At 44.7% G+C, this 72,089-nt stretch overlaps 1 protein-coding gene across 4 annotated transcripts; it reads left to right on the forward strand.

Moving 5' to 3' along the window:
* Positions 1 to 9,016: 9,016 nt before the first annotated feature.
* UGCG (UDP-glucose ceramide glucosyltransferase) lies at positions 9,017 to 44,616 on the forward strand. Of its 4 annotated transcripts, none has more exons than XM_073345622.2 (9): positions 9,017 to 9,313; positions 27,245 to 27,386; positions 29,227 to 29,329; positions 30,537 to 30,638; positions 31,775 to 31,887; positions 36,096 to 36,274; positions 37,240 to 37,326; positions 39,318 to 39,507; positions 42,152 to 44,616. In XM_073345622.2, the coding sequence occupies exons 1-9, from the start codon at positions 9,216 to 9,218 to the stop codon at positions 42,320 to 42,322; spliced, it is 1,185 nt and encodes a 394-aa protein (XP_073201723.1). In that variant the 5' UTR covers positions 9,017 to 9,215; the 3' UTR covers positions 42,323 to 44,616. The 4 variants fall into 4 exon arrangements, with proteins under 4 accessions (XP_073201723.1, XP_073201726.1, XP_073201724.1 ...); XM_073345625.2 differs by lacking the exon at positions 42,152 to 44,616 and adding an exon at positions 38,968 to 39,048 and having other exon boundaries at positions 39,318 to 39,396; XM_073345623.2 differs by lacking the exon at positions 37,240 to 37,326.
* Positions 44,617 to 72,089: the final 27,473 nt, after the last annotated feature.

Raw genomic sequence — 72,089 nt, forward strand, 5'->3', positions numbered from 1 at the left:
TCCTTGTCCCCCACCATGAGATACATGCCCTCTGCAGCATATATTTCATGCTGGAGGATAAGCAAGGGATTTGGATAATGCAGAGAATCGGATAATAGAGCAGAGAGCTCCAGCCAGGACGATAAGCAGGAGAAGGGAAATGCTGCACCACTGCTGAATGGCTCCTGCTCCTTCAATTATCTGAACTCCCAATTATGCAAATAAAATCCCCCATTCTATTCAGATAATTGGAAGTATACTGTAGTGCTGTTGGCTCCATGAAGAACTGATTCTTCACCCATTCTTATGTCTGGAGTGAACAGCTTTTAATTCTTTTAAAAATAAATTCATCTAACCAACCTTTCTCCTGTCAACACCACATGAGATCCCTTTTTTATATATATATAATAACTGTGAAATCTCTGCTTCCTAGTTCTCATTAATTATGAGAACATCTTTAAGTTTCATTCGTGCTAAATTTCAAAGTGTTATGGTGCCTAGCTTGAAAAAAAACCCCTTTGAAATCAATATACTATATTCTTAAACCTAGCTGAGCTCTTATGCAGTATTTATAGGTACTCTTTAATCTAAATTAATAATTGAGGTCCCCAAGATGACAAAGGAAAAATATTCCTAGAGAAATGGAAGTAAAAAAAAAACTCATAACTTTTAGTTTGTGGTTCTGGGCCTGAGTGTATATTTTGTAAATACAACTCTCCTCGGGCTCAGATTGTAGAAATTTCAAACCTAAAGTTCTAATGGGTGGTTCTACTCTGACAAGTATCTCTGTACAAACAAGAGAAACAAGGTGGGTGAGGTAATAGCTTTTATTGGACCAACTCCTGTTGGTGAAAGAAACAAGCGATTGAGCTATGCAGAGCTCTTCTTCAGGTCACAAATAGGGTTGCCAACTTCCTAATTCCAGAAAACTGAACACCCTTGCCTGGTCCACTGCCTTCTCTGAGGCCCCGCCCCTTCCTGAGGCTCCACCCCTGCTCACTCCATCCCCCTTCCCTCTGTCGCTTGCTCGCCCCCACCCTCGCTCATGTGCTCATTTTCACTGCAAGGCCCAAACAGGCATATATATTGTTTTGACAGATGTATTATACTAAGTTCAGGTTTAATTTGTTACAGGACGTTAGAGCTGGCAGCAAAATAGTCAAAAAGGGTAATTTTAAAAAAAATGAAATTTCACAACGTTTTTCATGATTCTTTCCCTCCCCTCTTCCCATTTTTCGTAACCAGCTCCATGTTTTTTGTTCACTGAAGTTACTGTAATTTTGTGTGTGGAATTAGGAGCACACATTATCACAGCTACAATGGGTCCATTAAAGGCCCTCTCCTGAAGCCCAAATCCAAATCCATAGAGCACAACCACAGAAATGCACACCTGTCCAGATACCTATATAATTAAATCTGTAGAAACTGACTCTCACACCTACATGCAGATACACACGTGTATCTAACATGCACTAACACATGTACTTCCACATTATTTATTAATTACAATGGTTGTTTAGAGCCTAGAGACCCCAACTAAGCTCAGGGCTCCAGGGTGGTAGGTGCCGGACATACACATAAAAAGAAAGAGTTTATAACGTAGCTAGACAAAGCTGGGGAGAAATGTAGGATACATTGGCTCTTCTGCAATTACTAGTCAACAACATTCACTTTTTAAGAAATAATACATTTCTTTTGGAGTTCCCTTCTCTTTTAAAAACTTGTTATGAAATGAATACACACACATTTTATGTCATCAATTTTTTTTTTGCGCAAGCCAGCAAAAGGAATAAAAGTCAAAGAGGTAGGCTGCAAATTTTATTCACACAGGTATACACACATGTGGCAATACACGCACCTCCCGACACAAAGATACAGTCTCTTACACACATACAGTGCACACACTTGCCTACACTTTTCCAAGGGCTGCCTAAATCACCCAGCCAGGAAGGGAGGAGGGTGGGCTGGAGGGGAAAAGATGGGGGCTGGAGGTGGGGTGGAGGGAAGAGGCTGGGGAAGGAAAGAGGCCAAAGATGAGAGCAGGGTGGGGGGTGAGAGGGAGCAGTGAAGGAGAGAGGAGGGGCTGTGGGGGGGTATGTGGGGTGGATCGGGATGCAGGGGGAGGCAGAAGGCTATAGGTGCATGAGGATGTGGAGGGCACAGGAGTGTATAGGGACATAATGGGAGTGCAGCGGTGTATGGAGGTGAATGGGGTGCAGGGCTGTAGGGGGTGAGGGACATGGGGGTGGTGGCTCTGGGAGGTGGAGAGGATGGTGGGAGAGCGCTGTAAGGGGTACAGGGCTGGGATGTGGAGGATGGGACGGGACGCAGTGAGGGAGATGGGAGTGCAGGGGGGTTGGGATGGGAAGGGATGCAGTGACGGAGGATGGGGGTGTAGGGCGTGACAGGGAGGGATAGAATGACAGGGGATGGGAGTGGGGGGGTTGGGACAGGGAGGGATGCAGTGAGGGGGACGGGAGTGCGGTGGGGTTGGGGCGGGGAGGGATGCAGTGATGGGGGCGGGAGTGGGGGGGGTTGCGGCATGGAGAGATGCAGTGAGGGGGTGGGTTGGGACGGGGAGGGATGCAGTGAGGGGGATGGGCGTGCAGGGGAGTTGGGCGGGGAGGGATGCAGTGAAGGAGGATGGGGGGTTGGGGTGGGGAGGGATGCAGTGACGGAGGGATGGAGGGGTGGGGAGGGGGGAACAGGGAGGGATGCAGTGACGAGGGTGAGGGGGTTGGGGCAGAAAGGGATGTAGTGAGGGGGATGGGGGCGCAGCCCCATTCTCAGCACTTGGAGATGGGTATGCACATACCTCGAACTCCTGGGTGCCGGCACTGGGGTGACAGACAGACTGTGGTTCGCCGCAGGGCACACGCCGCAGCTCGAGCCTAGCCGCGCGAGGAGAAGAGGGCCGGACAGCAGTGGGAGAGGCGCATGCCACACAACCTCTCAACATCCACCTGCTGCACACTTGTGAGTCGCGCTTATTCTTCCCCTACCCTGAGCCAGCCAAGGGGAGCTGTGCCTGTGGCCGCCCCTAAGGCTAGGAGCTGGACATCCTGGCTGCTTCCCAACCTGGGTGCCACACGGCACGGCAGCTAGCAGGGAGCCTGCCAGCCCTGCTGTGCGGTGCCGCCAATTGGACAGTCAACGGCCCTGGCTGCCAGGACCCCTTTTTGACTGGGTGTTCTGGTCACAAACCGGACACCTGATCACCGTAGTCACAAACGACGTAACAAACGATACCTTCTTAGTCAACGAACCTGTTCCCTTTATGTATCGCAGTCATCGATCAAGCATAGTGACAAAAATAAATATTTACTGCTTTTTACTTCTGTGAACCCTTTAGTACTAACACAGGTAAAGGAATGCAAACTGAAGTCTATTCCTATGTGTGCATCACGTTGATTTCATTTGAATCAGTTTGAAGACAATGAGGGTGAGATTCTGTGCTGCATCTCCAAAAAATGCTTGCAGACCCAGAGAAGGAAGTGTACCCTCCTGGTTCCAGACCGCTCTGGCAGCTGCAAAGGCCCCCTGTGTAAATTATGGCAGCCTGTATTGGATTGTAAATAAGCAGCACGGCCGGTACCACCCACAATCCTCATAGTGCTACTCACAACATGTCTCTGGGCCAGGGTTTGCAATGGAGCCTGTGAAGGACTGATAAGCCTGTGTCAGGAGAATTATTTCTGTTGACTGCAGGGCTTTTACAGCCCCTGTCTAATCCAGCACTAGTGTTCATGGGCTGTCACAGGACTCACAATCTCACCCTGGGATTCTACAGGTGCATGTGAATGCTTAGTTCAGCCTTAACTGTTATTACTGGTGATGATGTGTGGAAGGAAAGAATCCATCCTGAATCATTCTGAGTTTCCAGGGCTGGTAGGTAGAAAAAAAAGTTACTTTTAAATTGAGTATGTTTGATGTAGAAATAATTGAGAAACAATAACCAGGGAACCCAACACTAACGTTTTTACATTATTACTTTGCCGAGTAATACCACCTATTCATCTATATGGTCCTTACCACGATGGTAGCTGAGTGTCTCACCAAAATGAATTAATTTATCTTCACAATACTGTATCCATGTGACGCTGGGTTGTACTATTATCCCCATTTCATAGATAGATGGGGAACTGAGACAAAGGGAGACTCAGTGACTTGCCAAAAGTCAGAGAGGAAGTCTATGCCAGAACCAGAAATTAAACCCTAATTTCCTAACTCACAGTTCAAAAGACCATCCTTCCCCCTTTTGCATTTTCTAAGGTTTCAAGTTGCCGAAATTATACCAAATAGGGCTGTAGCTCTGCACCTGCTCATTCAGTGTGCCACGTTCAGTTTATCTCCAAAGGGCACTCTCCGACCTCAGGACCAGGAAGCGAATAAAGCTTCCATTGTCAAAAATAACATTCACTGTATCAATCATGTATAAATGTAAGTATATGATATAGATACTGATTAGCTGTTGGGTGCAGAATAAAGACCCCTTGAAAAAGATATAAATTACAACAAAAGAGGGAGCAAATATAAATACTGTCTAACAGGATGGGATGGGATGGAATGGATGGCCCCGAGGACCAGTATTGTGCTAAAGTGCCTTTTACCTACAGGGTACCAGTTCAAATCTAGCCTAGGCTGGTAACAGCCATACGTTGTGACTAGGCCTGCCAATTAATTGCAGTTAACACCTGCAATTAACTGAAAAGATAATTAACATGTTAATTTCATACCTCTGGGTGGAGAGGGAGGCATTGGTGGCAATGGGGTTGAAGAAGCCCAAGTCCACAGCTCTGCAGGGTGGGGGAGAAGGGGCCCAAACCTGCAGCTCAGCGGGTGGGGCTGGAGCCGTGTGGCCCAATGGAAACTGGAGTCCCGAGGGAGACTGGAGCCCCAGAGCGGCTGGAGCCCAGCCCCTTGGGCCCCAAGCCGTGTACCCTGAGGGGGGCTGGAGCCCCGAGCCCCACAGCGCACACCCCGGGGGGGCTGAAGCGCGGCGCCCTGAGCCTATATTTGAAACAATAGAAAATGTCCAAAAATATTTAAATAAATGGTATTCTATTATTAACAGTGCGATTAAAACTGTGATTTTTAATCGCTTCACAACCTTAGTTGTGACTCTATAAATTAATAGTGTAAATAAAGTTCTTATTTGTCCACAAGCTCATGCTCAAATAAATTGGTTAGTCTCTAAGGTGCCACAAGTACTCCTTTTCTTTTTGCGAATACAGACTAACACGGCTGTTCCTCTGAAACCTCACATTATAACTGACATCTATTTTCACCCTTGTTAGAAAAACCAGCATATCTGAAGACTTAAGTTACCCTTCAGAACCAGGATGAGACATACTGACAGGATGGCATAGGTTAGCGAATGTCTGGTTATTTCCAGGGGTATTTTGTTTGAATAATCTCATAAGCAGAGTTTAAAATTTGCTTTCAAATAAAAATCTGTCATGTGATCTGATGACATCAGCGATCATCCCATTCACTGAACAAACTCGAAACCCTGGTGCTTGCATAGCACCTGTTCTATGCGTACAAGCCTTTGCTCTCCCAGTTGCCAAGGCAGCACCTTCCGCTTGCAATAAATGTTGTTTTAGAACCTCCTATAAAGATTTTTAAAAGGTCACTTTACAAATGAGTAACATGCCGTAACTACCTGCTTGAATATCCTTCACAGTCACACCTACCCAGCTCTCTCTCTTTCTTTCTCTCCTTTCTCAATCTCTAGCTTCCCACAGCCTGTGTCCCCTGCCTCCCCCTTCCATTCCTCTATTTAATACTGGTTTGTTCACAGGTTTTGCCATCCCTGTCCCTCCCCATATTAGAGCACCAGTCTAGGGCCTCAGCTATACACCCCTCCCTCCCTCCAACCATCCCTTCCCAGCTCCCCCTTCTTTGCTTCCTCTGGCCCCTCTCTTCCCAGCTTCCCCTACCCCTGCCTTCCCACGTCCACCTCCTCCGCTCACTCTGCTCCTTGCCTCTACCCCTCTTCCCAGTTCCCGTTCCTCTGTCCCTCCCTTCCCAGCTCTCCCTCTCTCAACTAGGGTTGCCAACTTTCTACTTGCACAAAACCGAACACCCTTGCTCTGCTCCCTGCCCTGGCCCTTCTCCAAGGCCCCACCATCTGCTCACTCCATCCCCCTTCCCCCCCCACCATCACTCGCTCTCCCCACCCTCACTCACTTGCTCATTTTTACCAGGCTGTCTCAGGGGGTTGGGGTGTGTGTGTGTGTGTGGGGGGGGGGGCGCGAGGGCTCCGGCTGGGGGTGTGGGCTCTGGGGTAGGGCTGGGGATGAGGGGTTTGGGATGCAGGAAGGTGCTCCGGTTCAGAGCGTAGGAGGGGATCAGGTCTGGGGAAGGCAGTTGGGGCATGGGGGTGAGGGCTGCAGATGGGGGTGCAGGCTCTGGGGTGGAGCTGGGGATGAGGGATTTGGGGTGCAGGAGGGTGCTTTGGGCTGGGATCAAGGGGTTTGGAGCGTGGGAGGGGAATCAGGGCTGCAGGATGTTACAAGATTTGCCTGTTACTTTGGGGTACACTCATTTATTAGGGTTACTCTTCTGGGGGGGTCTGTAATTCTATCAATGTACTACTTGTGTCACTTGTGTTTTCATATGGAGCTCTACTTCTCCCTTCTGCAAGTCCCCTCCCAATGGAGCTATCCTGCAGGACCTAGGTTCCCCAGGACTGGGTTCCTCCCACCCCAGAATCAGAGGAACACAAACACACACATACACACACTAACAGAGCAAGCACTCTCAAGCTGACCCCTTATATGTCCCTGGACTCAACAGGCTGGGCCAAGCAGCACTTTCAAGCTGCCACCCTTATATGCCACAGGTACCACACTGGAATAGAGAAAGCCTGAGCAGACTGGGTCAAACAGCACTTCCAGGCTGCCACCCTTATATGTCCCAGGTTCAGCATGTCCCTATCCCCACTTCCACGTTATGATTGTTCTGGTAGTAACCCACTTGATGAGCAAACCCCACAGTATTTTGGGGCGCTATAGGGATCTTTAGCTTAGGTAAGAGGAGTGTTGCTGCAGAGTAAATGGAGAAGCCAAAAACACAAAAGACTAAAGTTCAGAGAGAGAGAGAAGGAAGGAAGCAACCAGCTTAACCATAAAAGTTATTTATTGAATAACAGTAATAACCACACAAGGGGAGCCAAACAAACATAACAGTTACATTATTACAGATTACAAAAGTCAGATATAGAAAACTATACCTGATCACACAAGTCAGGGTTAAAAAAAAAGTTATACCTGAGGTAGAAAAGAAAACAGAGAGAGAGAGAGAGCTGGGGTCTCACCACTCCACGAAGATTGAACTGGTCGGGGTTCCGGTGGTAGCTGAGGGCCCTGAGTGCTGGAGCCAGGCTGAGCCCCCAGCATGATCAGTCAGAAGATGAAGTCCCAGTGCAACTCATACAGAGTTTGGATCCAGGCATCAGAACACTTACTTGAGCGTGGGTAGGGGTTTTTGTAGGGAACAATGGTTCAAGGGAGAACACTAGATTTGTTTATGGATAAACGGATGACTCAAGGGTTTTCCTTAGGCTAGACAATAGGAATTGATCATTACTGGCTATGGGTAGTATTCCTTCAAGGGAGCTCACAATGTAATTAGGTAGCTTCTGTATTTGGATATCAACCAAGGATTCATTACTAGAATTGGTCTGATAACTGCTGAGCTGAGTTGGCGTAGGTTCACTAACATCTGGAGCAGAGATGCCCCATCATTCAATGCTTCCCTGCTTTTCTGGTCTCAGAGTTCAGCGAGGTTCTTGCCTTGGAATCTCTGTTCTCCATTCTGTATGCTAATAGAGATGCCTCCCTGTCCCATCTTTGATGCAGATGAAGCTAGGGGAGTTGCCTTAATCCTGTCACCCTTGTCAGGAGGCATTTAGGTGTGTCTCCCACCGCCTTTTCATTGCTTTCTGTAAATCTTTCTTCTGATCAGTTTTGGTTCAAGCAGAGGCTGGGGGCGTCCTTCAGGAGTCAGACAGGCTGGACACTGCACCTTGGTTCCTCAAGAACACAGAGCTGACTGCTATCAGGGAGGGGGTCAGGGCTGCAGGCCCTGTGCGCGCTTACCTCCGGCAGCTCCACGATTCCTGGCCAATAGGAGCAGTGAAGTTGGCACTTGGGGTGGTGGCAGCGCACAGAGCCTCCTGGCTGCCCCTATGCATAGGAGCCAGAGGGGGGACATGCTGCTGCTTCCAGGAGCTGCAGCAGGCAGGGAGCCTGCCCTAGCCCCGTTGCGCTGCCGACTGGACTTTTAACAGCCCGGTCAGCAGCGCTGACCAGAGTCGCAAGGGTTCCTTTTCGACCAGGCGTTCTGGTCGAAAACCAAACACCTGGCAGCCTGACTCTCAACCTCTCCCTTCCCAGGTCCCCCTCCCAACTCTTCCTTCCCCAGTTCCCCCTCCTCTCCTTCCTCTGTCCCCTCCCAGCTCCCCCTGACCAAACCCTCCTCCCCCAGCTCCCCCCCTTCCTCTGTCCCCTCTCCCTTCCCAGCTCCCCCCTCCCAAACCTCCCCCAGCTCCCCCTCCTTCCCAGCTCCCCTCTCCCAACCCTCCCCCAGCTCCCCCTCCTTCCTCTGTCCCCTCTCCCTTCCCAGCTCCCCCCTCCCAACCCTCCCCCAGCTCCCCTCCCCCAGCTCCCCCTCCTTCCTCTGTCCCCTCTCCCTTCCCAGCTCCCCCCTCTCCCAACCTTCCTCTGTCGCCTCCCGTCCCAGCTCCCCTGCCCCCCTTCAGGGCTCCCAGCAGGGAGGAGCTTCTGCGAGCCAGTGCTCCTCGCGGGGCCGTGACATCACCGCCGCCCTCGCCGTGACGCCCGCCTCCCCCGCGGGGATCCTCGCCCCTCATTCCCGCCCCGCCCTCCTCAGACCAGACACCCCGCGGCAGCCTGCAGACAGGGAGAGGGGCAGGGCGGTGCGGGGCTGCCAAGCGGATGGCGTCACTGCGGGGGAGGGCGGGGCGACGAGCGGGGGCGTGGCCTTGGCGGGTGACAGAGGGGCGGGGCGGCGCGGCGCGGCGCGGCCCAGGGGTGCCCGCGCGAGGCGAGCCGTTTCGCTCAGTGCGCGAGCAGTGGCCGGGTGGAGCGCGGCGCGGCCTGTCAGGCGGGCGCGGACCGAGGAGGGGACTGCGGAGAGTAGGCGCCGGCGGCGGTCGCAGCGGCCCGGCCAGCGCTTCTCGCGGCGTGCGCGGCCCCCCGGGGGGGGGGATGGCGCTACTGGCCCTGGCCTTGGACGGACTCGCCATCTTCGGGCTCATCCTCTTCGTCGTGCTGTGGCTCATGCATTTCATGTCCATCATCTACACGTAAGTGCGGCCGCGGGGCTGGGCCGGGGTCCTCGCCGCTTCCCCCGGGGCGGCGCCGCCCAGCAGCGAGGGGGGCTCGGCCCGACCGCCTGCCCCTGGGCGCTGAGGTGGACTCGCCGCAGCTCGCTCCCCGCTCCCCGGCCCGGGAGCGAACGGGCGGGGGCATTGCTGATTGATTCACTTCCCTCTGGGGAGCGTCGTTTGCCTCTCGCCTGGGCAGCCTCCCTTTCCTGGTTCGCGGGGAACCGCTCTGCCCTGCCCCCCCCGCCCCCACCTAACCTCCCCCACCGGCACATCCACCCCCCCCCCGACACTGGCTCCCCTGAGCCGCCCCCCCCCCCGATACTGGCTCCCCTGAGCCGGACCCGCCCCCCACCTGGCCCCCCCCCGACACCTGGCTCCCCTGAGCCGGAGCCGCCCCCCACCTGGCCCCCCCCCGACACCTGGCTCCCCTGAGCCGGAGCCGCCCCCCACCTGGCCCCCCCCCCGACACCTGGCTCCCCTGAGCCGGAGCCGCCCCCCACCTGGCCCCCCCCCCCGACACCTGGCTCCCCTGAGCCGGAGCCGCCCCCCACCTGGCCCCCCCCCCCGACACTGGCTCCCCTGAGCCGGACCCGCCCCCCACTTAGCCCCCCCCCGACACCTGGCTCCCCTGAGCCGGACCCGCCCCCCACCTAGCCCCCCCCCTTGACACCTGGCTCCCCTGAGCCGGACCCGCCCCCCACTTAGCCCCGCCCCCGACACCTGGCTCCCCTGAGCCGGAGCCGCCCCCCACCTGGCCCCCCCCCCGACACCTGGCTCCCCTGAGCCGGACCCGCCCCCCACCTGGCCCCCCCCCGACACCTGGCTCCCCTGAGCCGGAGCCGCCCCCCACCTAGCCCGCCCCCGACACCTGGCTCCCCTGAGCCGGAGCCGCCCCCCACCTGGCCCCCCCCCGACACCTGGCTCCCCTGAGCCGGACCCGCCCCCCACCTGGCCCCCCCCCCCGACACTGGCTCCCCTGAGCCGGAGCCGCCCCCCACTTAGCCCCCCCCGACACCTGGCTCCCCTGAGCCGGACCCGCCCCCCACTTAGCCCCCCCCCCGACACTGGCTCCCCTGAGCCGGACCCCCCCCCCACTTAGCCCCCCCCCCGACACTGGCTCCCCTGAGCCGGACCCCCCCCCCACTTAGCCCCCCCCCGACACTGGCTCCCCTGAGCCGGACCCGCCCCCCACTTAGCCCCCCCCCCGACACTGGCTCCCCTGAGCCGGACCCGCCCCCCACCTAGCCCGCCCCCGACACCTGGCTCCCCTGAGCCGGACCCGCCCCCCACCAGGCCCCCCCCCCCACACCTGGCTCCCCTGAGCCGGACCCGCCCCCCACCTAGCCCGCCCCCGACACCTGGCTCCCCTGAGCCGGACCCGCCCCCCACCCGGCCCTCCCCCCCCACCCGACACCTGGCTCCCCTGAGCCGGACCCGCCCCCCACCTGCCCCCCCCCCGACACTGGCTCCCCTGAGCCGGACCCGCCCCCCACCTGGCCCCCCCCCGACACCTGGCTCCCCTGAGCCGGGCCTGCCCCCCACCTAGCCCCCCCCCTTGACACCTGGCTCCCCTGAGCCGGGCCCGCCCCCCACCTAGCCCCCCCCCTTGACACCTGGCTCCCCTGAGCCGGGCCCGCCCCCCACCTAGCCCCCCCCCTTGACACCTGGCTCCCCTGAGCCGGGCCCGCCCCCCACCTAGCCCCCCCCCTTGACACCTGGCTCCCCTGAGCCGGGCCCGCCCCCCACCTAGCCCCCCCCCTTGACACCTGGCTCCCCTGAGCCGGGCCCGCCCCCCACCTAGCCCCCCCCTTGACACCTGGCTCCCCTGAGCCGGGCCCGCCCCCCACCTAGCCCCCCCCTTGACACCTGGCTCCCCTGAGCCGGATCCGCCCCCCCACCTGGCCCCCCCCCCCGACACCTGGCTCCACTGAGCCGGACCCGCCCCCCACCTAGCCCTCCCCCCGCACATCAAACCCCCCCCCCCCACAACTGGCTCCCTGAGTTGGACCCGCCCCACCACCCAGCCCTCCGGCACATCCACCCCACCCGACACCTGGATCCCCTGAGCCGGACCTGCCCTCAACCTAGCCCCCACCCGACACCTGGATCCCCTGAGCCGGACCTGCCCCCAACCTAGCCCGCCCCCGACACCTGGATCCCCTGAGCCGGACCTGCCCCCAACCTAGCCCCCACCCGACACCTGGATCCCTTGAGCCAGATCCGCCCCCCACCTAGTCCCCCTCCCGCACATCGACCCCCCCCTCGACACCTGGCTCCCCTGAATCGGACCCACCCCCCACCCTGCCCTCCGACAAATCGATCCCTCTTGACACCTGGATCCCCTGAGCCGGACCCGCCCCCCACTTAGCCCCCCCGACACATGGAGCCCCCTGAGCCGGCCCCGGCCCCCTCACTTAGCCTCCCCTACATGAACCCCCGAGCTGGCCTCCCGATGTTTGGATCTCACAAGTCAGACCCGCCTTCCCACCTAGCCCCCCACTCCAACCCATGGATTCCCCATAAGCCGGACCCCTCTCCCTGCACACATGTGACTTGGATCCCCCGAGCTGCATCACCCCCAGCCTGCCCCCTCCTGACACCTGAACCCCCTTGAACCTGACAGCCCCCTTTACATGCCTTCCCCGAGCTGTCTGCCTATTGACACCTAACACATGCACACCCATGATACGTGCACACGCGTAACCCTGCTGCTACGCCTGCCCTTTCATAAGATATACACACACACCAGTGAGTCTGCTCTCATTGTTTACACACACTTTAGCCTACACCTGCAGAATACACACTCACCCACCCACCCACACCCATGAGCCTGCCTCTTCTTGCCCTAACACATCTCAATTGTTAAATATGTGAGTTTGCCTTTTGTTTGGGGCTCTATTCCATGCAACTCTTGGCCTTCGCCACCGTACTTTCCTTTCTTATGTACTGACCTTACAGTGATAGGTATGTGATTTTTCATTCTCTTTTTTTGTTGTTGTTACATTTAAAATTTTTGTTTGGTGGCATAGCCTTGTGGCAGGAACCTTTGGTTTCTTGTGTGGGTCTCTTGGGGACAGCAGTCATAAAATGTTATGTTGAGTATTCTTTAGAAGGATGCAAATAGCAGCTCAGTCTTAAATAGCACACAACATTGAACAGTCTTAATTTTAGTGGTATGTACACTGACAAGGTTTCTCAAGATAACTTATAATGGCAGGTGGAATGAATACTGGTCTGGATCTGCCTAGATAACTAGCTCTGAAGAGAAGAGGTGCTTAAAAAGAGCTGCCTGCTACTGTTTATTTCCTTTTTATTATTATTATTATTTATTATTATGATTGACCAAGCATTTTTGCTGGGGCTTTGTGCAGAAGCTGATGTGTGTATGTAAAACAGGGGAGAGAAAAGTAAGAGATCGGTTCCTTTTGAATGCAATCAAATTATTGTTCAAATAAAAGTCCAAATTTACCTTATAATGACTGCAGCAATGTATTGGTTACTGCAGTTAGATTTTCCTATAGCTGTTGTAAAATATACTGTAAGAGAGTATCAAAGGTTCTGATGGTAGTAAATGATGCAAGTGTTCTTTTCTTGTTTTTGTTTCATGTTTTGTGATGTTTGTGCCATCAAGGACTCCTATTTTGCTCACTCAGCCACACCACAGTTAGTTGTCTGGGGTAAAATCCTGGCCTCAGTGAAATCAGTGGCAAAATTCCCATTGACTGCAGTGTGGCCAGGATTTCATTTCTGGTTGACTGAATTATGAAAACCCTCATAGAATCATAGAATATCAGGGTTGGAAGGGACCTCAGGATGGGTCATCTAGTCCAACCCCCTGCTCAAAGCAGGACCAATCCCCAATTTTTGCCCCAGATCCCTTCAAGGCCCCTTCAAGGATTGAACTCACAACCCTGGGTTTAGCAGGCCAATGCTCAAACCACTGAGCTATTCCTCCACGCTATGAGCATTAATAATTTTATTGTAATTCAATTGCCTTTAGCTTCCATATTCACTCAAGAAACCATACCTTTTTTCCTTGAAAGTTAACTGTACAGAAATGGTGTGGCTGTTCTCTGAAGTTCCTGCAGGAGCCAGATACTTTCCTGCAAGACTCCCATCAAAGTCAGTGAGAGTTCTGAAAGCAAGGGATTGTAGGATTGCAGCCTTAAACATCAAACACCAAATGGTTTCAATCTGTGGAACTGAAAGTTACTTAAATTGAACCTGGGAGGTTGGGGAATGTTCATAGTCTTGTTTGGACAGAGTTAAATTTCTGTTAAATGTATCTTTGATTGAAGCACTCTACTGTGTTTCTCTCCTCTTTCCCCCTTCCAAAAAACAACAACAAAACCCAACCAACCCACAACAGCCCTTCATCCTGTAATTCTGTAGTTGTAGTCAATTGGACAGTCTTTCACTCTGATTCAACAAGATACTTAAGTACATGCCTAATTTACAGCATGTGAATACTCCCATTCCCATGCTTAAAGTTGCATACGTGCTTAAGTACCTTGCTGAATTGGGGCCTCTTCTCCTAGTGCCTTCAGGAATTGCCTGTGTAAAAGTCCTGTCAGCAGGTTTCCATTACAGGGGTTTTTGATGTGGCTTCTTTATAAACATGTACGTGTGTGTGTGTGAGATATCCACAGGGATGAATTTTGGCATACAGGATTTGAGTCAGGGAACAGTTCTAATACACAATATTTGGTGAAGTGAAACTAGAACAATTTTCTCAAATTTGAGTGGCTTTCTTTCTTTCTTTTTTTTTTTTTAAATGAATTGGGTCACACTGTGGCCTTATAGCTCTTGAAATTAAATAAACCATCAAAGATGAAAATCTTAAGTAGCCACTGCTGTTGTCATGGCAAATGGCCATTTTTATAAAACTACTTAATACATGTGATTATAAAATAATAATGGTTTGTTAGGACCATTGAGGTAAGCCCAGTCCTCAGGAAGACTCCCAAGGTTTGGCCCCCAAGGGTTGAATATAGTCTGCATGTATTATTTTTAGGCAGGTTTAAAGATGTGAGCCATTTCAGTCAAGCCCCATGCAGAGTTATCTGCCATGAATCCCTTGTGCCTACCTGGAGACTATTTGAAGTCAGTAAAGACTGCACATACAGGCAGGGGTCCAGCTGCTGATCCAGTAGCAGGATTGTGGTCTACCATTGTAGACTACCTAAATATGTTAATTTGAGAGACTAAAACATGTTGCTTTTGAAATAACTTTTTAAATTATGAAGCTATGTGATGCTATGTGTAGATAAGGTAGACATATTTAACAGAAAATGAATGCATAGCAAAGGAGAAGTTAGCTTCTGCAGTGTGTATGATGTAACGATGAAAAATGTGAGTCTGAGTAACACTGGATTTATAGTTGTACTATTTTAATGCTAATTACTTACATTGATCGTGATTGAAATTGTGTATGCATAAATAATGTTCTTTTAACATAGATTTATTTATTTATAAGCATATGGTTAAGAAATGCTTGAATTAAGATTGCCAGTGTATCCTTAATTTGCCCCCCCTTTGTCCCTGTGTATTTGCATGATGATAGTCTTTAATTACATGATGACATACTATTTTTTAAAATTCATTCCTTCTGTCACTGTTGTTGGTAAGACGCCTGCCTCATTTGCTGCAGAAGTTGGAAGATGTGTGGTGAATGAGGCAGGGGATTGCAGGAAGAGATTGGATGGTCTTGTGGGTAAGGAAATTGAATGCTACCCTGGAGAATTGGATCTTATCCTTGCCTGAGCCATAGAGTACCTGTGTGGTGCTGGGCAAAATCACTTAAATGAAAATGTTCACAATAGCTGCTCATTTTTTGTATACCCAACTTGAGAGACCTGCATTTGCAGTTTTGAGTTCTCAGTGCTCCGGCAACTGAGTGCAGTAGGAGCTCTGATCTGAACATACATTGTGCCATAATATGCTACATATTCTGAAAAATTGGGTCCTAGTCTTCTAAAATTGGGCACCCAAAATAAATTGGCACGTTCAGCTTTAAACTGTGTCTCAGTTCCCCATGTGGGAAATAGGGATAACAATACCTCCTCACCTCACAGCGATGTGAAGATAAATGTATTAATCTTTGTAAAGAACTGAGGTCCTACAATAAGAGCACCATGAGGAAATGAATAATAATTCTATATTCAGTGTAGTGCAATAAATAATCCATGAGCCCCTGCAACTGCATGTCTGTGTATGTAATTGAGTAGCTATCCAGTCAGTGAGCACTGTCCAGCCTGTGCATTGAATAAGTTAGGGGTCCTTTGGAAAAAATAGTATGTGATCATGTAATTAAAGACTGCATCATGCATATACATAAGGGGCCAAATTTAAGGTTGCATGGGTTCTTCCAAACTTCTGAGTGCTTGACTTTACAACCTTAATGTTATTTTTAAAGTAGTGTTTTATTTAATGTAAAAGCTTAAAAATCGAAAATAAATTCCATCACATGGAACCATATTGACTCCGCATGTTTCATTAGTGAGGCTGGAATCTTTAACTGCATGGCACAGTCCTCAAGCATGTGAGCTACAGAGTAACTGGTACAGCTGTTATCTTCTGTGTGGACCTGCCTCTAGAGGGAGATGGAGACGCACACTTTGCCTTTGGCTTTCACAGCAGTTTGGTAGGCACCAAAGGAATGTTGAAATTCAAGAATAATGGTTTTGATTCCAGATTATGTAGGGGAGTGATCTCTAGTGGTCACAGCTCTTCAGTTCCTGGCTTCCTCCACTCCTGCCTGATTCATGCCCCTGTTCCTGACTGCCCCAGCTCCTGCCCCTTCTCATCTTGATCTGTTCTTGACCCTCTCCCCTCCCTGCCTTGCATCTCTTCCCCCTCACCCTTCTGAATCTGAGTCAGGCCACTTATTCCTTCTCCATGTTGCCTGGGCACCAGCAAGGAAATCATTGGCAGCACAGGAGAGACAGTCTTTCAGCTCAGTTCTGGTGCCACAGCAGCTGGCAGGGAAAATCCAGCTCATCCTCTCATACTCTGGGGTGGAGCACACTCTTTTGCTCTGCGTGGATGGTGCGTGTGCAAGTTGGTTGCAGATAGAAGCTGTGAGGGGGTGGAACATTCTCAAAGGAGATGGAATCTTTGGATAATTTCACTGCCAGATCCAAAGTCTCTATGAAGCATGCATAAGATAAGGAGTACTTGTGGCACCTTAGAGACTAAACTCAAATAAATTGGTTAGTCTCTACGGTGTCAAAAGTACTCCTTTTCTTTTTGCAAATACAGACTAACACGGCTATTACTCTGAAACATGCATAAGATGAGATTCTTCCCCCCCCCCCCCCCCCCCCAGTTTTATAATTTGTTGAAATCTGGACAGATTTTCTTGGGGAAGGAAAAAGGCTTATCTCTGTCACCCAGGTGACCCCCTGCCAAATTTCAGGCCCTTGCATCAAAGTAGGAAGGCAATTGAGCGTTTCAGGGAAATGGTTGAATTTTGGGGCTTATCTTTTTAAGGACTGAAACAGTGTATCCTTCTCTAACCTCATTCTTGGATACAGCTGGATTTTTTCCAAATTTAGGCTCAAATTTTCCATGCTTGTTTGCCTCAGACTGAGTTTTTCGGCAGTTATATGTAACTGAAAGCAGGGTTTTATAAAGTGTCAGGCAGCCTTTACTATAGGTGTTGTCACCTGTAGTATTTTCTTTCATTCTTCAGTGCTTTGCTGCAGAAATTTTGAGAGAAGTGAAAGCAAGGTAGGAAGGATAGACTTATGGTTAAGGCACTGGACCAGGACTTTAAAGACTTGCATTCAGTTCCCAGCCTTTCTACAGACTCCTTGTGTGATCTTGGGCAAGTTGTTTAATATCTGCGCCTCAATTTCCCATCTATAAAATGAGGCTGATACTAAATAGAGGTATTGCAAAGATAAATTCAATTATGTTTATAAGGTGCTCAGATAACAGTATTGTGGCCGTAGAAACTGTGACTATTGTTGGTGTGTATACCTAAAATAACTTAAGGGGGAAGATTTCCCTACCACTGAAATTTGATTGAAGTAGTTATCCTACTCTTAGACTAGTTAGTATAGGTATGAAACCTGGTTTATTAGTTCTCCAGGCTCCATGCAACATTAAAATATAATGGAAATACATTTAGGGCCAAATCCTGCTCCAATTGACTTCTGTAGGAGTTTTTTGCCCCTGATTTCAATGGAAACAGGATTTGTCCCACTGTATCTAACTCTGTGTATGCACTAGAGCTTAAGTCGGTGTAAGTTTATGTCACTCAGGGATGTGAATAAGCCACCCCCCTAACGTAAGTTACATGGGCCTAAGTGTTGGTGTGGATAGCGTTATGTCAGTGAAAGGACTTCTCCCGCTGACGTAGCTGCCACTACTCACGGATGCTGGAGTAAGTGATATGTTCTAAACACGTACAGTCTGCAATTTACAGTGGAGCTTCCTGGAATCTAGAAATTGCTATAAGAAAAAGAGCATGGTAGACTTTCAAAGTAGCATGACGCAGCATTGCTATGCCAACAGAATTTGTTGGAAAGCACGTTATAGCAAAATGAAAATTAGTGACGTTTAAAAGGAAATAGCTGGTCGTGTTAGTATATCATTGCAAATAGTCTTTCTCTGCTTGGGGAAAGCAAAGCTAGATTATCATTATTAGCACTAGTGCCACTACATAAGGCATTGATGCAAATATTGCCAACCTTTTCTTCCCTTCCCCCTCTCAGTGAAAACCAGCCAACTAAACAAACCCTTTGTAGTGCAGCTACGAAGTGTACTGAGCGATTGATTACTGTATTTTGAATCCTGGTTGAATCCAATGTACTTCAAATACAATTAGATATAAAGACCATTGATCAATTTACTACAAAACAGTCGCATGTATAGATTATTAAAGCAGAGTTAATGTGGGATATTGAAACTTAGAATTAGTAGCCATCTACATTCCCAAGCGCAGAACTATTTTGCATAATCAGTTCATTGGTGAAATTCTGAATTCTTTACAAAGAAGTCTTATAATATCCCCACTTTTGCTGTGAAAAGCAGCTATTGCAATTATTACTGCAAGGGATTCTACAGAAAAGCCATCCTTAAGCAAAATCCGAAGTTAATTTCAAGTTATGGCATCAGGGTGGATTTGATTTAAATCTTAGTTTAAATCACTAGTCAGGAAGACTCGATTTAATCATGGATTTCTACATAAGTGCGTTCTTGTTGGTTGTTATAACCTTAGTACGTATTCATTACAACTCAGAGATAGATGTAGAAGGTACACACATTCCAAATAAATCACATTTTTAGAAGGTACACACTATAAATTCTTAATGTGATTTATTTGGAAAACTTTTCAGATTAGTTTTTTAGTTATATCAGAAAATGAATGATTGTTTCGTTATTTCATTTACCAAAGGTAATTGAAGCAGATATTTATGAAGTCATTGGGAGGTGAGCTATCTCCGATTCAACAGGTTAATCATCATTAATATTTGGAAGATTTTCTTGCCATGCTGTGTTAGGAGGAGAACATCACCAGACAGACATTTAAATTTGTTTTAACTAAAACAACAACGTTATGTATTCTGGATTTTTTTCTTCAAAGCAAACATAATATTTTAATAAAACAAGCATATGAATGTTTGAATTTAATTAAACATTCAAGTTTTTTAAAATCAGGTTTGTTTTTATTCAAATTGTTTAACTAAAATAGTTAAATGAAATATTTAAAAAAACAAAACAAAAATCAAATCAACTATGTCAGCCCGGTCAACATGAGAAACTTAAAATATTGGCTTCTGCAACTAACTCAGTTGTTTTCACCTTCATTTTCCTGCTTGTTCATAATCTTGAAAAGAAAAACAAGCTTTCCTGCTTTTTCAGGTCCCAAACGATTTCTCAGTTTGGAGTGAAATAGTCTTTCTACACCAGCAGAAGAAGCTACTGCTGTTAAAAGTGAGATTATCACTTCAATAGTCTCTGAATCCAAGTGCTTAAGTGACTTCCACCAGTTCACTGTTGTGACTTTCTTTAAAACATCAGCAAACATATATTTCTTGAATGGTTCTTATTCCCAAACTGGGTCTCTTTTAAGACCTGCTGCCATAATAGATTTTCCCTTCTAGTGAGAGAATGGAATGGTAAATCTCAAATCAACGAAGGCTAGACTCAGAAAGACCTCAAGGCTTCTGGAATATACTGCTCAAACAGTTTCACTTTTGTTTCTACTGCCGTCCCTCCCTTCTCACATATATCTCCAGACTTCTCCTTGTCGAGATCTGTTCTGCCCCAAAAATCTTCTATTCACTGAACTTTTTGAAACTTTGCACTTTTAGAAAGAGGTAGGGGATTGACCCTGTGTACACAAATTTGCAGAGGGACAATAGGATTGAGGTCTGTTATTTCTCACCTCTCTCTCTATTTATTTATTCATTTATTTATTTATTTATTTTAAAACATTTTTGCTGTTAACAAGCATGTTATCTCTGAAGACACAAATCTATAGTTTGAGAACTGCAAAACTAAACATCTCTGATGGTATCTTCTAGACTGAGCACTGAGTCCCATTGGGTAGATAGAAAGATTAACCTAAATAATCTCTACAGAAGCCCCTGGAACCCCATAAGATTGGGTCCTAATCAATGAACTATTGGAACTCATTTACAAAACTTTTCTTAAACATTACATGACTACATTCTTTCATACTATAGAATTAGAATTTATAATCCCTATTCCATCATGCGATATCTTTGAGCTATAATGTATCTTAATTAAAACTATCTTTAGAGAGGTTTTTTCCCCTCAAAAAGCATTTTATTATAAATCCAATTTAAATAAAAAAAAATTTTTTTAAGTCATTTATTTTTGTCCACCCTGTATGGTATTGAATGTGCATTCCCAATTCAGTGCTCTTTATTCCCTGGCCCGGTAACATAGTGCATTTTATGAGTGAGGCATGTTAGAAGTACTACACATGTAACTCTGGAAATACTTCACTTTGTTGTTGGGTACCTTAGCGATTGAAAATAAATTCCATCACATGGAACCATATTGACTCCCCACATGTGAGCTACAGAGTAACTGGTAAAGCTGTTATCTTTTGTGTGGACCTGCCCTAATCCTAACCCTAAAACTTCCAGACCTTATGCTAGTAGTGTTATTGATATCTTGACATTAGTCGACAGATGCTTGTAACTGTTCTTTAAAGATTATTTGCCAAGCATGATAAAACCATCTGTATTTGGGTAATTTCTGAAGGAATAGTATAATTCTGTAATGAAAATTCTCAAACATTTTAAAAGTATCCTTATTAAGGGCATGTAGGTTACTACTTCAGCTGAAAGACCTAGCAGCCATTGTGCTATGGCAAGTTTCTAACATTTGCCCCAACAATTTTTTTCCATTTTTATGGACAAGCATGTTCTGTTAGACTTAAAATGGGGATGTTAATTCTAGACTTTTTTTATTGGGATGGCTTGAGTAACATTTAGAAAGAGAGAATTCATTGTGTCTTAGACTGGACAGTGATATCTTATTACCCAGGCATCTGCCCTCAAAAGCATTTGTCCTTTTTCACTCTCAGAAAAGGAAAGCTACTTTAGAGTCAGCAAGATGAGTAGTGGTTCCTTCCATAGGCTAAGACAGGGGTTAGGATAAATGTTGCAGATGTCGTTACAATAACATGCCCAATAGTAGTGTTTCAGGCATCTCAATGTTTCAAATCTTCTGGCTCTTAATCAGAAAATCTCATAAACCAAGAGGAATTTCAGTACTCAGTGCAAATGAATATAAAGTGATAGGTACACTATGCAAGCTTCATGAGAGGATTGGTTTCCATTATTCCAACTGTTTTTGAACTGTACTTGTCAAAAACTTGTTGTCATGAGAACTGCTGCTAAAGTGATAAAGAATGAATTTTTTTAAGTTGGAGAAAAAAACAATTACAGAAGATCTGTTCTTGTTTTCTTGGATGGATTAAAAAGTCTTTCCCATCCCTTGGTTTTTCTTTCTGAACTAAGTTACCCATTGAGAAAGGGATAACATGCTTGTTTGAAACACTGTCTGCTCATGTGAAAGTAATTAGAAAGCAACAAATTAAGGAATAGTTGCTTTATGTGCAAAGATGCTATGGGAAACAGCAGATGTCCTCAGATTCAATTCTGTGGTCACCTGATTGACTCGGACATTTGTACACCTTCTGTGACTGAAATTCAGATAACCTCAAATAGGTCAGGCCATTGCTGCAGCTTGGTAGGAGTTACTTGACACCCTCTTCCACACCCCCCCCCCCCACCCCGTCCCCGAAGCAATGAATAGTATTGGGAGGATGGGTTTACTGGACACCTGTTGGCAGCCAATGCTGCTGCAGTAAATTGCCACTTCATGGGATTGACAGTGTGATTTTACACAAAAAATGAGACACTTAAAAACTAGAAAAGATTTGTCTTTCAAACACTGTGAAACTGAGATTTGAGGGCTTGGGTTTTTGTTGTTGAGCAGTCAGCAAAAGGAAATGAAGTTCACCATGTGTGCTGTCTGGTATACAGAGCAAACAGTGTATTAAATTTTGGACTGTGGCTTTTTTTAATATGGAGAATCATGCCGAGTATTTGGCTTTGTGAATAAGATGTCCAGGAGAATTTGTAGATGTGGTATAGACTTGTCAAAGACCTGTGGCATCTATTTCAATGGAATGCTTTAGAGATTGATTATACAGGTATTAGTAAAATACTGTATATTGGCTTGGGAGAAAAGAAAAACAACAGAATTACCTTTGGCGGAGGGGAAGACTATTTGTTGACAAGGAAAAATGATGAAAAGCCAGCCTGTTCTTCCAAAGCATTCACTTCACACCGAGGAAAGTATCTAATCCATAAAAAGAAAACTAGTAACCACTGAAGTAAAAGCTTAAATCCAAAATTCTCAGAGAATTACAGTAATATGTGCACACAGTGTCCTTGGAATTAAGTAATTTTTTATTCCCAGATAATATTCCACAATAGGCACCTAGGAAATACTGCATTACGGAAGGAGAGCAAACTTGGTACAGCCCTTGGTATAGGCACTGAGAGTTGAGGAAGGTAGAAGAAGGTAAATACTTACTTTAGGTATCCTATCTAAGGAGAGAAAAATGATAGCTTTGTGAGAGTATTAATTTAAAAAAAAAATAGCAAGCAAGCTTAAAGAAGTTTGTCAACTTTTACCCTTACAACAGCAGTTCACCACTATATATCACAAGGAAAAGTTAGCACCTAAATTTGATTAGAAATAGACTTGATATATAGCTAGATATTCTTGTGGTACTGCTCAAAATGCAGCAGCCATGTTCTCAAACTGTTAAGAAAAACACCATGCTGGTCTCAAAGAGCTTAAAGTTTTAGACATAGAACTTCATAGCTTTTTACAGTTAGCAGCCGCCTCCCCCACCCCCCGTAAATCTGAGTCTTTCTTTGCAGTCAAAGGCAATGGGTAGCCCTACTATGGCTAACTTAATAGATGTCAGTTCTCATAGTTGTCGCCTAGTGGGTAAAAGTGTCTGTTTCATATTTTAGAGAAAGCATGTTCAAATCCAATTAAGTTTCTACTGGCACTCTTTTCTATAAATGTGACTAAGTTTAAATCTTTTTAACATTCTAAAATGCACAAAACCTGATCCAAAATACTTTTAAAAATGTAAATATTGCCTAATCGCCCCAATTGTCTACACTCTTCTCTTTCAATAGCTAGTCTTTAACAAGCCTGTTCTTATATTTTTTCATATGGCCAGAGTGTTTTTATGCCATATTTTCAATAAAAAATTCAAAAAAATTACTACATTCTGAAAATGACAAGCTTTCCCCAGCATGAGCAGTTCAAATCTATTGTATAAAATATTTCTTGTGCTACATAACTGGGAAAACCTGTGTGTGTGGTTATTGGCATGGAAGTCAACATGGCATTTTAAAATCACTAAGTATTGTAATAGTAGTGCTGTTTGTACGTTCATGACATTAACATGGCACTGACAGTAAGCCATGAGGTTTATACTAGAACAGTGTGCTCCAGACTCTTTATCATCCAGCGTGCATGTGAATGCTTTTTACAGTAGTATTCGCAATCAAGTAATTTTAGCTTCAACAAAAGAAGAAGCTGCCTCTTCAGATGCCTTCTGTCTCTGTTGCTGTCGTGAGGAGCCTGTCAATACTGCAAGCCTCATGCCCCTCATAGATATGGTATCCACAGTACCTCCTGCATCTACTATTATATCAGGAACTTATTTTCATAATCATCACAAGGGTCTGCAGTTTATCATGTACTTTGGACCATCTCGTTTCCACTCTGCTCTAATCCATCCCTCTACTAATTCTAATAGTCCAAAGAACCACCACTTTGTTTTAAATTAACCTGTCCTAGAAAGATTTCCTCCCTCTCCCCAAAATGTGTAATTTTCTCTGAAAGTACTCTCCCCTTTGCCCCCACAAGCCAGGTCACAGAAGATTGAGTCCTGGGCCACTGTTGATTTTTTAGTCCATAAAAATAACTACCTCAAAGCTGAGTGTATCGTGGTCCTATAGGGCTAGAAATTTGAAATTTATCTCAGTGGGGGGGAAAAAAAGAGTAATTTGCAGTTTTAAGAAGGAAATGCAGCACTTTCGTATAGCTGTGGAAGAACATGAGACATAGGAATTCAAACTCATAACAGCTTTATGTACAAAAAGGTGTAACTTAGATCAATTTCCCCCACTCCCTGGTGTAGACCAGGCCTCAGAGTCTTCATCCCAATTTCAGATGGGCACAGCCCCACCTCCTTGAGGGACTGTCTTTCTGCTTCCCAGCATCTTCTGCCTTTAGTTTGTCCTTCTCCCCTGGCCTTTCCAGTTTCACCCCTGCTTGCACAGGGTGGCTCTCAGGCCTCCCTGCCTGGAGAACTGTCATCACTCTCTCCTGCTTCTTAAGCTTTTTCCCCTACTGACTGAGGGCTCTGCTGAAGCCTTCTTGCTCCCTGCAATGTCTACAGACATAACTCTAATTTCCTGGATTTCCCTACTTCACTGCAATTTCCTACTCCTTTTGTAAGGGAATTACATAATTCCTCTCAGTTGGGGCTCATCCTGTAATCAGTGTTGGCTTAGCCCCAGGCTCTCCAGCCCACTGGGCAAGCCATCCTATTACACTGTATGTAGTCCAATGTACTCCATAGCAATGTTTTCCCCCCTTCGTTATTTGGGATTTCTTCTTTCCTTCTTTTCCATCTTTCTCCCACTTCACAAAATCTCTCTTCCTTTTCATGACCCTTCCTTCTTTTATTAAAACTATTTCCCACTCAATCTTCTCTGCCCCCTTCTCCTTCCCTGGGTCTCCTGTCCTCACTTGTCCTTGCCTCCTTCCTCCAAATGTGCTGTCCCTGCACCATTTTCTTTCCTCATCTACCTTGTTCTCCACCTTCTAATTTCTTTGAGTCTGCCCAGGTGCCCTTATTCTTGTGTTGCTAAGCATCTTCCACTCTGTTCTGTCCTGGATGCTCATTGTTCTCTCGCTCCTTACTTTCCCTCAATACTTTCTCCAGTTCTCCCAGGTTCTCTTTTTTTCCCAGTCAAATTGTCCCTTCCTACTCCTACTTGGGCCCCAAATCCTGTCCTTCAGACTCGCTAAATCCTGAGTGCTGTTTCCCTGAAACTCCTTATGGAATCCTTGTCCCCTCACTCCCCTTCTCTCCCAAGTTGTATGAGCTACTGCTTTCCTACTCCTAGTCCTTCTGTCTCATCCTTGCATAGTTGGTGTAGAATGGCATAAGGTAGCTTTGTATATATAGCTGGCCCTTAGCCCAGGAGCCTTTGACCCCTCACCAGGACCAATTGGGTACTGAACTGCCTATGGAATGTCTACAGTACAATAAAATGCATGCAGCTGGCTCATGGGGCTTGGGCTGTGGGCCTATAAAATTCCAGTATAGATGCTCAGGCTGGATCCTGGGCTCTGTGACCTTCCCCGTCCCCGCCCTTGTGGGGTCTCAGAGCCTGGGCTGCAGCCTGAGCCTGAACATATACAATGCAGTTTTATAGCCCTATAGCCTGAGCATGAATCAGCTGGCATGGGCCAACTGTGGGTGTTTTCTTGCAGTGTTGACATTACCCATAGTGGCTTCAAGAGATGAGCCTCCTGATCATACTAGAGATTGACATCTGCAGTTTCTGCAGTAAATGAAGCAAGTGATGACAGCCTTGCTTATTACACAAATCTGATTTGTCCCCTGAGCACCATCCATTTTGTGCACTGAATAAGGAGGCACGGGCACTGGGGCAGAGGGTGGGGGAATACTATGTGATCGAGTACCCAAAGAGTGTGTCGTCATGCATGCACACAAAGCGGCACAGTAGCACTATGAAGTCAGCCACTTCCTTTTAAAACTGTCTGAAGATGGGACTCTGGTTTTTGAATACCCACTTGAAGTGGATTACTTTACCACTTTTGACATCTACACAGCAGCTGACTATCTTTGTCAACACTTTCTTGCTTATGCTGTAGCTATTAAAAAAAAAAAAAAAAGGCAGGGGGAGCAGGTTTGGGAGTGGGTCATACACCTCGGCTTTGTCTATACTGGCACTTCATTGTCAAAACTTTTGTCATTCAGGGGTGTTAAAAACACCCCCCCCGAACGACAAAAGCTTTACTGATTAAAAGTGCTGGTGTTAACAGCATCTTTTAGCGACATAGCTGTGTCGCTAAAAAGCTCTGTAATGTAGCCATAACCCTAGTTTCTGAAGGGTAGGTGGCACCAAACCCTATAGTGCAATCTTGTGCCGTTTTCTGAAACAATTCTATGTTTTGGATTATTACTATTCTTAACATAATGTGCTAGTAGGTTTCTGGAAGGTCTCATTTAAACAGCTTTTCAAAGGAATTGGGTCGAGCTAAATGTATACAGTAAAACTACAGTATTGTTATCTGATGAAATAAAACTCTACTTAAAAATCTTTGCCCCTACCCCACTGTGCTGTTTACTTTCTGTATTTTTTGCTCAGCTTGGACAGTGAAGTAAACAAGTCATTTTCACACTTGTTTGTAGTCAGTTTCCCTTTCTGATTCTTCTGCTGAAATACTGGTGGTCTCAACGCTTTAAGGGAAGATATACTGGTAGATCTCAAAAGCCATTTTTCTTACAATTAAAAGGCTGTGTTACTATTCTAACTATCTTCTAGTAAGAAGTGTAACTTGTGGAAAACTAGGTTTAGCTCTCCTGTAAAATTTCTGTGGTAATTTTTCATGGTGTTTGCTGCCTTTTTATTTAAAACATTAACTGGTAAGTTACACTATTACAGCTTTCAGGCTGTGAAATTTAGACATAGTGTGTTTTGATATAATTATTTCCCCTAGAATATGCCTACCCTTATGAAGGTGTGTTAGTTTGGCAGCCATGTGTTGTAAAACTTCATAGAAATATGGTTCAAATTATAACATTTTAACTCTCATTAATAGTTCAGTCTCACATGCTTTGATCCTCATTTCACTCTGTTGCTTTAAAGGGACAGTGACTAGATTGTGATGACAATTTTTTTAAAAAAGAACTAGTTTCAAGTGCACATCTGCTGTAGAGTCCCCTGCCTTTTTTTAATTCTTACATTTATATAAGTAGCTCTCTTTCTCTCACCTCTCTTGCTGTGTGAAAGACCCAAACAGGGGAAACTGACGACACAAAAGAACAGAGAAACTGATTAGATAAAATCAAATGCACAAAATAAACAGAAAAATATGGACACTAATGTGACTTTTATAAGCTGATTTTGTGAACTACGTGGTGTTCAGACTGATAGTTTCAATGCTTCCTTGAATCAAACTAGATCAAAGATATGAGGTTTGGTGTGTAGTTCACCTGTAAGACCAGAAATACTTTCAAAGGTGGCTATACGTGTATATAATATATTATTATTAATTTTTTTGCAGACGTCTCCACCTCAACAAGAAAGCAACAGACAAACAACCCTATAGTAAGCTTCCTGGTGTCTCACTTCTAAAGCCATTAAAAGGTGTAGATCCTAATCTCATCAACAATTTAGAGACCTTCTTTGAACTGGATTATCCAAAGGTATGTCTGAGTTTACTTTTTTCACAAGTTGAATTGGTGGTCTTTGCTAGAGCTATCAGAGTATACTGTGAATTTTTATTTTTACACTGTCAGGTTTCAGAGTAACAGCCGTGTTAGTCTGTATTCACAAAAAGAAAAGGAGTACTTGTGGCACCTTAGAGACTAACCAATTTATTTGAGCATGAGCTTTCATGAGCTACAGCTCACTTCATCGGATGCATACCGTGGAAACTGCAGAAGACATTATATACACACAGAGACCATGAAACAATACCTCCTCCCGTATTGTTTCATGGTCTCTGTGTGTATATAATGTCTTCTGCAGTTTCCACGGTATGCATCCGATGAAGTGAGCTGTAGCTCACGAAAGCTCATGCTCAAATAAATTGGTTAGTCTCTAAGGTGCCACAAGTACTCCTTTTCTTTTTACACTATAGATGGAGGCAAACAACTTATGTACACCTTATGTATTTCATGACCTCTGTTTGTTACCTCGGCTTGTTCCTGATATCTCGGACACAACATCCCTACTCATTATTCTGTCAAACCATCTTATCTTGTACTAGATTGGGGTGTATTTGTACTAGCCTTCTGCAATATATTTATGTAACTATTTAGTGCACACTAAACTAGCAACAACTTTGCTAAGTTTATGTACCGAACAGTGTACTTGTAAGCATTTACTTTAATACATGGCTTGACTTTGATTTACAGACTGTTTCAGGGCTCAAATCTTGCACCATGCCCAGTGCTTCAGGCTCTCTCTCTCTACTACAGTCCCTGCCCCCCCCCCTTTTTTTTTAAATGCAGAGGATGTTTACCCATCATTTTGGTAAAGCATAATGCATGAACTGAAAATGATCCAGTGGGCTAAACACTCTTTCGTGGCCATGTTACCATTTTTGTCCCATTTGTACTTTGGTTTGCACATTTTTACATACAACCAATAGAGATACTGTATCTTAGTTTTTAATTGTTTTTATTTTTATATAGTGGGCCTGGGAATGTTAGGTTTGGGCCTTGAATTGAGAGGTGTAGTCTTAGAGTTGTTCTGAAATACTGGGATAGGCATTATTACAGTGTGTTTTACAATGCTATGTATATAAGAAGTAAAACACAAATTTTATAGTGACATTACAAATGAGGCCTTGCCGGGACTCCCAGTGGGCATAAAAGGCTGTCTGAGGATTCCTTTCCAGGATCAGGCAGGCCTTCAAACACTTTCCTCCACAAGTACTTGGCAAAGTGTTCTAAGTCCTTCAGGAAAGGGACCAAATACAACATTGCTCCTACAAGCTGCGTTGTCAGGAACTCGAGTTTTTGGTGAAAGGCAATGTAAACACTTAAGCACAATAGCTGGTTTCAGTCCTATTGTAGTAATAATTGAAAAAAATATTTGATAACTTGCAGGTTTAAAAATATCCTTAATATTTTGGGTTCTTAAAATGTAATTGCAAAATAAATTTGTTTTTTGTGTGTGTGAGGGGGAGAGGGAGAGAGAGAGTCAAACATTTAACTTTTCCTGTACAATAATGTTTGTTTCCTGCATAAAAATACCTTTCCAGTAACACAAAAGAAAATTATTTAACGTTTTACAAGTACAAAAATGTTCTTTGGGGCTGAAGGCTAGATGTCTTTTCAGAAGTGCTGATAGTATACTCTGACTACAGCATTCTTTACTGATAATACAGTACTTGTAGCTATCTATCTGTAAAAGCAAATCCTTTAGTTCTGTAACACTGCTTCCTCTGTCAAGTTTTGGTAAAGTTTTTTGGACTGTAACTATTTCCTCCATTTTAATAAGTTGTACACCAATTTGCATGAAATCTTTTTTTACTAGTATGAAGTGCTCCTGTGTGTACAAGATCACGATGATCCAGCTATTGACGTGTGTAAAAAGCTCCTTGGCAAATACCCAAATGTTGATGCTAGGTTGTTTATCGGTAAGTAATGCAACTGCATGGCACAATTCATGCCTTTATAAATGGATCGTAAAGAAGCTAACAGCAAAAAAATGTGTGGAGTCTTCCAAACTGGGAAACGTGTGTTTGTCTGTGGATGCTGGTTCTGTAGTAGGACAGCCTACTCAAAGGGAATATAAGTTTCTCATCGACATCCTGACACCAATTAAACAAAACAAACTCCAGGGAGGATAATTCGTGCAAATTAATATTTGCTACTCTCTTCTACCCCAGAATCACTCCTCACAGCGCTAGGGCTGTGCAGCTTATCAATTACTTCAGCCTTAAGGGGGCAAAAAAACAGTTGTGTGTTGGGCCTCGATGCCAGTTGGCTAGGCCTGAATACCCAGAAATGATTTTAGTGTCTTACCACGTACCTTCATGATAGTAAGTCTGCTGTTAAGAAATTTTCCTACTCCACACCCTTGTAGGACAGGGCCACCTCCTCTCCTCTATGTGCCTTGTGTTTAAAGGAGGGGAAAGGATCTTTGGTGCTCAAAATCTTTAGTGCTCTCCCTGCCTAACTTTGAACAAAGCTGAATGATGTCTGGTACTGGGCTAGGGACAAAAATGCCGAGTTTGTTGTTGTTTTTATTTGTATTACCATAGTGCCTAGGAGCCCCAGTCACGGCCCAGGGCACCTTTGCGCTGTCTGCTGTACAAACACAGAACAACAAATTGGTCCCTGCACCAAGGATCTTTTAATTCTATTCTCCCACCCAGTCAAAAAAATCCTACCCAAGAGAGTCATTGCCATATATAATATAAATTGAGTTGGCAAAATCAGGAGAAGGGGACACTAACCCCTTAGAATGCAGTTTCTAAACCCCAGCAGATAGCTGAGCTCCTTTTGTACGTACAGGGCCCTTAGTGCGATAAATAGTAATTTAGTGAGCTTATAATAGTCTCTTCAATACAAAATTTAATAAAACTGTTTTTTGGAAAAACTACAATATCTGTTAATGGGAGGAATATATGTCACATGTAGGCTTCAACTGTCTTCTTTGTTTGGCTAAGAAGACCTGAATAGATTTTCAGAGGTGTAGGTTAGCATTTACCGTTATCACCCTGATTTGGGGGTGGGGAGAAGGGGTATGGAGTCTGTATTCTATTACATATTTGTAAAATAGCTTCTGGATTTTGGAAACATGCATGATGTATATAACTGTTTTTTATTTTTAATGTTAAGGTGGAAAAAAGGTTGGCATCAACCCAAAAATTAACAATTTAATGCCAGGGTATGAAGTTGCCAAGTATGATCTCATATGGATCTGTGACAGTGGAATCAGAGGTAGGTGTATGGCAGTGGTTCTCAAACTTTTGTGCTGGTGACCCCTTTCCCATAGCAAGCCTTTGAGTGCGACCCCCCCCCCCAGTAAATTAAAAACAGTTTTTTATATATTTAACACCATTATAAATGCTGGAGGCAAAGTGGGGTTTGGGATGGAGGCTGACAGCTTGTGACCCCCCTCCCCCCCAGGTAATAACCTCATGAGCCCCTGAGGGGTCCTGACCCCCAGTTTGAGAACCCCTGGTGTATGGTGTAATGGTGGTGTTCGAAATATTCTCTTGAAATCATTTACTTTAAAAATACAGTACTACTTACTGATTGCTTGCTTCTTGGCTGTACCTCTAGGCAGACAATTTAAATTCTTATAAGACTATACATTAAGATTGACTTCCAGTTGACTTACAACTTGTAAAGGACACTGTCTGTTTTAATTTGGGATCTTAAATGATATGGCTTCTGAATTCAAATATATGAAATATAGTCTTTACTCCAATTTAGTGGATTTTTGTTTGATCACGCCAAACCTAAATTACGCTGCACCTGTGTGATTAATGCTCAGTGTGTAACTCTGCACAGACACAGGTAGTAAATGTCATAGCATTGGTCTTGCCAATTGAATAATTGATTGGTGGTTTTGTACACACACATTCTAAGATGAATAAGTTAAAAAATAAGAGACTTCAATCCTAAGTAATGTCTTTCAGTTAAAGTAGCAAGTCCAGTTTTTAGATTTAGAGGACGTTTGCACTTCTAAAAATGAAACAAATATTTTGATACTTCTAGTGATTGAGTTACTAGTACTCTGATGTCAGGTCTCAATCATAACTATTTCTGCCTTTGTAGAAAATCCAATTTTAAAAAATTGGTGTCAGTTTTTATTGTCCCACTGCTGCCAGTCTGCAAATTGTTAGAAACTTATGCTAGACTGTAAATGTTGACAGCTCCAGTCTTAGTGGAATTTTTTGTTACACAAAAATATAGTTCACCAAATTTGTGGCCAACCTTTTCTGCACTTTTAGTAGTAGAATAGGAGTTTGAATATATCTTTATAGAGTGAACTTCACGACCAATAATGAACAAATGGTTTCATAGAGTGCAATGTTCGCATACTAATAATCTATTTATCATTTATTTAGTAACACCAGATACCCTAACTGATATGGCCAATCAAATGACAGAGAAAGTTGGTTTGGTCCATGGCTTGCCCTATGTAGCAGACAGACAGGGCTTTGCTGCCACTCTAGAACAGGTGAGTGCAATATTGCTTTCTTTTGTTGTGGTTTCTTTCCAACAATATGTTTTACCTTTAATGAGCTTTTAAAAAATTTATTTATTTATAATTTTTTTAAAATTATTTTGACATTCGCATGCGTATTAAGCCTAGTTTACAGGAAAATGTAACAGTGTTGACAGCCTGTGGTTCAGTGTCTAAGGGTATGTCTACATTACAAAATGAGGTCAAATTTATAGAAGTCGATTTTTAGGAAGCGATTTTATACAGTTGATTGTATGTGTCCCCACTAAGAGCATTAAGTTGGCGGAGTGCGTCCATGGTACCATGGCTAGCGTTGACTTTTGGAGCGTTGCACTGTGGGTAGCTATCCCACAGTTCCCGCGGTCTCCGCTGCCCATTGGAATTCTGGGTTGAGCTCCCAATGCCTGATGGGGCAAAAACATTGTCATGGGTGGTTTTGGGTACATGTCGTCAGTCGCCCCTCCCTCTGTGACAGCAACGGCAGACAATCGTTTCGCGACTTTTTTCCACGCGGGCGCCATACTGCTTTCCGCAGACGGTGCAGTAGGGCTGCAAACTGTTGTCATTGAGTGCTATGAATCCACCTTGCAGGTCCTCTATATCAGTGGTCTCCAGACTTTTTTGATTGCTCACTCCTATCAGTAAAAATTTTTTGAGCACACACCCCCAATATATGTATATTTATTTATGTATAAATTATATACATGTACTACTGTGCTAATATATTGTGTAAATTATAAAACATTCACAAATTTTAGAAATTAAAAAACAATAAGATAAAGATGAAATGATATTTTTAATTTTTTTTATTACGGTACATAAAACCTTTACATTTTAAAAAAAATGTATTTTTTAGTGAGAGCAATGTGATTAAATATGCTTTATTATTTTTGAAAATCTTAGTTTAACACTTTGTGATACAGCAGGCGCTCAGGGTGGGAGTGCGGTGTCTGGGAGGGAGTTAGGGTGTGAGAGGGAGCTCAGGGTGGGGGTGCGGGAGGAGGCTCAGGGCTGGAGCAGGTAGGAGGTGCAGAGCACTTACCTGGGGCAGCTCCTGTTTGGTGCAGGGGGTGTGCAGATGGCTCTGTGCAGCACAGTACCACCCCCATGCCCACGATTCTGGGAGCTGCTGCCTCACCACCTTCCTCCCCCCCCCCCCCCCCCGGGCAGGAAGGACCACCCGGAACACAGGGGCTTCAGGGCCCTGGGCTAAGGGGGCCCCGGGGCCCTGGCCTGCAGCTCTAAAGCTCCTTTTGGAATGCAGCCCTGCGAGCATAGGCCGGAGGAGCAGGGGCAGCCGCACAGCCAGTGGCCAGAGAGAAGCGGTGCTTTCCCCTTCAAAGAGCTGCTTCTCTCCAGCCGGCTTTGAAGAGGAAAGTGCTGCTTCTTTCTGGCGGCTGGCTGTGCGGCTGCCCCTGCTACTCCACGGGCCGAAGGACTCGGCCACCCTTCCTCCCCCCCTTTTTTTTCCTCCTCCGGCGGTGCTCCTCCTGCTGCGCCCCCCACCCCTAATCAATCATCTTGCGCGCACCCCACTTTGGAGACCACTGCTCAATATGACTGTTGTCATCCGCCGCTTCCGCTGCAACTCTGCTCTTGTCTCGCCATACCACGGCAAGCGTGCAGCCCGCTCAGCTGTTGTGTCCTGGCAGCAGACAGTGCAGCAGGTTTGCAAAACTGGCCATCCAACCACCGCTTCCCCTGCAACTCCGCTCTCCTGCAGACGCCATACTACTGCAAGCATAGAGCCTGCTCAGATCTCCGCAGCAGTTATGAGCATTGTAAACACCTCGTGAATTATCGTGTAGTATATGGAGAACCAGAACCTGCAAAAGCAGACGAGGAGGCGATGGCAGCACACTGGCGAGAGTGATGAGGACAGACTTCTCTCAAAGCACGGGCCCTAGCAATTTGGCCATCCTGGTGGCAATGGGGCAGGCTCATGCCATGGAATGCCGATTCTGGGCCCGGGAAACAAGCACAGACTGGTGGAACCACATAGTGTTGCAGATCTGAGATGATTCCCAGTGGCTGCAAAACTTTCGCATGCATAAGGGCGCTTTCATGGAACTTTGTGACTTGCTTTCCCCTACCCTGAAGTGCAAGAATACCAAGATGAGAGCAGCCCTCATAGTTCACAAGCGAGTGGCAATAGCCCTCTGGATGCTTGCAATGCCAGACAGCTATCGGTCAGTCGGGAATCAATTTGGAGTGGGCAAATCTACTGTGGGGGCTTCCAAAGCACCACATAACTGAGAGATGCCTCTATGTAGTCCAGAAACGCTGCCCTGAATTCTCCATCACATAGTGAAATGTGTAGTCCTATGACTCAGTCCACCTTTCACACTATACATATATTGACTTGGATATCTACCTTTCCCCCTTTTCCTTACCCTCCTAATACAATATTACTAGTGATACTGTGCATTGGAGATAAACAAAGATCTAGCTTAACTCGTGTATGCTCACTCTTCTAAAATCTGAATTTGTACTCAACAACTTTGTGTATTTTTAAATTTACATGACCCTATAGGTTCATTATTGCTAGGATATGGGTACCAAAGGCCAAATATCCTGATTCTCAAACATTTTTGCTTGCTTTTACAGAATCCAGGGAATAGGTTTTTAGGATAGATTTCAGCTTTAGTGCTATCTGATAACATGCTTTAATTTTGTAACTTCCGCAACTTAGTGTTTTGGTTTTGAAGAACTATAATCGCAATATTAATATTTTGTCAAGTAACTTTAATGATGCTGTTTTTTTTTTACATTTTAATTGATGCTGGCAGTTGGAAGAGCAAAGTTCAGTTTACAAACTGAAACTTAATTGCTTAGTCTCTGACACGCTATTGATAAGCTTAGCAGAACTGTTTTTTGTTGTTTTTTTAATAATTTCAACAGATAATATAGATTTTGTTTTTAAGCATTTTCTATTTTTATTGATTTTGATTTTCACAGTTACGGAAAATTTTTGTGGGGATCAGACAATAATTATTTCATTACAGACATTGAGATGCTAAAAATTAAAGCTTTATAACCGTTTAAGCACAAATGGTCAACATCATATGTCAAAGTATACAGCATAAATATCCTTAAATCAAACTAAGTTCTCAAGCAACATTTTTCTTAATTGAAATTTACAGATAGGCAAGTGTTATTGACAAATATTTTTGTTGGTTGTGTACAGTGTGTGTACAGTGAAATTGATATTTGGGAGTGTACAGTGAAATTGACATTTACGACCTAAAAACCTAATCCTTCCAAGCCTAACTGTTGACTGCTGCGTGTGTGCCTGTCTGTCTGCAGATGAGCACAAATGGTGGATAGGGCTGGTGACGCGAGCTCTGCTGGATTCCTCATAGGCCCTTGGAAGTTCTTCTAAGATGATTATGATGTTTATAAGTGAAACCTCAGCTTAATATTTTTATAATAAATAACTCCAAAATTCTCCATCTACCCTTATTAATATCAATACTGTACACCATTCTGATTTGAGGACTCATGGGACCACAGATTAATTTTATTCTAGATCAAGTAGTTTTTAAGACAGTTCTTCAAAATTGCTTGTTCTGTGTTCTGCACTAGTGTTATAGATTCAAATGGATAGTTGCAGAATTCTAGAAGGGGTAATATGTTGTATATGTTCTGGTCTCCTGTGTCGTAAAACCTTGTTTTATCTAAGTCTGAGTTCTTGGACTATGTACTCATAATAGGGCAGTGAAACACAATAAATACTTTAAGTGGGAATGAGACAATTTAAAGCAGTAAGAATTGATAACAAATATAATACATTAACAAGTAAACTGCTTTGTGCCTAATATAAGATGGGAGATTGACATTTGCATTTTTAAAGTGAATAACTTTTGAAACAAAGCTGCTTTCTTCAGTTTAGGACAAGAAGTGAAAGTGTAGTTTTTGATTCTTTCTATGCTGTTCTGTACTGTGCAGGCAGAGGAGTTTCAAAGCAAATAGATAGCACAGTACAAAAACGATAGCTGCTTGAAAGGTTTCTGCAAAGTTTCTTTTAGTGAAGTCAGCCGCCTCTAGCTAGCCATTGTCTTGTCAAAATCTTTTAGAGAAATAAATCTGATCGTAAAAATGCCATAAGTGAAGTAGAAAATCATTTGACTAGAAAAATAACTTGCACAAATTGTCTGCATAGTTTTAATGCCCAATTTATTACTACTTTTATCTTTTTGTAGGTATATTTTGGCACTTCACATCCCAGGTCATATATTTCTGCCAATGTAACTGGCTTCAAATGTGTAACAGGAATGTCTTGCCTGATGAGAAAGGATGTATTAGACCAAGCTGGAGGACTGATAGCTTTTGCACAGTACATTGCTGAAGATTACTTTATGGCCAAAGCAATAGCTGACCGGTAAGATAACTTCCAGTGAGTCTCCTTTAGACAGTATTAAGTTTACAGTGTGTTCTATACTTACATTCTTTGTTTTTGTAAAATAAAATTAATGCCTCTTGGTTAAGTATTTGATTTGAGGCACATTCACTGTGTATGTTTAAAACTATGGTAGGGGTTCCCATGTGGCGTATAAGTAGCAGCATAAGCCCCCTACTCTTCTGTCCCCTGTGCATGAAATGTCCTCTCTGAATTAATCTGTAGGGCTACTACCCTCTACTCCTGCAAGTACCTCCTGAAGAGCCACTTCTTCTGGGACCTCTGCAAGGAGTTAGCAAACAGGTGATGGCCAGGTTGTGCAGCATTGAGGATATATGGTTTTATTGTTTTAAAAAAACCCTTTCAGTTGATTTGGAACCCCCAAGCTATGCACATACTCTCCTGTGGAAACTTATTTTCATTACCGTGCTCATCCCTTTTCTCCTACTGTTAGTCACATTCTTTGCATCTTGTTTCAAATAAGAGTGCAAGGTCTTTTTTGGGAAGGTACGTGCCTACCTAGTGCCGTGTCGGCCCCAAAGAGATTGTGATTGATTCTAGGCACTGCCACAGTGCAAATAAGTAAGCATAATGGTGGAAATGTATGTCCATCTATCCTATATGAATAGATCCTTTGAGATATAATTAAACTCGCATCTCAATTTCAGAAGTCTACAAGGGATCAGTTTTTCTGTGAACACAGCACAAACATAATCTGTGGTGTTGCTGTTGGCTCAAGTTTTCTGAAGTAGTAATATGTGACTCCTTTTTCAATTATCAGTCTCTCTTGTGTGTGGAGAGAAATTATTGCTTATATTCAACATGGTAGTTTAACTGTTTTTATTACAGCATATATGACCGTGATAACATGTCCTTCAGCAGTTATACTTGAGTTGTTCTTTACATATGTTGTTTGGAAGTTACTTATGACGTGCATTCATTTTCAGAGGTTGGAAATTTGCAATGGCCACACAAGTTGCAATGCAAAACTCTGGTTCATATTCCATTTCACAGTTTCAATCCAGAATGATCAGGTAAAAATTCCAACTATATAGATCTTTCTCCTGTCTTTCTGTGTCATTGCCTCCAATCAGTTCTCAATTATAAGGTATAATGCACTTTTCTGAACCAGTCATTTGACCTAATAGCCCAAACAGAACTACTAAAGTACAGTAACTCCTCTCTTAACGTTGTCCCGGTTAATGTTTCGTTGTTATGTTGCTGATCTATTAGGGAACAAGTTAGTTTAAAGTTGTGCAACGCTCCTTTATAATGTTTGGCAGCTGTCTGCTTTGTCCACTGCTTGTGGGATTCTTGGGAAGAGCAGCCCTTCCTTGTGGGGATTAGAACCGGGGGGGGGGGCAAAAGCCCCCCCATCAGCTCCCCTAAATTCCCTGTAAGGTATGTGGCTTGGTAGCTGCCCAGCAGCTGTTCAGATGGCCTTCCCCTCTGCCTTAAAGCTGCTCCTGGGAGCTTCCAGCTTGCTGGTGAATAGGGGTGCTGATGTCAGGATGTCCCCCTGCTCCTCTCTCCCCGACCCTCTCTCCACAAAGCAGAGGTGGGGGACAGGGCTCGGGGACAGAAAGGAGGGAGCTTCCTGGAAGCTGCTGTTTCCAGTCTGAACTGGCTGATCTGCTTAAAAGGGCAACATACTTAAAGGGACAATGCACATCTCTCTCTCTCTCAGCCCTGGTGAGGATGGCGGTGAGTCGTCTGCTGCTGCTCCCCTGTCGACTCCGCTTCCGCCTCTTGCGAGCTGGAGTTCCGGAGTCGATGGGGAGCGCGTTTGGGGATCGATCACTACCCGCTGGATCAGAATTCTAACTATGTATTATGCAGGAAAGCTTGTCTGGTATTAAAAATAGACTTTATATTTTTAATTTTAGGTGGGCCAAGACTTGCCCTCACTCATGCATGCACCCCCCAGCATTTTGGAAAGTCAGCACCTGTGCAGCCGTGCACATGCTGTTAGGAGGAGGGAGTGGCGCGCTCCAGCTGCGTAGCGTGGGCTCATCATCGTGTTCAGTTTTTGCAGGGTAGTGTTTTCAGCTACTGCCCGGCATCTATTGTGTTGCCTCCCTCCTGCCTCTGTCCATGGGGGAGGGATAGCTCAGTGGTTTGAGCATTGGCCTGCTAAACCCAGGGTTGTGAGTTCAATCCTTGAGGGGGCCGTTTAGGTGTCTGGGCCAAAAATTGGGGATTGGTCCTGCTTTCAGCAGGTGTTTGGACTAGATGACCTCCTGAGGTCCCTTCCAACCCTGATATTCTATGATTCATGCTGCCTTGTAGAGCGTGAGGCTACATTAACAGCAGCATATTAACCCTTGAGGGCTCAGCCCAGTGCTAGTTCATCATTAGCAGCAACGCATTCCCTGGGAAATATCCCACTCTCTCTTTCTTACTCCACCATCTCAACCAAGCTTCACAATCATTCATTGCTGTGTACAGTATTAAACTGTTTAAAATTGTTTAAAACTTATACTGTATTTGTGTATAATGTCTTTTGTCTGGCAAAAAAAATTTCCCTGGAACCTCTCTCCTCCCCATTTACATTAATTTTTATGGGGAAATTGGATTCGCTTAAAATCGTTTTGCATAAAGTTGCATTTTTCAGGAACATAAATAACTACAACGTTAAGTGAGGAGTTACTGTATCAGTTTACATTTTTATGCAGCTTTCATGCGGGAGATCTTTCTAATGTATTCTTGAGGGAGAAATAAACACTGAAGAGCAGATAGAACAAATATATAAAAACGTAAGCAAGCATTTTTTTAAATACTTCAGTACACTCCAGTAGAGAAGTTTTGGACTTTATGTGCAATAACCATATAACAGGTATTGTTTATGCCAGTATTTGCTCGAGTGGGTATTGAGCAAAAGATTAGAAGAGTGTTTTATTGAAAAGCAACTTAAAGCACAACTTATTGGGGGGAAATGGAGGGAAATGGAAACAGAATTTTAACTGTGTATTATGCAGCAAAGTTTGTCTGGTATTAAAAATAGACTTTATATTTTTAATTTTAGGTGGGCCAAGCTGCGAATTAACATGCTGCCTGCTACGATAATTTGTGAGCCAATCTCTGAATGTTTCGTTGCTAGTTTAATTATTGGATGGGCAGCTCATCACGTTTTCAGATGGGATATAATGGTATTTTTCATGTGTCATTGTTTGGCATGGTTTATATTTGACTACATTCAGCTAAGGGGTGTCCAGGTATGTAGTTGGAGTCCATATTGTTCTGTGTCTTATACTGAAAGATATTGCTAATTCCATTATTTCTGTTAAAACTGACTTCACTTGAGAATCTTGTATAAAACACCATCCTGGGAGACAGGATAGAATTTGGCCTCCTGCATTTGCTGCTATCTTACATTTAAACCCCAGTTTAAATCGGAGTGTAAGGCAGGACAGAATTTGGCTCTCTGCTCTAGCTTTGTTCTTTGTAAACACTGCCTCTCTGCAAACTTAGGGAATTTTGAAATATGATATTTGAAAGACAAGCATCTTCTTGACATTTGCTTACGTTTGCCTGCCCTTTTCCCTTCATGTTGTTATGCACTCAAATGCCCAGGGAGGGAAAAGGTATGAAATACTTGTGGCCTAAAACCTAGCTTATTCATGGTGATAAAAGAGGAGATTAGTGGTGGTGTGTTTTTTTGGGTTTTTTTTTAACCTGCTTTAGCTGAAAAGCCTGTGGGTATGTCTCTGGGGTGAGCTGTGGTGGTGATTCCTAGCTTGAGGAGACACGAGCTCTGATTGAGCCAGCACTCTAAAAATAGAGTGTAGCTGCTGCGGCATGAGCTGGGGGAGGGACTAGCTACCCAGAGTACAATCCTGTCTAAGACCATAGGCATGAAATTAGGATGGCCAGCCCCTGCCACCTCTTGCATGGCCACGGCTGCACTCTATTTTAACATGCTAGTTTGATCAGAGCTAGTGCCATCAGAGCCCGTGAGCTGGGAATCACACCCTTAGCTCTAAGTGTAGGCATATCCTGTGACTTAAGAAAGCTGAGCTGTTTATACATTCACCCTGACCTGAAAATGGAACAGAAAAATATAAAATCAGCAGTAGAGTTGCAATGAGGGGACTTAATATTGGGGGAAGGGGGTGGCAAGAGGACTTCAACAGAATTTCAAATGTGGGAAACCACTACATGGATCATAGTGTTCTGTTCTCAAGATGGCACTGCAGGAATCTTTCAAATTGCTCCTTTCTTTCTGCACCACCACCACTCTCCCTCCCTCTTTTTTTCTTAAAAAATAAAAAAAAAATAAAAAAAAATCTTAGAATGGAATAGCAGTGAAATCTTGCTTTTGGTCTTGTGCCTTGTCCTTCTTGCAGCACACTTAGTGGTGTGAAATTGATTCAAAATCAGTTTAGTTTTACTACTGGAGGCAAAAAACCAACAACAGTACCACTCCTTCAGAGCAGAGGCAGAATTGGAGATTCTGGACATTTTTACCTTTCTTCAGCTTGCCATCTGACCTTTGTTTTGGTGATGCCCGTCCAAATCCTCAGGGGCATTTCACCCTCCTTGCACCACACTGTCAGTGTACTATGGCCCAGGGAGGAACATCTGGTATAAGGATGATCCTGCAGTGGCCTTAGGGGCTCATTCTCTACACACCTTCTTTGCTGTTGTTCTAGTGGGGAAGGGAGAGGCAGAACCACATGCCCCACTGCGCTTCATAGACCCTGGTGTAGGTGCCTTGGTTCCATGTGGCCCTTATAGGCTGATGGGACTTAGAAACATCTCTCCGGCTGCTCTCACACGGCGTCTGGTGGAATGCATGCACCATGAGCAAGGCTAGCATTGGGTAGTGCCAGTGGGAGCTCTGTGCCAGTTTTGCACTCCCCTCTCCCTCTCCCCCCTCCTCATCTTATGTGCTTTTTGTTTGGAATGAAATACACCCCGTGCAGAGGGACCAACAGGGTCTGGGCATCATTTACATCCTCCTTAGACCCGGTTCTGCAGGCTTAAATGGTGCATAGGTCTTGTGCCAAGCTCTCTGTATAGGGTGGATTTCACTCTTTGGGAGTACCCAATTATCTGGCCCACTAACTACTACGTTAGTGTGTGAGAGAGGTTTTTCCAACTCATCCATTGCCTAAATTGGAATGTCTTATTTGAAGGCATCTTCAAATGAAGACTATAAAGAGACGGCTAACTGGCTCAAGTTTCTCATTAATCTCCTTTCCCCGCGCGACCCCCCCCCCCCATCTCCCCCTTCTGTACACAAGTGATTTCTCAAATCCTGCTAATCATGCTGTGATCCTATCATTTAATGTGTAGCATTCATCCCGGCAGGTGAATAGTTAACTTTGTTCAACAAGTACAACAATTTTCAGACTCTGCATGTGAAAATAATAAAAGCTTTCTTTTGACCAAGAGTACTTTTGAAATTGTATCTTCTTGTTTCAGAGTAGCAGCCGTGTTAGTCTGTATTTGCAAAAAGAAAAGGAGGACTTGTGGCACCTTAGAGACTAACCAATTTATTTGAGCGTAAGCTTTCGTGAGCTACAGCTCACTTCATCACTGTTAGTGTGTTTCTAAGTGTCAGAGCCATCTCCTTGTAAAGTTAATGAACTTCACTGGGTGTTGAATCAAGCCCCAAATCATTCCACTGTGGCTGAAACACAGTACAGTATTGAAAATACTTACTAAATGGGTTGCTTTGAAATTGGGCAGGCTACAGAATGTTCGCAACATGGATGCTGTTGTATATTTAGAGGATAATTGCTTAACCAAACACAATTTAATTGATAAGACTGTACACATGTGATAATACTTACTTCTCTTTAGCCAAGATGTGCCCATCAAATAAATATTTATTAATGTCTGCTTTATTCCCAGGGTGGTGGTCTGTGTTTTTCAAAACTTGATTATGCAGTAGCTTGGTTCATCAGAGAATCCATGACGATATACATTTTCCTATCTGCCTTATGGGACCCCACTATTAGCTGGAGGACAGGACGCTACAGATTACGCTGTGGAGGCACTGCAGAGGAAATCCTTGATGTATAGCCCCAGCTTTGTGACTGTATTTCAAAAAAAGAAAAAAAAGGAGGGAAAAAAAAGTATTATAAATTATGTTTATATAAATGCTTTTAAAAAAATCTACCTTCAATAGTTTTATTACTTGTATGTTTTGGTATTTGTTCTTTAATTTATTTTGCATGGCACTTGCATCTGTGAAAAATACATCTGTAGTTTTGGCCAAATGGTACCTTCTTTTTTTATGTATAAAAGGAAATCAAGAGAATTGGTCCCAGAATCCATTTTCTTTATGAACGTTCTGCAGTAAACTCTAAAGACCGTACCCTTCAGTACAGGAAAAGCTGCTTGCTCTGTGGTACGCTATCTTAATAAATTGAGAGGTAAAATGGCCTTTGTCCATTGGGTTGCGGCAGATTGGAGGGTAGCATCGCTACAGAAGTAGAGCAGGCTTCTGCGGCATTTGAAAGATGGAGCTAGTAGCGGAAGACTAGGGGAGAAGTCCTTAGATGCTTTATGCCTACCTCTTGGAGCTGCTGCAGAGCAAATATAAACTAATAGATAACTAGGCCTTGCAAAAAACAAAAGCTGGAGTCTTGTATTTATATGTATATATTAAAACTATTTTTTTGTCTCATTGCAGTGAACCAAAAGTGGACTGAGTTTGTTGGGGTGCGTGGGTGGAATTATTAGTTAGCCATGTGTTGAGGGCATCTTTTGGCCAGCTCTGATTGGTTCTGTCTTGAACCATTGTTATCACTGTGCTGTAATTAGCCTAGCTAATCCCCTGCATCATTCCTGTCCTCTTTAAGGAGTTTTTTTGTTTCTGTGAGTTTTGATAATTGTATGTGGGGGGGGGGGGGGATGCATTTCAAAAACATTTCACACATGAGCTATTTTCTTACACAATGTCTTATTGTTAATAAGAATGTAATTTCATGATGCAGGTATTTAATATCTTTTTTAATTGAGCATATAATATACCTATACTAGTCATGAATAAATATTAAATTGCAGTAGATATTGTGAGTATATCAACGGGCAGGATGAATTTGCTGTTACTGATTACATTATAACCTTAATTTAACTGAGTCTACACTCTTGGCTTTTTGCCTTCTACTTTTAGTCTAGTCTTTTAAATTGGATTTTTTTGTATTCCAATGGTATGATTAAGGACTAGATTATAATCAAGCTGTAAATGCATGCTGTACTCTTTCCCTCTCTGCTCCTATGAGCTTGTTTTCCTCCCCCATTGTGAGACTGGTCTTAACTTGTGGTGAACTGGACTTGTTTGGTTTTTTGTTTAAATATTTAAAAAAAAAATTAAAACCGTACAAAGCAAAATTGGAGAGGGAGATTGCATAAGCCTTATGGTTTTTTATAACTGTATACTGCTTCTTCTTGAGAATGGGATGAATGCTGCTAAATGCAGGGCTAGCATTGTCACTATGGCAGCTTTAAATCCTAATTTATACGCCACGCCACTCCTACGTCAAAGCATAATGTGTAGCATATTAGCAATAATTATATGTATTTATAAAAAATGGACATTTTTTCACCTTACTGAGCCAATCCATTACTTGTCTATCTGATATACACACGTGTGTGTACATATCCTGGGGCAAAATGCTTCACCCAGCTTCATATTCTTTTGCCTTATGACATCACTGAATTTGTTTTTGAAGGGCATTTTTTCTATATGAAAACAAAGGCTTTTTGATGCATGTTCCATTCTTTACATGTGAATCAGGGAGAAACTCTTCCTGAGGAAAGGTGCACACTGAAAACCAGTCTAGTTGTGACCCACGAAAAGGTTGCTTTTTTTAATCACTACTATACAGCTGAATTTTGCTGACTGTGTATATTTTATTTGTTTCATGAAGTTTGGTTGATGCCATTCGTTGCACTGCTAAAGTGAAGCCAAGCTTGTTACTTAGCTTTATGCTGTTCTCCATGCGGGCAGCGTAAAAGAAAAACCAAAAAGGGTGAACAGACTTCATTTTTTAAACGTTTGTAGGTATGAAGAATAACTGTTCTGATGTGCTTTTTTGCATCGGTGGAGCCTTCGTCACTAAAAAAAGACGAGACTTCACTTAAGCAAACAGCTTGATTTCTTGTATTGTTAGAAAGTTGAGTTGACGAAATGGAAACCAATACTTTTGACTATTGCAGAGGGCACTGCAACAGAACTGCATAAAAGTTATGGTTAAATATGGTTAGTTTTAAGTCTTGATCAACAGATGTCTAGAATATACCATGTTTATTATTTAAAATCATTGTCTTGTTGTTTTTGTTTAAAAAAAATAAATTTTGAATAAATCAAATGTTTGGAATATAAATCTGTTTTTACTTTATTCAACTGAACTAATGTTGCCTTAAACACACACACACACACACACACACACACACACACAAAACTTGTGTTACGTACCAGTAGTTGTCTTGGCAGTAAAATAAAAATGTAACTTTAATTCATAGCATTTCTCTGGTGCTATTCTCTGTAATAACTGAATCCAGATTCCTACAACAAATATGATCCAGTTACTTTTGGTAACTGTGCATGGCAGATCATTTGTAGAAATCTGTCCATACTACAACTTTGAACTACTTTAAGGAACTCCACATGGCTTCTAATTAACAAAAGACAAAATTTAGAAAAACCAATCTTCTGAACACATTTCAACCTAACAGTTCATTTGTGGAGGGTTTGCTGCAGAAACATGGTAGGTTTCTTACAAGCCACTCAATTCTTCAACATGGTGTGAAAAAGGTACAGGGTTGCAAAGTGCTTACTTCCCAACCAGAAGGTAAACAGAGATTTAATATGATCATGCATTAAAATAAGCACGCCTTCAATTGCTAAAATTAGATGTTGACTTCAGAGATACGGACCTGTGGTTTTGTGCTGTTGGACATTTTGAAGCTTACATACCTGTGGGGTCTGTTTATGATGGCACATTTAATTAAAGTGCTTGTTTATTTGAACGTGATCATTTTAATACACTTCTTAAAACATCATTGTCTTCCTCTAGGGGGTTTAGGACAAAGGTCACAAGTTATGGGACTGAATAATACCCATTATTTGTCCCATAACTCCATGTGGACATCTGTGTTGGTTCCTGGAGTAGTTTTGTGATTAGTCCTGCTATTTTCATACATGTAATTGAACTTGCTATAGTCTGATTGCTGTACAGTAACTCCTCACTTAACGTTGTAGTTATGTTCCTGAAAAATGCAACTTTAAGTGAAACGATGTTAAACGAATCCAATTTTCCCAGAAGAAAATTGCGGGGGGTTAGGTTCCAAGGAAATTTTTGGGGGGGGGGGCAGACAAAAGGCATTATATACTGTACAGTACTGGGAGTTGGGAAGTGCCCCTGGCTTACCTCACACAGGCACAGCCCTCTGCAGGCAAGGATGCTTGGAAGCTCCTTTGTAGTAGCTGTGGCAGCTTACCCGGAGAAGAACAGGCACCAACTTTGCTGGGCGATGCTCCAGGCCCACCTCTTCCTGTCCCCACTCCACTCCAGGCCCACCTCTTTCCACTCCCACTCCTCTCCGGAGCACGCCGCATCCCCGCTCCTTCCCTGCCCTGAGAAAGCCCTAAGTGCTGCCAAACAGCTGTTTGGTGGCGCTTAGGACTTTCAGGGAGGAGTGGAGACGCAGCACTTCCCTACTCCTACTCCTCCCTCCCAGAAAGTCCTAAGCGCTGCCAAACAGCTGTTTGGCAGTGGGGGAAGTGCTGGGAGGGAGGGGGAGGAGGCGGAGAAGAGGAACTTGTGCAATGCTCCCTTGTAAAGTCGCTGCTCTTCCACAAACTCTTACATGCAGTGTACAGAGCAGGCAGCCAAAAGACATTATAAGGGAGCATTGCACAACTTTAAACGAGCATGTTCCCTAATTGAGCAGCGACGTAACTTTGAAACAACGTTAAGTGGGAGGATGTTAAGTGAGGAGTTACTGTATTGTACCAAGGTGGGTATCATCCCAATAGAACACGTGGAAATCGAAGCAGAAAATGCTCCTCTTCCCCCCCCCCCCCATTAGTACTTTAACACACAAGTATGTCTACTCTGCAGTTGGGAGTGAGCCTTCTATCCCAGGGAGGCAGAGTTGTGTTGGTGGGGCGGCTGCTAGCACGCTAAAAATAGCTGTGAAGATTGTGGCACTGGCAGAGGCTCAGGCTAACCACCCAAGCTCAGTCTTGGGGGTAGGGTAGGCTTGAGCTAGACATTATCCCAAGCATCTGCTGGTGCACACGGCTATTTTAGTGAGCGCAAGAGCTGTTAGCAGAACTCTGTCTGCCAGGGCTGGGAGGCTCACTCTCCGCTGCAGTGTAGACATAACTCTATAATATTGTGCAAATGTGGTCAAGGGCCTATGTGTAAATAGAGTGGAGCTAGCTATTGCCCACTACTGTAAGTATAAATAGCTCTTTCGTTGTCCTGTATTTTGAGGCAGGCTTCCCCAGGCCCCCTGCCAACTTTTGTTTTCTTTTTCCCCTCAACCCTCCTTTTTGTCCATGGAGTTGGCTTTATAGTTGGAAGTCCCTCCTATCCTTTCTGGGGGCCCTAATTATGATGTTTGGACATGTGCATTTTTAGTGCAGTCTGCCATTTTGAAAAAACATTGTTTTTAGGGTATTTAAACTATGTAAGTGGATACAATACAAATAAATGACTATAAATGTCACACCTCTTCCTAATTTTAGAGGGATTTGTGCAATTTGTACAGTTATTTAGGCCTGGTCTACACTAAGGGGGGGGGAATAGATCAAGTTATGCAACTTCAGCTATGTGAATAATGTAGCTGAAGTTGACGTACTTAGATGGACTCACCAAGGTATCTTCACTGCGGTGAGTCGACTACTGCCGCTCCCCTGTCGACTCCACCTGCGCCTCTCGTGGTGCTGGAGTACAGGAGTCGACGGGAGAGTGCTTGGGGGTCGATTTATCACATCTAGTCTAGACACGATAGATCGACCCCCACGCTGAATCGATCGCCGCCTGCCAATCCAGCGGGTAGTATAGACATACCCTTAATAACTTCATTTAGAAATTTTTTGTTTTGAATTACAATGAAATAAAGAGATGTTAATACATATAGTTCATGCATATGTAGAGAAATATGCTTTTTATGCAGTTAGTACATTTCTAAATCAAGTCTGTTAAACAACTGCACAAAGGCTGCAAAGTATTAGTGATAAAGAAATACATCCTAGGAGTTAGTTACATTGTATGGGGCCCAGTTGTTTTGTGTTCCACCCTATATCCAGAGAGTTTGTGATTCACTCTGTTTAGTCTGGTTTCATTTAATTTTGGCTGTGAGCAAATAGATCATTCTGGAGATATATTGTATACTCTGCTTAGGCCTGATGGTCCCTTCAGGCTGCTGAGAGCTCTTCGTGCACCCGGACTTCAACGGCTCTTCAGCAGGAGTGGAGGGAATTATCCACTGATCGAATAATGGGAACATTTCGCATTAAACTTTCTGCCAAAAAAAAAAAAAAGTGTCCCTTATTTTTAAATATATATTTTCTTTTTCATTTTCAACCAAACCTATTCAGTCCCTTCAGGCACATTCATCACCTCACAGGATCAGATCCTGGAAGTAAGGAGGTAAAGTGTTTCCTTCATTTCAGAAGTGGAAGGAATGCCCACCCATCCGCTACTGTATTGCAGCACATGGATCAAAGCAGCGATGTTACACTTTTAAGCCAGTTAGGTGTTTTAAAACACCTATCTCTGACAGTTTAATACTGTTAGGAGCTTTTAAAGGATTCAGCCAGCCCCTCACAACCAGGCGATGGCCAGTTTTAGCAGTGGCATGAATACTGCAATGTTGCCTGCAAAATACGTTACCACAATTTAAGGGTTGGTTTTGTGTTTGTGGGAAATTGCATCTTCTGAGAAGATGATACAGGTTGTCAGCCTCATGACCACAGGGTAAAGTGTCACAATACGGGGAGGGGGAGGAAATTACAACCACCTCCTATATTGTGTGCTCACTGTGACGCAAATCCTTCCAGCTGCTCAAAGGTCCAGTAAACAGGTGTTGCACATGAGAAGGGGAGAGAGAGAGACAGACAGACTTTGTCCCCAAGCTCATGAACAGCGTTGGAGCTTCTCCATAGCCATTACTGCAACCCAGGGGTGCTGAAACTAGGGATGCGGCAGAACCCCCAGCTTGCAGTGGTTTCCATCGAATGCAGGGTTTATAGTTTTGTTCAATGGCTTTCTGCACCCCCCACTATAAAAATTATTCCAGTGTCACTGCTGCAATCCAAGGGCTACAGCACCCTCCGTGGCCACTGTAACCTGCCTTTTCCACTAGCGTCCTTATGTCTGTGGAGAAGCAACAATGGGAGCCTTGCCCATGATCCACAAGGATTATGGGTAGACATAACAGCAGCCACTAGAGCCATTGACTATTGGTAGTTCACAGCGTTGACTTGTGTCATGTGACCGGGGCCAGAAGGAAATGGAGGCCAGTTTTTTTACTAGCACTTCCTGTGTTCAACAGCTTTATTAGGTGGTGTTGGAGGAAAACCGAATCACTGGGACAGTGGAGCAAATGAATCTGCCTGAATCTCTCAGTCTGGCCGTGATCCTAGCAGAAAACTGCTGGAGGTGGTTGCTTCCAAATTTTCCTGGAAGTAAGCAGTACTGAAAAACCACCAAGGACAGCATCATCCACATTCAATGATAATCCTGAGCCAAGCCAGAATTTTAGTCAGGAATACCACATTTTCTTTAAAAAACAAAACCAAAACCACCAGCTGCCAGATGAGAGCATTGACCATCATATTATAGAGTTGCTCCATGAGAACAGTTGAGGAGGTCATATTTAGACTTCAGAATGCAAGAGTGTTTCCCATTGTGATGCAATGAAAAATGCGGTCAGGTCTGATGTGATACCGAAGTTTCAAAATTCTGCACATTCAAATGCCCTTCTAGTAGATATATCTTTAAGCAACTTCCTTGTGAGATTGCCTCAAATCTGGAATATCCTGTCCCAGGTGAAAATCTGAACCCAGGTCAAAAGTTTGCAAATACTCCCTATCTTTGCCTGCTGTGTATAGCTCTGATTCTTTTTCTGTGTGTTTATCTTTCCCTGTAAGAAGACTGCCCATCTGTCTTTGAAGTGTCCCTAATCTCTGTTTGCCAGAAGCTGGGAATGGGTGACAGGGGATGGATCACTTGATGATAACCTGTTCTGTTCATTTTCTCTGAAGCACCTGGCATTGGCCACTGTTGGAAAACAGGATACTGGGCTAGGTGGACCATTGGTCTGACCCAATATAGCTGTTCTTATGTTTGTAGTAAACTACCATCCACTTAACAGCTTAAAGATTCTAAGGTGGTGTGATCAGCATAGTTCCTTTGAAGTCAATAGTGCTATGATGATTTGAAGATTTGGCCCTTAGATTTGTAAGCAGTCTGCAAAGAAGGGATAGAACTCAGGTTCTTTGGCTCCAAAAAACACAGGATCCAACCACTTGAGTTAAGACGCTCACTTTTAGGTATGCCAGTATTAAGACTTATAGTAACACTGACATCCCATAATAGTAGATGATAACTGTACACATGTATTCCCCACACACACCATTACAAGTTGCATCAGTGACTAGAGGTGTTTAGGAATCTATTCTGCTCTGCACAGTGGAATTTAGCCACCTACTCAACTTTCAGTTTCCATAAATCTGCGTTGCAACTCATCCTGGGCACAGCAAAAAATGGAAGAATTTGACCCAGATTGGATTCATTCAAGTACCTGTATCTTTTTGAGGTTGTTTCCTCTGCTCAAGTTGCATCAGTGAACACAAATATGACCTCAAGCAATGGAATATTTGCTACCTGCAGTGAATGGTCCTCATTACTCTGTTATACATAAACAAAAAATGATCTAGCACATCCACTAGCTTATGCAGGCTAGCTGCCCTGAGTCCAACTTTCCCCCTTTCCCACTGGACCCCATAGGTAGGTAATCAGGGTAGCTTGTCCATGCTGCCACTCACCACTGCCATGGTTACACTACTGTAAGCGGTGTCAGGATGAGCTCCACCCTGACATCTGGTGGTGAGGTGTGGCAAGTTGTGGAAAAGAACTTCAGGGGCCGATCTCATTTGCATAGGCACACCCACCACGCCTAGAATGAGACCATAGCTGCCCAAATGGTCACTTTGGCTGCTGTGGGATCCCCAGTGTCTCTGTTATTGGGGCAGGAAGAATAAATTGTTATTACCCTGATTATGGGAACTGTGCTGGGAACTGTACGTGGCCTTTTGTTATGATGGAGGGATTCACCATCAACTAAGTAGCACTCGCTAGGCAAGGGTCATGGGTTCCAAAACTGTGTGAATGGAGAGAGGCTGGGGACAAGTATTGATACTTGGTGGCATGGGCCTCCTGGTGAGGGCCTTACATGCTAATTGCACTTCCTCCTCTCTCCACTGTGGAATATCAGAGCTAATTTTGATTTCATTAGAAGTCTAGTTATAGGCTGCTGAGCTCACTTTGGGCTGACAGTGCACCAGCACTGGGGCTCCCCTATTATAAGCTGAATTCACCTAAGAGCTGAAATCACTGAGTGTTGTGTTAAGTAGTGGGGGAGCCTGAAGATATATTGTGGAGCAGTTCGATGCGGCGCAGTGTGTGGATGGCAGGAGCTGCTTGTGGGCCGTGGAGCTGAGCGAAGGAGTTTGTGGGGCAGCTGGCGGAGTGGAGCGGAGCGCCGCTATGGAGCTATGGGGCGGTCAGCTTCAGATCACGTAAGGTGCCTCTTACCCCTGTCCCATTTCCACCCAGGTTGGGAGGTAAAGCTCCGCAGATAAACTTTCGAACTCTGGGGCTGCCCTGACCAGGGACAGAGACTTTGGGGGCATTGGACTTTTGGGACTTTGGGTGATTTGGGGTTGCTGGACTCAAGAACCAAAGGGAAAAGGGCATGCCCCCAATTTGCCTGGGGTGGGTTTTTTGCTCATGGGTTGTGTTATGAATCCTGTTGGTGGTGTTTCCCCAACATAATGCCACATTGTTTCTCTCTGTATTAAAAGGCTTTTTGCTACACTCAGACTATGTGCTTGCGAGAGGGGAAGTATTGCCTCTTGGAGGCGCCCAGCGGGGGTGGTATATATTGGTCCCAGGTCACTGGGTGGGGGCTCGAGCCGGTTTTGCATTGTGTTATTGGAATGGATCCCCTAGATATTGAACCCGGCCCTTGTTGCTGCCAACTCTGACGGGCAGAAGGGTTACACTACTATTTGTTGTGTGTTAGCTCAATGAGAGTGAGCACAAGTATGATGACAAGCTTGGAATCACACTCCAGCTCCAAGGGTAGATGTAGCCACCATGTGGCTTAACTTCTCCCTTTCCCCATGTGGGATAACCCTTGCCTACCTCACAAGGATGTGGTGAGGATTAAATGGTTACAACATAAAGACCTTAGATATACATCTCTTCCCCTTAAAACCCCACACTGGGAAGAAACATAATAATGGATGGGAAAGAAGAACAAACTTCCACATAGAACAACTCCAGCAGGTGCTCTTCACTTCTGTATAACTGTGTACTTCTGCCTCAGAAGAGCACAGCTTAGCAGGGCCATTTTCTAAGGCTGTCAAGCAATCAAAAAAATTAATAGTGCAATTAAAAAAATTAATCGTGATTAATCGTGCTGTTAATAGAATACCATTTATTTAAATATTTTTTATGTTTTCTACATTTTCAAATATATTGATTTCAATTACAACACAGAATACAAAGTGTACAGTGCTCACTTTATTTTTTATTACAAATATTTGCACTGTAAATAACAAAGAAACAGTATTTTTCAGTTCACCTAATACAAGTACTGTAGTGAAATCTCTATCATGGAAGTTGAACTTACAAATGTAGAATTGTGTACAAAAAATAACTGCATTCAAAATAAAACAATGTAAAACCTACAAAAAACTCAGTCCTACTTCAGCCAGTTGCTCAGACTAACAAGTTTGGTTACAATTTGCAGGAGATAATGCTGCCCGCTTCTTGTTTACAATGTCACCTGAAAGCGAGAACAGGCGTTCTCATGGCACTTTTGTAGCGGGCATTGCAAGGTATTTACATGTCAGATATGCTAAACATTCGTATGTCCCTTCATGCTTCGGCCGCCATTCCAGAGGACATGCTTCCATGCTGATGATACGCATTAAAAAATAACATGTTAATTAAATTTGCAACTGAACAATTAGGGGGAGAATTGTATGTCTCCTGTTCTGTTTTACCTGCATTCTGCCATATATTTCATGTTATAGCAGACTCAGATGATGACCCAGCACATGTTCGTTTTAAGAACACTTTCACAGCAGATTTGACAACACACAAAGAAGGTACCAATGTGAGATTTCTAAAAATAGCTACATCATTCGACCTAAGGTTTAAGAATCTGAAGTGCCGTCCAAAATCCGAGAGGGACGAGGTGTGGAGCATGCTTTCAGAAGTCTTAAAAGAGCAACACTCTGATGCAGAAACTACAGAACCCGAACCACCAAAAAAGAAAATCAAACTTCTGACTCAGATGATGAAAACGAACATGCATCGGTCGGCTCTGCTTTGGATCATTATTGAGCAGAACCTGTCATCAGCATGGACGCATGTTCTCTGGAATGGTGGTTGAAGCATCAAGGGACATATTGAATCTTCAGCGGATCCAGCATGTAAATTTCTTGCAACAGTGCCATGCAAACGTCTGTTCTAACTTTCAGGTGACATTGTAAATAAGAAGCAGCCCGTAAATGTAAACAAACTTGTTTCTCTTAGCGATTGGCTGAACAAGAAGTAGGACTGAGTGGATTTGTAGGCTCTAAAGTTTTACATTGTTTTGTTTTTGAGTGCAGTTAATGTTACAAAAAATCTACACTTTTAAGTTGGACTTTCATAATAAAGAGACTGTACTATAGTACTTGTATGAGGTGAATTGAAAAATACTATTTCTTTTGTTTATCATTTTTAAAGTGCAAATATTTGTAATCACTTTGTATTCTGTGTTGTAATCAAAATCAATATATTTTAAATTGTAGAAAAACATCAACAAATATTTAATACATTTCAATCAGTATTCTACTGTTTAAGAGTGCGATTAATCGTAATTTTTTTTATTGTGATTAATTTTTCTGAGTTAAGGGTGTGAGTTAACTGCGATTAATCAACAGCCCAACTATTTTCACTTTCATTTTTACCCTGGGCTGGGAAATGGCACCAGTTCATTTATGGACATAAAGATAATCAGGAATGCTCCCTCTCTCTCCCCAGTGCCCCTGTCTGACTTCTCCATAAAACCCTGCCGCAACCACCTCATTAGCACAACACTGATGGCTGTGGATGGTACTTCCCTGAGTTAATAGGGCACTTATAGTTTGAGGCATATAGAGAATTGGTGGCCTGGGTGGCACACACACAAAAAGGGCCTGAATATTTGCAATGCCAGCAAGTGAAGAATTTATTTTCCTAAACAGGGAGGTCTGATCCCAACTCCAGGTCAAGTCTTTCCATTGACATCAATGGGAGATGGATCAGGCCCTGAGATTCTCTCTTTCTCAAGTGACAGAAGATTAATAACTTATTAAAACATCCTGTGTCACACGTCCACTCTATGCACATTGCCAGGCGACTTTGCCAGCTGGCTTCTATGATTTGTAATCCCATGTGCAATTCTAATCTTACACCATGGTTGAAACAGTCTTGCACAAAAATTGCTCAGGACATTTCATTTCAACCTTCCACTGAGAATTCGCTAAAACAGTCCATTGTGCCATTTGTTCAGCAGAACTCTGGATCGCTATCAGCTTGGAGGGCATCAGCACGCTTCAGATGGGCAGTGCTAATCTGATTTGGCCTTTGCCAAATTGAATTAAATTCCCTGTTTAGTAATACAAACGAAATGGTCAACAGTGCGGCTACATTCTCTGGTACGGCAGCTGAACGTTAAAGGGCGGTGACACCAATATCTTATAGCTGAATTCCAATTATGATTTAAATTTATATTACATACACAGAGACAGCATTTTTGTTGTTGTCAGCTTGTTTCTGGTGCCAAGACTGGGGAATGGCAGAGGACTAACTCACTAACACACACATTTGCCTGCAGCAGATCCTCAGCTGGCATAAATTTGTGATAGCTTCATTGAAGACAATGGAGCTAAAATAGCCTCATCTGGTGCAAATTCTGCGCAAATTATTTATCCCCTTAGAAATCTAAACTCATCTCTCCATGTTCCTTTCTGCTTCTCCTATCTCTGTTGTATCCTCCTCTTGTCTCTCTCATCATATGTGTAGATTGTAGGCTTCTTGGGGCAGGAAATCATCTTTTCATTCTATAGCGCCTAGCACAATGGGGCCTCAGGCACCACCTCAGTGCAAATAGGTGGTTAGTGTGGGAGGGGATCATCTAGACCACTCTGTGGGTGGTATTTTTCTGGTAAATGCTTTTTAATGGCAACCAAGTCCTTCCACGTGGGGCAGAAGAAATCAAGAATTCTCATGGCAAAACCCACTCGTTGGATGGAGCTACCCGACCTGATAGTTGCCAAACAAAGAGCTGACTATAACAAGGGAATTTGATGGTTAAGGATTAGAAGGCATAAAATACACTTCTACCAAAATAACCCTTAATTAGGGGGTTGTCTTCCTGGTCCCTCAAATATGTTTTAGTAACATTTTTTCAGGTAGTCGGGTAGGACCCCTTCCCTTAATGTTTCTTAGATTTCAAAATAGACAACACCAAGTGAGGGTAAAAAGAAGAACAACAAAGTTATTCATACATTTAATTAAAATGATTGGGTAAGTTTTTGTATGGGATAATCAGAAAGGGACCCAAACTATACTCTAAAGACGGAATCAAACCGTATCTTGGGTAGGAACAATACTCAGAGTTTCAATCCAGATATGAGCTTCCCAGTTTCAGAATGTCTCTGCTACAGTCAAGGCCTTGAGTCCTATGAGGCACATTAGACCATAGTTATGGAGTGTGAATCACAGTATTATGCAGCAGTGACTCTGAAGTAATGTGTCACAGCCCCTACAGGTCCTTGTGTGTTTGTGGAACAAAAGGGCCTGAGTTGTCTTTCCTTTGCCAAATCGTGAAGTCCAGTCAGGTACTCAGTCATTACCAGCAACGTGTCCTGAGTTCTATCCCCCCACGCCACTTGGTACAGTGACCAGGTGTCTGGTTTTCGACTGGAACACCCGGTCAGAAAGGGATCCTGATCCAGTCAGCACCACTGAGAGGGCCGTTGACTATCCAGCTGGCAGTGCCGCGCCGCAGAACTGGCAGGTTCCCTTCTAGCCTCCGTGTGGTGCGGCTCCAGGGAAGCAGCTGGCATGTCCCCCCCTTGGGTTCCTATGCATAGGGGCAGCCAGGGGGCTCTGCATGCTGCCCCTGCCCCAGTGCCAACCGCGCAGCTCCCATTGGCCGGGAATCTGCGGACAGGGCAGCGTGCTGAGCTGCCTGGCCACATGTTTGTGTAGGAGACAGAGGGGGGACATGCTGGCTGCTCCCAGGAGCTGCTTCAGGTAAGCACTGCGCGGAGCCTACACCCTTGACCTCCTCCTAGGCCCCAACCCCCTGCCCCAGCCCTGATCCCTCTCCCACCCTCTGAACCCCTCAGTCCCAGCCTTGAGCACCCTCCTGCACCCCAAACCCTTCATCCCCAGCCCCACCCCAGAGTGAGTGAGGGTGGGGAGAGCACACAACAGAGGGAGGGGGGACCGAGTGAGCGGGGGGCAGGGCCTCGGAGAAGGAGCGGGGCAGGGGGTGGGGCATGGCTGTTCGGTTTTGTGTGAGTAGAAAGTTGTCCACCCTACCACCGGGGTGCAACTTAGTTCATGTCTGAATATATACCGCCACATGTGCTTCCAAGGGCCTTCCTGAAGCCAGGTATTCATTCTTTCCTGTGACAATATCCAGAAGGTTCCATCCAAGCTCTTAAGCGTGAACCACCTCTGTGCCCAGAGCCTGAGACTATACAGAGGAAGAGGCATGAAATTTTGCTCTCTCTACTGGGCTGACACTATGGCAAAATCGGTGAGTGCGAGGTACACATAAGCAGAGCTAAATCCAGAGAAGACTCGGGAAAAACATAAAGCCCCGAGGAAATTGAATTTTGATCTTAATGGAGCCATTAGTTAGGAAACAGCAATTAAAACATTACGTGACTAATTTTAGTATTATCTTTAAAACTCGACATAACGGGCCCAACTATCCATTGCCCTGCACGTCACGAAGCCATCTACACCAGTGCAAAGTAGATATAAAATGCAAGCAGATCAAAATGTTAGCATTTTGCACCCACTTTGTGCTAGAATAAATTGAGGCAATGGGGAATCCAGCCCTGTGACTTCCAGAAGAATAATGACCCTACTCGACTTGGAGTGGGACAAGCCACTTTTTGTTTCTTTGAACACATCCCAGAATAAGGTCTCCGTTTGCCTGCAGTTCTAAAATATCTAGCACACTGCTGAAGGAATATTGTGTTTGAACAAAAGGTCTTTATTCTGAATAGGGTGAATAAGATGTAGGCACTCAAACACCAACACAAGTTTCAGGTTTATAGAAGGTGAACATTTCATGTGTACACACACACTCCTTTACTTTTATTTAAAATGAAGAGCACCTAAAATAAACTTCTGCTATTAAGGAAAACATGGAGCATTTGAAAATTAATAGTAACTACTGTCCATATGAACATAATAGGCTTCTCATTGTGAACTTTGCTTAACTTAAAGCTAAAATTTAGTTGAATATATAACCCAAATTCAACAGCTTAAGTTATTACAGCTAAAATACATTCCCTAATCACAGCAGTGTAGGGCTGGAAGAGACCTCAAGAGGTCATCTAGTTTACCCCTACTCTGCTGAGAATAGCTGTGTGTGGCTCAAAAGTCTGTCTCCCTCACAATAGAAGTTGGTCTAATAAAAGTGCCTCACCCACCTTGCTCTCAGACCATCCCTGACAGATTTATGTCTAACACATTCTTAAAACCCCCCAATGAGGGGGATTCTATAACCTCCTTGAGTAACCTGTTCCAGAACTTAACTATGGGACAAATGTCACAAAAGATGACAGCCCAATATGAGGACTGCAGGGAGGGACTCTCCTAAAGAGTGTTTGAGATTTTGGCGGCCTAACCAAACCAAACCATTTGAGTGCAAATAGCTTGTCAGCTATAGGTACCTTGAATTTTCTCTTGGTTGTTGTGTTTGAGTCTATGGCTCCTATGCAACAAAACATATTTTCTTTCCTGCCCTAAACTGCACTGTCAGGACCTTTTGTTCAAACTAGATATGCCTTGGCTCTAACAAAATGCCCGTAGATGAAACAATGGAGATCAGTGTGCCTGGAGTACCTGCCGTAACAGGCATGCTTTATCTAGCGCCTCTTTCTTCAGCGTGTTTCAGCTAACAGTTATAACTAATGCACAGTCGACAGAGAAAACCAGGGTCACTCTCCTCTCCTCAGTGCAAGCCAGTCCCTATAGTCAAGGAAGTCTTTATGCAATTCTCCATTACAAACCAGTCTCCTCTGTTAAGGTCTGTGCTGCACTAGGTGTTCCCAGTTACCTAAGATCCCCGTTGGGTACACAAGAAAGACAAAACAGAAAGGGACAATTCAGTGCACAAGAGATCAGTTGTTCCTCTACTTACTATTAAAGCTGTCATTCAAAGAGAGAGCAGAGCAGGTGAAAACACCTTCCTGCTCAGGACATTGCACCTGCTCCTTGTGCATAGTAAGCATCCCCACAGTGGTACGGCACCCTGCTCTCCTCTGATGGCTGCTAGCACGGTGGAAGTAACACACACTCACAGGCAAACGCTGGAGGGGCTCCAAGCACTAGACTCTTCAGGCTCTAGCCCTTGGTGGGTTCCCATAAACACTCCCATTCAGAGGCAGCAACCGAGGATTCTTTTATCAGGGTTGGCAGAAATGACAGGTGGAAATGCAATAGGCACAATGGCATTAACGGGTACAAGAGATTAAAACAACAACTCTCAGCCCCCAAGTCTTATAACTTCTCTGCACCATCCTCTTGCCGGCAGCCACCTCCCTATCACAGCTGTCGCTGCCTCCCTGATGATAACAAGATGGGTCTCTGGCCAAATCCTGGGCTGCTGCTCTTACACATGCAGCTTCTGGCTCCCTGATGAGGCTGGCCTCTACTGTTCTCAGGATATCACTTTCCTTTTCCTGTATCATGGGGATTATGAAGCCTGCTACTGGCCATATACTGGACTTGGAGGCAAAGTAGCTAGTAATATCGAGAGTGAGCTATTCCACCCCATGATACTTTTTTTAATAAATATACTTTGTGTATTTTAAAGGAAGATTATCCATTTCCATGTAGTCAACCAATTCAAATGGGAAATGCCCCTACTCTATTTAAAATAAACAGGTTCCAGCTGAGAGTACAAAATGGAGCCTAGGATCTAAACACCTCTCTCTAGACCGTACGCCTAGAGGGAATGAAAGGCTGTTTCACTTTGGGATACTGGAATACCATGCTCGCTGCAGTGGTGAGCGTTTCCACCCAGCCTATATATTCCTGCAAACTGCTCCGTGCTCACTTTTTTTTTTAAATGCCTTCTGAGATTCTCCATTTCATAACATCTGGAGCATATTTTCTTCAGCAAGAGCATGCCACACATTTGCTGTGTCCAAGACACAATACCTACTTCACGTGCTACAGAGGGATAACATATACCAACCTCAATCTGGGCCAGTCCATAAGTGTTGCTTAGAAATGCTGATTGGACTCCGTACCGCCCATGTCCTTCCCTTATATTAGAGACTGACAAGCTCATTCATTTATCCACAAGTTATAGTATTAAAAACTATTGACATGGGTGCTACACAGAAGTTAAAAGTGGCTGCAGCTTACAGCTCAGGCGAAAGCACGTGAAGGCTCTCAGGGATCAGCATGTGGCAGTGAAGCCATGGCACTGCACAGCAATGAATTCAAAACCTGTGGCCCATAGAGGTTTAACCCCGTGATGCAGGAAGCCTGAATTTCCTAGCAGTATGACAAACCAAGGAAAAATGAATCCAACACATTTCCTGCGAGAACTTCAACTTCCTGGCATGATACATATTTAAATGACTGGGAGAAAACGAAAGGTCAGCTGCCTGAGGCACTGAACTAACAATTCAGGAACTGCCTCTTATATAAAACCACAGTACATTTTTTTGGTTATAAAATATTTTGTCTTAAGATTTAATCAGTGTATGTGCAGGACATCAGCATATCCAGGAAATTGCGTTCACATGGAGTAGGCCTGCCTAATTTTCTGGAGAATCAAGCTGCTTTGGTATGGCTCTGCAGGCACTCCTATAAACATATGGGGCTGTTATGTCGAAAACAATTTGTTTCCTCATGGCAGCTGCAGCATTTTTGATCTGAGCACTCACTATCAAGACTCAGCACTGGAAGGCTGCCTGGGGGATTGCCTGCCAGAGCTCGGTTTCAAATTCCAGTAAAGTCAGCCTCAGACGGATCTTGCATATGTGATAGGCACCTTGTGCTTCAAGACACAAATTCCTTTTCCTGTCAAAGAACTAGCATGCTGTTCGACACTGATAGACAACCTCAAGACAGAAAAGCACAGATTCTTAGATTTTTAGATTCTGAGGCCAGAAGGGACCATTGTGATCAGCGAGTCTGACCTGTATTTTGCCATAGAACTTTGCCCAAATAATTCCTAGAGCAGATCTTTTAGAAATACATCCAAATCTTGATTTAAAAATTGCCAGTAATGGAAAATCCACCATGACCCTTGATAAATTGTACCAATGATTAAATAATTACACTCACCATTTAAAATGTATGCCTCATTTCCAGTCTGAATTTGTCTAGCTTCAGCTTCCAGCCATTGGATATGTTAGACCTTTGTTAGCTCGGCTGAAAACCCCATTATTAAATATCTGTTCCCTGCCATGTTGGTACTTAGACTGTGATCAAGTCACCCTGTCACAGGGTCCACTCACCATTGGTGGCGTCTCCCCCTTGCCATCCTGGGGATTAGCTCTGCCAGGCTTTGCACTCTCCTCTGGAGGTGTTTTCACCTGTTCTGTCTTGCCCTGTGGTCCGTCTCACTCCAGGAACCACAGCCTCCTTTCCATGACTCAGCCCTCTGGCCGAGTCACGTGGTCCTCTCTTCCAGGGTATCAAAGTCCCTTTTGGCAAATGGGCTCAGGCAGTTTTCCTGCTCACTGCTGGTGTCACTTCGCCAGTGGCTGGTAGGGGGACTTGGGCCTGCCCTCTAATCATAGGTGGCTGTGACTCTTGTGTTTGTGGAGGCTGGGCACGCGCACCGGAAGCTCCCTCGAAGTGAGGGGGGGGGCCCACAGGTGCCTGGACAGTGGGCTCCCCTGGCTCCACCCAGAGGCCCCACTCCAGCTTGGCCTCCTCCCCCGAGGCCCTACCCCCATTCCAGCTCCAATTTTCTAATCATACAAATCGGAACACCCCTGCCTCACCCCCTCCACCACGCCCCCTTCTCAGAGGCCCCACACATGCCCCACTCCTTCTCTGAGGCCCCTCCCCTGCTTGCTCCATCCCACCTCCCTCCATCAGTCACTCTTCCCCACCCTCACTCACTTTCACTGGGCAGGGGGTTGGAGTGCGGGAGGAGGTATGGGCTCTGGGATGGGGGTGCAGGCTTTGGGGTAGGGCTGGGCATGAGAGATTTGGAGCGTAGGAGGGGACTCCGGGCTGGGGCAGGGGGTTGGAGTGCGGGAGGAGGTATGCGCTCTGGGATGGGGGTGCAGGCTTTGGGGTAGGGCTGGGCATGAGAGATTTGAAGTGTAGGAGGGGACTCCGGGCTGGGGCAGGGGGTTGGAGTGCGGGAGGAGGTATGGGCTGTGGGATGGGGGTGCAGGCTTTGGGGTAGGGCTGGGCATGAGAGATTTGGAGCGTAGGAGGGGACTCCGGGCTCGGGCAGGGGGTTGGAGTGTGGGACGAGGTATGGGCTGTGGGATGGGGGTGCAGGCTTTGGGGTAGGGCTGGGCATGAGAGATTTGGAGCGTAGGAGGGGACTCCGGGCTCGGGCAGGGGGTTGGAGTGCGGGAGGAGGTATGGGCTGTGGGATAGGGGTGCAGGCTTTGGGGTAGGGCTGGGCATGAGAGATTTGGAGCGTAGGAGGGGACTCCGGGCTGGGGCAGGGGGTTGGAGTGCGGGAGGAGGTATGGGCTCTGGGATGGGGGTGCAGGCTTTGGGGTAGGGCTGGGCATGAGAGATTTGGAGCGTAGGAGGGGACTCCGGGCTGGAGCAGGGGGTTGGAGCGTGGGAGGGAGTGTGGGGTCCCGGCAGCGCTTACTACGGCTCTGAGGAAGCGGCCGTCAGGTCCCTGAGGCCTCTAAGTGCATAGGCAGCCAGGTGGCTCTGCGCGATGCGTGCTGCCTTCATCCCCACATGACAGTTCCTGGCCAATGGGAGCTGTGGAACCGGCACTGGGGCAGGGGCAGTGCGTGAAGCCTCTCAGTCCCTGCCTGGCCGCCCCAGCACCTAGGGGCCACAGGGACCTGGCGGCCACTTCCAGGAGCAGCGCCTTAGCTGCCTGCCACTCGCTCCTCTCTGGTCGCCCCGTCCCCCGAGCCCCCCAGCTGCTGCTCGCTTCCCCCCTCCCCGCCTTAAGGGCGAGCGACAGGGGGTGGGGGGGTGGAGAACAAGAAGTGGTGGGGCCTTGAGGGAAGAGGTGGAGCTAGGGAGGGAAGAGGCGAAGTGAGGGCGGGGCCTTGGGGGGGGGAGAGACTGACCGGGAGCGGGGCCTCGGGGCGAAGCGCGGGTGGGGACAGGGGGGAAGAGGCCAAGTGGCCGCATGGGCAGGGCCATGGTCCAGGTGCCAGTGGCCCCCCCACTTCTTGGGAGCTGCTGATGGCAGCACTCCAAAGGTGGCAGGCTGGCACACCTCCAAAAGGGGGTGTACGGCATCCGGCATTTCTTGCCCCAAGCCCCTTATATCTGCCGCTCATGCCGCTACTCTGCGTCCCGGCTCAGGGCCCTCTCAACAGCAGCCCAGACCTCGATGCTTTTCCCACCTTCCTGGCTTCCCCCCTCTCTGGGTTCACCAGCATCCTAACTCCCTCCTACCTCCCTGCAGCCCCCTTCTGCTCTCAGCTCCTCAGCTTTACACAGGCCCCACCTGGTAGGGTTGCCAGCTCTGACTCAAGCTATTCCAGGAGACTTTTTTCCGCAACATGACAATGTCATTTTCTTAAAATATCCTATTAAAATCTCCCGGATTGCATTCAATAGTGACCGGGAGATGGATGCCAATTCCGGGAGGCTCCAAGCCAACCCTACCTGCTGGGCCTCATTTAGTCAACCCCTGCTCCTAGGTCCTCCTCTAGGTGCAGCCTGGGGAGGTAATTGGCCTGCCTGCCCACCATAACCCCTTCCAATCCTGTGTGGGAGGGACATGTCATCATACATCCCTGAACCTTCTCTTTAATAAGCTAAATAAATCGAGTTCCTTGAGTCTATCATCACAAGGAAAGTTTTCTAATCCTTCAGTCATTTATTGTAACGCTTTTCTGAACCCTCTCAAATTTATCAACATCCATCTTGAACTGTGGGCCCCAGAAATGGGCACAACATTCCAGCAGCAGTCACACTAATGCCAAATCCACTGGTCTGGGCATGGAACTGGGAGCCATGTCACCCAGAGTCCTAATTCCAGTTCTGACACTTACTCAAAGTAGGGAAATCAACGAACCTCTCAGCTATTGGATGAGGTGTTAAAAAACTATCACATGACATACAGAGAAATGCCATGAAGTTGCGTGTAGGGCCTCCCTTTGCTTGGCCAATAAATCCTCCTAACTGTAACCACATAAGAGCCAGATACTAAACAAATGCTGGGTGTAACATATGGCTGTGCACTTCTGTCAGAGTTAAAACCTCATTCTCACCAGCTGTAACATTTTCTTCTGTCCACATAGGCAATGAGATATCTATTTACCTAGGCACATACACACTCCAGCTATGGTCTGGCCACTGCCATGCTATTTGTTCAGCCATGATCATAACTGCAGTGTGGGTGGTGCCTAGGATAACCTTAACATTTCTAGATGATAACGAGAAACTTTCCCTTCTAGTATCAGGACGTAATAAACTTTATACTCCACACAAACAGGATTAGATAGAGTCTGCTTTTAGGACAAAATTCTCACTCACATGCACACAGTGGATCTTCCCTCCCCACACAACTTTATGTACACTCTACGGGTATGGAGTTCATGGAATCTCTGCACATAGAAAGTAGGCTATCAGAGTTAAAAAATTGCGAGTAAGGATTTTAGAGGGAAGTTTTGGCTTTAGTGTCCTTTGGCTGGTGAAAACAATATCTGCTCTATTAAAAATACTTGTATTAGTAACAAATGAAAGGATTACTAACGTCACTCTTCACAGAAAGCTACAAGACTAGAACTGCTAATATTTTGCTCTGAGGTAATGTTATTATCCAAACCAAACCCACAAATTCAAACACTCCCAAACTTTGGGAAAAGTCAGAACTGAATCCAGACCCAAGCTGCAGCTCAGGCCTGTATTCTGGGGAAAAGGGTTGAAAGTTCTGGGTGTGACCCAAATTTCTGGAGCTTTTCAAACATTTCTAGAGACTTCTTTGAAATATAAATAGTCTCCCCTCCCCACTCTAAACAATAAGCCTTACATACTTCTCAGAGCTCCCTTTTGTAGCTACTGTTTAGACAAATATATTTTAGCAAGTCTGTTTTAGAAAATGACAAACGTGCACAATAAATCCCCAACTATGGGCACTGGAGCGAACCTCTCCTGCTTCGTGGATGGAATCAGTAGACTGGAAACAACCCAAACTCTACTCTATATGGATGTGTTTTCCATCATGTATGGAGGGGAACCTCCTGCTGCAAAAAGGCAGAAGTTCTGCCTCTGGGGCATGCTTCTGCCTTCCCTAAAAAAGCCCCTCCATTGGAACTCCCTGGAGCTGGAGATTGTGGAGTCACAGGAGTTAGCCAGGCTCAGTCAGATTCTTCATCCATCCAGACACCAATGGTATAAAACACAGGGGGACCTGAAGCTGTAAGGACTTTGATTTTCCTCCCCACACCCACACCTTTGCATTTTGGAAAACCCACGTAGAAGGGAATCCACCCAGGCAGCCAGTCAAGCCAACCCAGAGGAACACAGACTGTATAGGGTTGGAAGACAAGTGACAGTCACACAGATGCTCATTGTCTCCCACAGATCTTAGTGGGCTGCTAGCTAAGGAAGTGGAGCCTCTAGATTCTTCCATGGTGGGAGATTGCCAGAATAGATCTTAGCCAAAAGGCTGAAATGATCAAGTGTTGACCGTGTATTAACTCTTTATCTATAGTTATAAGAGGACGCTGTGCTAAATAAAAGGGACACAATTAGCTCAGCAATACAGTCTAGTTATCAAGGCCAAAATATGTTATATAATTATTAACCACATGAAACTTACATCCTTTCACTAGGCAAGTTACTTACGAAAATCAAGAAAAAGTTACACTAACGATTCTCTATAGGTAAACTCTCCACTGTTAATCTGCTGGAAGAAGGGGGTGGGGAAAATAAACTTCTTAATACATGCAATATGAATATCCAATCTCAATAGCTTAAGACAGTGGAGGTAATTGCATGTAATACTTATAAGGTACAAAACCCCCAACCCAACAGAATGGTTGCTTTAATAAATCTTGTGCCTAGAAAAACACCAGCACCACCTACCTCCTAAGTTCCTGGTATAGCACAGGGCTCTCTTGTCTCCTTCACAACATTTCTCCCGGTTTTATATTGGTGCCTCTTTACAATGTAAACCCCTCCACATTAGTTACATTGACTTACCCAGGTCAGTCTATTGAATCTTTAGCTCTTCCCTCTTTTTAAGTTAAAGGGAGCTCTGCATAATGCATTTTTTTATTTATACTATATTTCACTCTAGACATGAAATCTTTAAAGGCTTCTACTCTTTGGGCAGTTGCCAGCATTCTAGCTCCATGAGGGAAACAGATAAACCACTGCCATTGAAAGCAATCAGTGCTGAATATATGTAAAAGAAAGAACGGCTTCCAAACAGCAGAGAGACATAAAACAGAGGGCAAGGCTGCTTGCCAGTCATTCTGTAAAAAGAAGAAAACCAGCAAAGGTTTAATATTTCTTTCAAGGTCACTTAAGTCTCATTAGCAATCCTAAGTTTAACCCAGTCCAAAGGACATAGAACCCAAGTCAAGAACAGTATCTCGTTTCATGGAGACAAACATTTCTTCTCACAGTTCCTACAACAAGCTTATCTGGTTTCCTGCAGGACCATAAAAATGTAGGCTTGCCCTCTGTCATTCACCCACAAGCTGGCTGGATATAAAATGGCCACAGAAAAACCCATTAATTCCAGCTGGCACATGGGTTTAGCTAAGGCTTTTCTGGCCTGTCAACTGAAAGGAGAAGAGTCAGAAAAAAACCAATTGCTAATTCTCTGGGCATGTTTCAGAATTTGGTTTCCAGTTTAGAATATTTCTCAGTCCACTGGCACAGTTCTAGAGAAGCTTCCTGAAGTCCATTGCCTGCTTTCCTAAGGTTATTTGAGTTCAGCATGACACTCTGGAATCAGCCGGGTTAGAGACTCTTCTCTTCTTTGTGTAGATCCATCTGTCTGTTGGGTCCAGATGCTTCGGTGCAAAGTTTAAACTTAGCTGCTGCTCCAATAAATGGTGTAGTTATAAGATTAAGTTCTACTGGAGCTACAGATTCAGCTCCCTCTAGTCTCTCTACAAGGGCACATTCTGTGAGCGCTTTCAAAGAGCGCAGCTCTCCCAGATATGGGCTTTCATAGTACAGGAGGCCGTTCACTGAAAAAGAAAAGGAAGGCTTTGTGAAGAGCATGTGTTCTCCGGGTCAGAGTCCTCCAGACAAGATAGAGGAATAAATTATGCCTCATTGAAACTATGTATGAGCTCAACATTTCTCTGCCATCTTTAAACGGTGTGATAACTTTTCCAGAACAGATCCTGACAAGACATTTTTGTTTCCCTTTTAACTTTCCACTGTATTAGGTTTTTGAAAGGGAAATAGATATATCTTCATATTTTATAATTGTGATAATAATTTAATTATTGTGATATAATTGTGAAAATTTCGTATGACCTCTTGTATAACAGGCATAGGATTTGTCTGAATTAATTCCTTTTTGAGCATATCTTTTATAAAAATAGCCAATCTTGATTTTAAAATCACCAGTGATGGAGAATCCAGCACAACCCTTGGTCCGTTGTTTCGACGGACAACTACTCTAGCTGTTAAAAATTTGCCCCCTCTCCCCCCAAAAAGTCCCACAAATGTTTGAATTTTTTGCTTCCAGGTTTTCACCCCTTTTAGGTTGGTTTTCTACAAAAATTCAAATCTTCCACTTTATTGGCACAATTGGTTATGGCAGGTGAATAACCAAGCTTTGTGTTCTCACCAGAAGCAGCTACATGCTCATCCAAGTAAACTGAAACATCGACTTCTGACCAATCACAATTAACAATTAACAATAAAAAGACATAAAATTAAAGAATGCATACAATAAAGGAAATTACCATTTGGAGGGTAAGTTAGTCAGATGTTGTTTGCTACAATTTTTCCACTTCCATATAGCTCTAATAAGCAGCTTGCTGTATTTTGACCCTAAACTGGCCCATGTTCTAGGAGTAGCTTTTTACCAAAGTTTCTGTAAGTTGCAACCTCTCTTTTTGTAGGCCGATCTCATTATGGTGATCCATAGCGAGGTGACCTTTAATCACACCGGGTTGCTCAAGCTGTTGGCCATGATTGCCACCTTTCACTCAGGCTAAATGAGGCAACAATTAAATCCCTCTTTATTTAGTGATAGTTGAAATGATGGAAAACCACTGCCCAAGGATGAGACAACACACAAAGCTGGACAGTGGCTGAGCCATGTTGTCCAAGGGGTTTACCAGTGCAAGGGCTGGTTCCAGGCACCAGCGAACCAAGCAGGTGCCTGGGGCGGCAAGTGCAAAGGGGCAGCAATTAGCCCTTGGCGGCGGCAGGAATTTGGCAGCCGCTCCGTCACAGCGTGTTTCGCGCTCGGTGGCAATTCAGCGGTGGGGACGTGACTGTTCTTCGGCTGCACCATCACTCCGCCTCCTGCAAGTTTTTTTTTTTTGCCGCTTAGGGCGGCAAAAACGCTGGAGCAGACCAGTGCTCTGATAACAAGTGCTGGGGTGGGAGACTGATTTGATTTCAGCTAGGGGGGGAGAGAAGAAGTTACAGAAACACCACAGAAGCACACAGAGAAAACAGCAACAAAGCCAAGACACAGCCAGAGCCACAGTTATGGTGTGACTCTGAGAAAAGTTGAGCAAGCTTTTGTGCAGAGTGTTAGAGGGCTTTCCCTCCACCCTCCCACATCCCTGGTTCTTGTCAAGCAGACAGCGAGCAGAAAAAGACCAGAAGTCCGAAGTGCAGACAATGCGATGTTTATTGGGGTTAATTTCAAGCAAGCATGATTCCAATTTTCCTACCTACTTCCTGTTTGATCCCATTTTATATAGTAATATTCTCAGCTATCCCTTAACCAATCATTTTACTGAAATCTATCTAACCAATCCTAACGTAACTTAATTCTCTAACCAATTATATCACACTACCCTAAATAAATTACATCTAGCAAAATTAATTATACAGCAGACAGAAACAATTAGAGAACCCGACAGATTAACAATAGAAAAGTGGGGGCCATAAAGATAAAACTATACAGAAATGAGGGTTTCACAACCACAACTATTGATAGGTGATTTCTTCCCAGACAGGTTTCTATCAAACTAAGTTTTCTTTAACCATCTTAAGATCTGTTTCTTTATCTGGGGGTGATGGGCACTATCAGGACAGGATCGTCTTCCAAATAGCCCAATAACACCTTATTTCAATGTGACTTGTTTGGAATGTGAGGATGTGACCATTCGCTTCCCAGTTTATGGCTTCCCCTGCTGCTTAGCCAAAGGCCTTAGCCTAAGAACAAGGCCTCAGCCTATCCTAGTGGGAGAAGGCCCATACACAGGCAGACTTGTGATTTTGCTTCTTTGTTTTATACCTCTGTAACTAGCTAAGTGATAAAAATACACCTAAGTTCTTAAAATATAGGCCTTTACAGGCAGGCCTGCATATCTATATTCTAACACAGATCATTGGTTAGAAAGAGCCTTGGAACTGTGGGCAAAAACCGTCCCCCCACTGTTTGATTCCTACTGTGTTCAGAAAATAGGACTTCAGAAAATACACAGGATTGCATCAAAGAAATACCTGACTCTTTCATCAATTTCTCCCAGCAGAAAAACGGCCAATTGCAAAGGGAATAACGCTTGGACCAGATTACTACAGTGTAGTTTTTATCTACGGCTACCTTTGAAACCCTGAGTGGAGACCATAGCAGAAGTGACTTGCCAAAAGTTTGCAACTGTGAGAGCTGGTGATGCCCGGGCTTCATGCATTGCTCTGGTTAGTCTGTACTTCAGCACGTGCATTTGCTAGGTTCAATTTGATAAAGCTGAATAGAGGACTTCTCTATTTGAGGGGCCACCTGCTGCTCTGCCAGCTGCTGCAGGGTTGTCAACCCTTCTCCAAGATGCTATCTGAAGAATGAAAGGCAAAAGCTTCTGTCAAGGGTCTGTAATAGAGTTACTTTGCAGCATCCTTCTGCATGAAACAGGAGGCTGGAGGTCGAGGTGGCTGGAAAGCCTGAAGTGCTGCTTTAAGGGTCTATTCTGGCCTGGAAACACAGATTTTGCTCCCAGCTACTAAAGCTGCTCAGATACCACGGTGATGGGCAGTGTCAGAACCTATGTAGAACAGAACGATTGGCAGTTGGCTGTGGGAGTTTGTTTTGGGGCGCTGCCAAGTGATTTTTCCCATTAAACCTCCTTTGCACTAGTTCTACAATTTGAGGCTTTTTCTGTTCGTTACTGATTTTAAATGCAATTTGCTTAATAAGTCTATAAATGTCTAGAACATATATAAGCCGATGTTACAAATTAAATGGGCAAACAGCACGCCCTTCCCCTGCCCATTTTTTAAAATTACACAACACAGACCAGCCTTAATATTCTGTTCTTTTGGCCTGAGACAAAGAGCAAACCTTCACTCCCTTTGAAGGTTAAAAGTGGGGAAGAGCTGTCTGGAGCTGCTCCTGTCTGATGAGGGGAGGGGGTGGGGGTTGGGGGTGGGGGAACATCCATCCATTAACAGAAGCTATTATAAAACCCTAGATAAATACACTTCATTAAGTGCCTAGCGCTCTGTATAAATAATCAGCAAGAGGAACAATACGCAGTTTGCACAAAGCAATTTGGATCTTTGGGCTTTGGTCTGATGTGTTAGAACTCTGCCATTTACCTTGCTCGTTAAATCTCACCTATCTTTGTATCTATGGGAATCTGTATGTTGAAGCTTGATTAGGGGAATGTTTATCTGGATTTCCACCCATTGCTTCATGTTCTCTATGTATATAGATCTCCCCGCTGTATTTTCCACTGAATGCATCCGATGAAGTGAGCTGTAGCTCACGAAAGCTTATGCTCAAATAAATTGGTTAGTCTCTAAGGTGCCACAAGTACTCCTTTTCTTTTTGCGAATACAGACTAACACGGCCGCTACTCTGAAACCTAGCTAAGTGTGTATTTCTTAGATAAGCCTCAGTGGCACGTGCTTGTAAATCAGACTGAATTGGGGTGATGCAATTCATTTGTTGTATTCTGAGACCTTTGGTTTCTTTTGACTTAAGAGTGAGAGTTCTAATGTCATGGGCTCCAGTTATGGCTTTTGCAGGACTAGATTAACATCAAGTGCCTGTCGCCCAGGTCCACCTTAACATGAGGTGATTAGAGAAGAGATTAGTTGAGAATGGGTGGAATGGGGAGAAGAAAATGAGAAGCCATTGCTGGAAGAATGTAAAAAGGGATAGGAAGGTGAAGATTGTAAAAAGGGATAGGAAGGTGAAGATAATAGCTGGCAGATAAGCACAAACTGCTCCAAGTGTAGAGAGCAGCACAGGAAGTAAGAAAGTTAGAATGGGAGGAGATGAAGGCAAAATAAGTCAAAAGTATTTGAAGAAGGAAGAGAGAAAGGAAGGAACGTGAAAATGAGAGCAGAGCTGTATGTGAAAGAGATTAAAAGGGTCTCAAGGGCAAGAGCAACGAGTTTGAGCATTGTCTGATAAAAGACAGGAAATAAATTTAAGGATTCAACAGAAGGAGACAGGTTATAGAGTCAGACTTTTGAGCTGAGCACTTATGATACAGAAATGAAATGCTCTTACGTTTCTATAGCCAGACTTCAAATGGTTCCAATGTTCATTTGTGTTAAAAATTCCATTCCTGGGAACCCTTATTCTATTCTATTGATAATTAAACTGCACAAGGTAGAAGAGAAAAAGCATCTCACTCCACAGACTCTTTTTTTCCTTTGTGCTTTTTCAAAAGCTTATGTGGCAGCTCTGGCACAGTTGCCAAGGAAAGCCCTAGAGACACTTCAGTAATGCTGATGATAGCATGGGATTGCTCTGGTGGGATGTGGAAAGCCAAGGATGGTGGGATCAGCATGATAGACACCTCATGATGTGGGATGATGGGACTTTATTTTAATGGTTGTTCCCCTGTTTGCATGAGGCCAGATGTAGACTGACAGGACCACAGGCCAGATTTGCATTCTATAAGCACAGCCCCAATAGACAATGCCTTCTCCTTAGTGCAGATCCTGCCCTTCCAGTCCTCAACCGGCTTCCTCCCTACTGCTGGTACCCAGCTGGCCGCTTCCACACACCCCAAAATTTCAAGTGGCTAAAGTAGGATGCAGCGCCATTCAGGTTGGGCCCATCCACCCCTCCATAGATGGAAGCAGAGGGGTGGACAGGACAAATTTGATTAGTGTGAGACCCTGTGCACCAGATTGCAACAATGCCACTCAAATTTGGCCTGTCCGCCCCTCTTTAGCCAGACATGGAGGTGTGGCAGGCCAAACCTGAGTGGCACTGGCGACCCAGTGTGCCAGGTCACAAAGCCACTCAGTTTGAAGGCCCGCTCAGATGGGGCCCTTTTTCACCTCACACCCACCCTGGATGGCCCTGATTGCAAAAAATGAGTACTTCAACCAGGACGGGGGAGAAGACTGGGGGGGCAAAGTGGGACCGTCCTGTGAAACCCTGGACTGTTGGGATGCATGCTCTTCATCTGTCTTGTAAATGGTACCTATACTTTTGACTGGCTGGGCACATTTTTTAATTGTGCCCTGTGTATTTAGGCGTCCCTTTAAGGCTATCATCTTGTAACCGGAGAACCCCTGCCCTGCTGGCAGTGACTGTAGAGCATGAGCTGTTAGGGTATGGAGCAGACAACTGGAGCTCTGCTAATGAAAAAGCATTGATCTCCCAGTTGTGTGTGTGTGTGTAAGCATGGATTTGCTCCCATGTGCATTGCACCCCGCCACCAAATATACAAGCTCTATGCTATAGAGGCTTGGACACTCCCAGCGTCTGCAGAACCTTGGACCAGCCTGCCACTGTGTTAAGCAGAATGGCCTAGCAAACAGTGATGTGTGCTGGAGGTGCTAGAGGATGGAATTGTGATATTAGATGTATATTTGCCATTCTGAACTGATCTGGTAGAACTCCTATTGTACAGCTACTGAAGAAGACATACCGGGTATGTAGCAGTGCAAGGAGCTCTCAAGATTTATGTTATTTCCATGTGTGATGCATGGCTAGAAAGGGTTAAACA

The sequence above is a fragment of the Lepidochelys kempii genome, chromosome 5, assembly GCF_965140285.1.
Source record: "Lepidochelys kempii isolate rLepKem1 chromosome 5, rLepKem1.hap1, whole genome shotgun sequence".
In the NCBI taxonomy this organism is placed as follows: Eukaryota; Metazoa; Chordata; order Testudines; family Cheloniidae; genus Lepidochelys; species Lepidochelys kempii.

What these genes read in the sequence shown, in the direction of transcription:
- UGCG (XM_073345622.2), top strand. Translation starts at nt 9,216, where the DNA reads ATGGCGCTACTGGCCCTGGCCTTGGACGGACTCGCCATCTTCGGGCTC. An exon ending in TGATGCTAGGTTGTTTATCG is followed by an intron (nt 29,330 to 30,536) that starts GTAAGTAATGCA and finishes TTTAATGTTAAG; the next exon opens with GTGGAAAAAAGGTTGGCATC. An exon ending in TTGCTGCCACTCTAGAACAG is followed by an intron (nt 31,888 to 36,095) that starts GTGAGTGCAATA and finishes ATCTTTTTGTAG; the next exon opens with GTATATTTTGGCACTTCACA.